This window comes from Sciurus carolinensis, chromosome 11, assembly GCF_902686445.1.
Source record: "Sciurus carolinensis chromosome 11, mSciCar1.2, whole genome shotgun sequence".
Taxonomy (NCBI): Eukaryota; Metazoa; Chordata; class Mammalia; order Rodentia; family Sciuridae; genus Sciurus; species Sciurus carolinensis.
Window position 1 is genome coordinate 123,363,344 of NC_062223.1, and position 64,397 is coordinate 123,427,740.

Sequence of the window (64,397 nt, forward strand, 5' to 3'; positions counted from 1 at the left end):
TGAACCATGGTGAGAATGTATGCATATATCTAAAGACTTGCATTTTGCATTTTCAATATATCAATATCACCCGTTGTTGCTGGGAAGCAGGGATGAATTGAGTTAGGAGCATATTTTTGAATAACTAAATCTGTGTGGGGACATGTTTACATATACACTGAGGTATTATTGCATGTTTCGGATTCAAAGATCCACTTCCTTTCAATGGTATTTCAATCTGAGTGAGAAGACCCATGAAAAAGTAGCTCTTTAAGTGATTTCATGTAAAGCTAGGCTCTCTGTTGCTACATTTATAAAAGAACAAGCAACAACATAAAGATCTAATATTCATTGTTTTCAATGTTTTTTTCCATTGTGTTCAAGGTTTTGGAAAATTTGAAGAACAAGTAATTGAATTATCTATTAAGGACAGTAATAAAGGGGTCTAGAGACTACATAAATCCACTTTTGGAAAGTGTGAAAGGATATAGTTGGGGATTTAGTTTTATCTTTGCCTAGAGACAGTGGGATGGCTGGTGGCCTCTTGCTTTGTGCTTCTAAGGCTTTTCCTCACATTTTTTAAAAGGGGAGCCTTCCATCAACCTACCTCCAAAGTCGTAGCTACATCCAGTCTCAGCCCTATTACTTCCCTGGGATCAAATTGCTCTATTCCATGAGACTCCCTACTCATCTTCGAGAAAGCTGCAGTGCTATGCCCTGGACTCTCAAGTGACCCAGAACTGTGAGATTATTAAGTTGTCTTTTCTCTGATTCTTAGAGGATACTGAGTGAGTTCAACATTAACAAAAAATAACTCTCTTTATTAATTACAAACACCATAGATTTTAATTTTCTCAGGGTATATGTTCAAGTTGGAAAAAAAGAGTATTTACTTTAATTCCAAATTAGTCTCAGTATCTATAATTATGCTATAATGTTGTTTTATTTTCAGTGCTGTTCTGTTCCTGTACTACAAGCAGTTCCATGTGTAGTCATCTGATTTCTATGCTCAGAATAAACCACAGCATATCCATCCAGTGATACCAGATTCACTCTGTAGCTCTTGAACCACTTGCTTCCTTGGTATGGATGGAAAGGGAGACTCAGTCACTCTCTGTATTGCCTGTTTTAATTGGGTGGTTACCACCTGGAATAGAAAAGTCTGTCTTGTCAACATTAGACCACAGGCTGCCCTCTACTGTCCTCTACCTACTGAGGAAGTGTGTTCAGAAATAGGGCCATTTTAAGAGGAAAGAAGAAAAGATAGATAATTCGTACTGTCATGTACCACATAGTAACATTTTAGTCAACAATGGACCACATATTCAGTTATGGAGTTCATTCAGTATATTGGTCCCATAAGATTATGACATCTAGTGATGTCATAGCCATCAAGTTTGTCAAGTACATTTTATGATGCTCACACAAAGAGGAAATCAATTAATCACTCTTTTCATAAGGTACCTGTCATTAAGCAATGCAGAACTGTGCTTTTAAGCTCTTTAGTTCTGCCTCTACCAAAAGGCTGTGCTCAAGTGTAGGCTGTTCAGTTATCTATTTCCTCCTATTTACAAGTAGCTTCTGCACTTAAATAAACACATTCTCAGGTACTATATAATTTCAGTGAATTCCTGTGGAGATTATGTGTGACTTACAATTTCTGTTTCCCAAATGAAGAAGATAAAGTTCAGTAAAATTATATTTTTTCTACAACCGACAACAGGACTTGGATTTATAATCTGTGACAAGTATTTTATTAAAAACTCAGTTTCTTTAATAGATATAGGTCTGTTCACCCTGCTTATTTCTTCCTCAGTAAATTTTGGTTATTTATGAAAATAGATCTTCTTTCACACACATTATCACAAATATAGATCTGCCTGTCGTGGGGTCATAATCCTTAATGTCAAATTAGTTTGGGAAGTAACTGCACTGATTTTTGCATTAGTCCTGCATTTCGACCAACTTTTGCACTGGGAACCTAAAAAGTTGACCCCCTAGTTCTGTTATGTAAATGATTCATAAACTGCTTATGAGGAGGTCCATGCATATGCAACACGGAGAGAAGCCCAGAGGGTCATATACAAACTTCATGAGGATGATTCTTTAGACTCTGTATACTGCTAGAGAACTACACTTTTATTTATCAGTCAGAATTTAATGAAGTTCAGGAGTTGGGAAATAGAAAGATAAGAGTCAGTTCAGATATAAAAACATGACAGGATGTCACTTATACGTCAATTGTGAAAATTTTTGAATATGTAGAAATGGATAGAGAGGTACTTATCAGGGCTGGGGAAGTGGAGATGTAGGTCAAAGGTAGAAAGTTTAGTTGCATAGGGTGACTGAAAAACTAAGGATCTATTGTGCACCATGATGACCGTTGTTAGTGATATTGGATTATACACAGGAAACTTACAAAGAGAATAAGAGAATAATTTTGGTCTTTCATCATACACACAAATACAAGGTAAGTGTGAAGATGTGCATGTATATATATATAAAACTACATATATAATATGCATATTATATATATGCTAATTTCCTTGACTTTAACAATCATTTACCATGTATATCAGAATATCTTGTGCATTTGAAATATATACAATTAAATATTCATGTATAAAATAAAATATTTTTAAACAAAGAGGATGAAGATTTTCTGCAAATTCACCATAATCAATGCTGTGTGGAATCAACATAAGGGTAGATCAAAGAAATAAAAGAGAAAGTCCAATGTACACTATATTTTTTAATATTTTATAATATACACATTATGTCTTCATCTCATTATTTAAGGTATGGGTACTTTATCTTTATTTAGTAATGGAGTTCATTCAGTATATGTGGAGGTACATGTATGGAAATCAGAAAGAGCCTCTGCTGACAAGCAGAGTACAGTATAAATAATATGTAATGTTATGGTGTTTTACTATATAAAATTAGAAAACAAAAGAAGCATAGTCTGTGCCTTCATATGAGAACCAGATATGCCATTCTGCAGGGGAGTTTTGACAAGTAAAAAAGGAACTAATTGCATTCTAGAGTGGAACAGTATATACAAAGTCACTGAAGTTTGATAGTTTGTTTTGCAAAAAGGCAAGTTACTTGGTGATTTGGGAGTATAATAACTGACAGGAAAATAAATAAGGGCATGAAGTTGGGAATGTAAATATTACAAATTGTAAAAGTAATTGTATTTTACATTTAAAAGTTTATATATTACTCTAGAGTCATAGAGTGTAGATACAGAAGATTTTAAAGCATTGATGTAACATCACCAGAAAATTTTATGTAATGGATAAAACTGTTTTTATGCAATATTTAATTTCATTCTACAGGCTTATTATGTAATGAAAATTTTTATGCAATATTTAAGTTTTATGCAATATTTAATTTCATTCTACAGGCTTATTATGTAATGAAAATATTTTATCCAATTACAATAATCACCCTTATTCATTGTAATTAAAAATACATATTGAAAAAATACTTGTAACCTAACTAATTGACTATAACTTTGTAACATCATTGTTCAATATTTCAGTTGTTTTCAACTGTTTCTTTCAAATATTATAAGGAATACAATAGGGAACATCTTTGTGCATTAATTTTTATGCAGAGATTGTTGTCTCTTTCAAATTTCCAAGAAGCTTGTAAAACAAAATTTCTCCCCTTTTCTGGTCCCTCCAACTACAAACAACACAATGAAAGCTGAAGTCAGGGATTTATGTGCATTTCATATTTTAAGACTGGAGATGTTTTTCCATCCACTTAGAAGTAGTGGAGCACAGTTTGCAGAATACAGAGACCATGCAGATTCCCAGCTGAAGCAATGTATTGTTGAGGATTACTGACTTAAAGGGCATCACAGATCTATTTTTTATATAAACTAATAAAGCCAGAATGAATGTTATAACAGAATAGCTGATGTTCAGTTTCAAGAAAATGCACAGAGGGTTTGTTACAGACAAGTGGAGATTTCAGAGGAAAAAATCGACACTTAGCTTGGAGCATCAGGGAAGGCTTTTATAAAGAAATAGTGTTCAGATTATGTCCTCAAAGAAGTATTTTTTGGATTCATAGATGTGAAAAAAAGGATATGCAGAGCAGCCTATAGGAACAAGAAGACCAACACTTAGAGTCACCAAAGGCAGGGCATATATGTGAAAGAACCACCAAATTCAGGACCTATGAACAAGCAGAACATGTACTATATGGACAAACCTGGCAGTGGAATAGTTTAAGTTAAATATTCTATAGATGTATTTATGGTCAGTTTGACTTATAGGATTGTTTGAGCCAAAAGTGTCCTGTTGCTTTTATTTCTGGTTTTTGTCTCTTGTAGGGAGGGTGGTGCTGAAATCATCAATTATTATTGTATTGCATACATCTGGGACTGAAATAAAAAAGTGCTTGCTTTATGTAATTAGGTACACTGATAGTTATGGCATAAATATTTACAGTCATTATATCTTCTTGTTGAATTTTTCCTTTAAAAAATTGTAGTAGTCTTTGTCTCCTCTGATTAATTTTTGCTCAAAATCTGCTTTGTTAGATTAGAGAATAAACCACTCCTGTTTGTTTTCCAACTCCACATGTGTGGAATAGCTTTTTTCATTCTTTTTCTTTTAGTCACTGCATATGTTTGTCTTCCAGATGAATGTCTTGCAAAGCACACATGGTTAGATATTGCTTTTCAATACATTCTGCCAGTCTTTGAATTGGAGAGTTGAAACTATTTTCATTCAGAGTTTTTATGGAGAAATAGATGTTTATGGTTTTCAATCATTTTGGTTTGTTTCATAGATGTAGTTTCTTCTTATTTTTCATTTACTTAATTGCCTTTCTGGGGAACTTCATCTATTTGAGAGCTCTGGAATTTATTTTTGAGTTCTTATTTGTGTAGTATATCTTTACTATTTCCTGTGATGCAGGATTAGTTGTCATGAATTCTTTCAGTTTATTCTTACCTGGAGAAATTTTATTTCTTCTTTGTTATGGAATGAAAACTATGCTGAATATAGCAACCCTGACTGATGATTACTTTCTTTTGGAACGGGGATTATGTCATTGCAAGTCCTCCTAACTTTTAGAGTTTGAATTAACATGTTTTATTTGAATCTAAATGGATATACCTCTAAATGTGATCTTATGTATTTCTCATGCAACTTTTAATACTGTAGCTGTGTTATCCATATTGGTCATTTTGGATATGATATGTATTGGAAAGTTTTTTTTTAACCATGTCTATTTGTTTTCTCTGTGCTTCCTTGCATGTGGCTGTCCATCTCATATTTAACATTTGGAAAATTATCTGCTATTATTTCACGGAAAAGTTTCTTAATGACATTAAGGTGTATTTCTATGTCCTCTTTTATCATGATGACTCTGAATTTTGGTCTTTTAAATGTTATGTTGAGTTCTTATATATTCTGATCATGATCTCCCCCCCACCTTTACTGTCTGCTGAATATTCAAGCTAAACTGCCCTGTAATCTAGGCCTGATATATTCTTCTACATAATATAGTTTTTTGGTGATAATTTCTTTTTCTTTTTGGTGGGAGATACCAGGATTGAACACTAGGCCACATCCCTAACCCTATTTTGTATTTTATTTAGAGACAGGGTCTCACTGAGTTGCTTAGCACCTCACCTTTGCTGAGGTTGACTGTGAATGCATGATCCTCCTGCCTCAGTCTCCCAAGCCTCTGGGATTACAGGTGTGTGCCACCATGCCCAACTGGTAATAATTTCAACTGAATTCTTTGTTTGATTTATTATGACTTTTGTTTCCAGGAGTTCTGATTGTCTTATTTTCAGAATCTCCCTCTTCATTGATTTGTTTCTTCATCTCCTCTTATTTCCTTAATTCTTATTTTAGCTTTTTAATCATTTTAATGATCAGTTTCTTGAAGTCTTTGTCTGAAATTTCTACCCCTTCCATGTCTTTGTTTTCCTTTATTGAAGATTGTAACTTTGGGGAGTATTCTTGTTGTCTGATACCTGTGACACTTCTCAGTTTTTCACTGAAGAATTGCTAATTTAACTCACTCTTGTAGAACTAACTACTTTAACACTGGATTTTCTTAAGCCATCATTGTGGAATCTCTCTGAAACTGTTTTAGGAGTAGAGGTCCAAGTGTATGAACTGATGTCCTCCTCCAGGCATTCCTACTTGGGACCTAGTCATTGGTTTGGGATTTTTGTCTAACATGTTCCATGTGCTAGAGAACAATGAAGGAACTTTGGATGGTGGGAGGGGGTGGGAATGGAAAAACAGTAGAATAAAACAGGCAGTATTACCCTATATATATATGTATGATTACATGAATGGCATGAATATACATTGTGTACAACCATAGAAATGAAAAGTTGTACCCCATTTGTGTACAATGAATCAAAGTGTGTCTGTAAAAATAAAAAAAATTTTAATAAAAAAAAAAAGAATTGTTGAAGCTTGATTGGGTTTAGTTCGTGTGTGGAAGAAGGTTCTCTGTCACTTTGTTGAATTGTGGGTATAGTTCAGCCACATAATTTCTACCCTGTGAATTTGCAGCGTAGCCTAAGAGTTACTTCCCAGACACTCTGAGAGAAGAAGGAAGCAGACAACAGCAACAATAGTAATAATCAACCTACAGCCTTAGAAGAAATGTCTGCTACCAACTATGGCATGTACACAATTAGTTACCACAGAAAGAGGAATAGTGATTTCGGTGGGTCCAAGAATTGGGGGTAATTTTCTGGTTTTTAGTTATTCATATTTTTATTTGTTTTTATTTTTACAGAAGTTTAGATTATTCTGAAATTTTCAAATTTATTTTAATTAAACTCTTGATGAAATCACATAATGTCCTTAGATGTTTTCGAATATTTAGAAATTTTAGTTCAGGCCATATAGCCCACCTAGTAGAGTGCCTGCCTCTCATGCTGGAGGCCCGGGTTCGAATCCCCAGCACTGTGGGATTGTGGAAATAACAAACAAACGAATATTTAGAAATTTTATATTTTTCAGTCTTGATCTTGTTTATTTGTGTCTTCTCTATTTCCTTGATCTAGAAATTTATCAACTGTAATCATCAAAAAAATTCTTTGATTTTTCATCCTCTGTTGTATGCTTTTTTAAAATTTTACTAAGTATCTCTCCTATCTCTATCATCTTCTTTATTTAAAGTCCTTGGATTTATTAAATGTCCTTTTTCTACCCAAATGAGATGGATGCTTAGGTTTCTGATTTTTAGTCTATTTTTTGTTCCTTATATGCTTTTTTAGAGTCATAAATTTATGTATATCTATAGCTGAATTCTAAATTTGGACTTAATTTTTGATTGGCATGTGCCTACCTAACAGTGTTTCTTAATTATGATGATTTTCTTCATGTACATTTATTACATAGTGTTCTCTACTTATAATGGTTTGCTACACTAGGAGCAGACATTCTTGATCCAATTAGGGTAAATGGACACAAGATGTCAAGTTCATTGTTCTTTGCTTCCCTCTTCTCTATGATCTTGACTCACAACTTCTTACTATTTTTACAGACAGTTGATTCAATTTCTTCTCAGATTTTTTTTAAATATCAAAAATATTGTGTTTATTCTAGTTCTTTTATTTTTCCAAATGAATTTGATGATTGCTTTTTCTAGTTCTATGAAGAATATCTTTGGGGATTTATTAGGACTTACATTAAATCTGTATAACACTTTTGGTAATATGGCCATTTTGACAATATTAATTCTGACTATCCAGGAGCATGGGAGGTTCTTAGCAAGAAGAGTGAAGCAGGAGGCATCACAATACCAGACCAAAAACTATACTTCAGAACCACAGTAACAAAAATGGCATAGTATTGGCACCAAACCAGACATGTAGCCCAATGGTACAGAATAGAAGACACAGAGTCAAACCTATATAAATTCACTTATCTCATACTAGACAAAGATGCCAAAACCATTCACTGGAGAAGAGATAGCCTTTTCAATAAACAATGCTAGGAAAATTGGAAATTCATATGTAGCAAAATGAAATTAAATCCCTATCTCTCACCCTATACAAAGCTGAACTGAAAGTGGATCAAAGACTCAAATCTTTACCATGTCAGCTGAGAACCTGACTTCCTTAACAAGACCCCTAAAGTGCAAGAAGTAAAGCCAAGAATCAAAAACAGGGATGGATTCAAACTATAAAGCTTCTTTTCAGGAAAAGAAAATCTTGAAGAGAGAGCCTACAAGAGAGAGAGAGAGAGAGAGAGAGAGAGAGAGAGAGAGAGAGAGCGCCTATGGGAGAAAATCTTTAGCACATGCAACTCAGATAGATCATTAATCTCCAGGATATACAAAGAACTCAGAAAACTTAACACCAAAAAAAATCCAATCAATATATGAGTTAAAGAATTAAACAGACACTTCACAGGAGAAAAAAATGCAATCGATCAACAAATACATGAAAAACTGTTTAATATCTTTAGCAATTAGAGGAATGCAAATCAAAACTACTCTAAGATTTTATCTCACTCCAGTCAAAAAGGCAATTATCAGAAATACAAACAACAATAAATGTTGGTGAGGATGTGAGGAAAAAGGTCCACTCCTACATTTTTGGTGGGAATGCAAATTGGTGCAACCATTATGGAAAGTCGTATGTAAATACTTCAGAAAACTTGGAATGGAAACACCATTTGATCCAGCTATACCACTTCTTATTTATATGCAAAGGATTTAAAATTAGCATATAAAAGTGAGCAGTCACATCAATGTTTATAGCAGCTCAACTCACAATAGTTAAACTATGGAACCAACTTAGGTACCTTCAATAGATGAATGGATAAAATATATGATGAAATATTACTTAAAGAAGAATGAAATTATGGCATTAGCCAGTAAATGGATGGAGCTGGAGAATATCATGTTAAACAAAATAAGTAAATCCCAAAGAACCAAAAACCAATTTTTTTCTCTGATATGTGGATACTATTAATAATGGGGAGGCTAGGGAATAACAGAGTTACCTTAGATTCAATAGAGGAGAGTGAAGGGAGGGGACAGCGTATGGGGGTAGAAAGGATAGCAGAATGAATCAGACACTATTACCCTATGTACATATATAACTGTTCAACTGGTGGGATTTTATGTCACGTATAACCAGAAGAATGAGAAATTCAAAGTGCATTCTACTGTCATGTATGACAAATTAAAACAAATTAAAAAATTAAGAAAAAACATTGTGATATCTTCTATAGTTCTCTACTAACTTGAAACAACTCAATCTAGTATTGCTGTGAGCAGAACTCATATAAGACATTTCATTTGAAGTCATATATTTAAGTGTTATACAGTAACAATATACTAAAGTCATCATTTCAATGCTCAAAGATATTCGGAACTAGTAATTAACCTGTCCAGCTCAGGTTTCCTTTCCTGACACTAATAGATTTTACTGTGTAAGTTTATTGAGTTGAAAGAATAGATCTAAGCAAAGCATCAGGAATTATACTTGACACAACATAAGTTCTACATAAATTTTTCCTATTATTATAATTATTATTTTTATAATCATCCACATGAAACTCTTTAGTGAGTTCTAGGCAGACACTTCTCCATTAATAAAAGCATTTAATTTTATTTGTATACATAAACTCTTATAAAATATTCACATATGCAGTTTATTGCACAGACTGTAGTTCAAAGATCATGTTGGAAATTTAAATGTGATGTATCCAGATGGGGCAGTCGGTGGTCTTTAGGGAGAATGTCCACAATTAGGCTGTTGGTCTTAATCTCCAAAGTTAAAAGCATCTGTAATAATATTGATGTCACTAGTCTTGAGGATGATAACTTATACGAGTTCAAATCCAAGAACTTGATATATAAGGTTAAATTACAGTGTATTGACTTATGGTGAAAACCATTTCTTTACAGTCTTCTAAAATTGCTTATATTAGAATCATCAAGGTATTCTCTGTTTATAGCCAGTTTCATTTTGCAAAGCAAATTGTGGTTAAGAATCTCTTTGGTGGTACACATGGACTAGGTCAAGATAAGCACTTCCTACTTAGAAAAGCAGGAGGTACATTTTCAACCCTAAGAAAGGCCTTGCCAAAACTGTCAGGCAGGAACTAGTGGTGGTTTCTATCCTCTGTAATAAACCAAGTGGATTTTATCTTCCAACGACTGCCCCAGTAACATCTCTATAATTTAGTAGAGATGTGATCTTGGACAGATTTCTTAAATTCGCTGGGCCTAACTTCCTTGTATGCAAAATTAAGCAGAAGCCTGCTTTGGAGAAAAGTTGTGTTGATCAAATTACATCATTAATTTAAGCTGTTCACATTGGCTCCCAAAATAGGCAATCTGCTAAATGTTTGCTATTACGTATTTGGTTGAGAAAGTATAGTATCTCATTATGTATTTTTGGCTGTTCTGTGTATATTTTATAATTCCACTCTTGAGTGCCTGTGTCTAAACCTCATCTTTCTATAATTACAGGTGTTTCTCATTTAGCATTAGAGAACCTGATTCCAAAATCTTAATAAAAACCATTGTCCAGGTGTCAGGTGCACTTCAGAATTTATCACAGAAAAGTACATGATATAGTTCAAGGTGAGGGACAGGCTGTGCATTCAGAGGTGGACAACCCAAATATGTGGCAGGGTATGTGACACTGCTGCAATGGCCAGAGCTCAGCTTGCCTCCAGCACACAAATCCCCAGGCTTGTGTGCACCCTTAGTTAGTGTGCTTTGGGCCTAATAAAAAATGTGTCCACTGTGGTATCTGATGAATAGCAGCTGGAACCTGTACCTCGAGTCCCAGAGAAGAGCCTTGTTATATTTTGTGATATTGAGAAACTAAGAGGTGTGGATCTCCTGTTTAAGACTCTAGGCCTATGTTCCAGGTTCTCTTTCAGTACCTGTCCTCCATGCAAAAGACACTAAGCAAATGAGCAGAAGTAAGTGTCACAAATCTAGTGGGTAGCAGCAGTGGCAAATTGATATTCCATTATCAGTATATGAAAGGAGAAGCAGTCTCTGCTTCTATTTCTAAGCCTTCTTTACAGTGGTGCCAATCCCTTTTCTAATTTCCTTCTCTAAAGGTCTCTATTTCAGACAATTTTCTGTATTCACATTTATATGGTTAAATGTTTCACCCTTAGCTTCCTCTTGTGTAAAGCAAGAGAAATAACGTCCATATTCCAGGATAGGATTAAGGATTGGGCACAACATATATTGTGTCACATAGCATCTGATATATAATAAACGTTCCATTAAATTGTAGTTAAATCCTTATATATTTATAATGATTATTTTCTATTTCCGCCATCAGGCTCTTAGGTCCCTGAAGCACTCTCTACAGTCTGCAATACAGAACATCTCTCTGAGCTGGAATTTGCCTCCTGGTGTGTGTGCCAATGTGCTTTCCCCCAACCAACAGTCATCTTTAGGGGTCAGAAATTAATTGTCTTTGCCTGACTGATAGGGATGCTGCCAGTGAGTTCCTGTTCTTTGTTTCTCTAGTCAGAATAGCCACTACCCTGACAGTACCATTGAAGCTGGTACTTGTATTCAGATTTCAGCAATAGATTGCACATGCCATGTGTAACCAGTCCACCATCTTACCCATGGTTTTAGGCTTCTGGTTCCCTGGGTTAACTGAGTGCTACTCAGAAGTTGCAATGTGCTGAGCTGGGCAGCTGCCCCAGCTCTGATCATTTTCCTGGTGATGTCTACTTTTCCTGATTCAACTCCATTCTGTAGGCAGCTGAGGCTACAGGAGAAGTATCCCTCAAGTACATATTCCATGGCAAAAGTTTTAAGGACAAATTGACATTTTACCTACAACCTAAGCCCCATACCAAGCGAGACATCAGCTTTCCTTCCTTGTTCTTTCCTTTCCTTCTTCTCTGCCATCATTGCTGATTTCTTTGGTTGACTCTCTTCCAATGGATCAGTGATTTTCTGTCCTTTCTCTTTTCTCTTTTTCCCTCAAGGTGGTTACAGAGAATGTTCTTATGCAGCTAATTTACCTCCAAAAGGCAAATGGTTCTGGGATCTGAATGATGATCTGGCCAAGGTCATGGATATGAATTTGGATGACATGGTTGCATATCCTGAAGAGTTAAGTTTTTAAAGAAAGAAAGAAAGAAACCAATGGAGTAATACGGTTTTGTTGGAGTGGGATAGTTCTAATGAGAATTGATGCGAATCAAGGGTCACCTGAGAAAGGAGAGCATAGATGTCACATATGAGGCTTATTTCAAACAAGAAAAGGTTAGATCAGAAAGAAAAGGAAAGCAGTGGGTTACCTAGTAGGAGTTCACGTAAAAGTTGATTAGTGTTCATGTGGTTTGTGTGTATGAACATGAGTCACATCCTGCTGAGCATGAGGTTTTCCATTCAATAAGATAAAATATCTCTTAAACCATTCTTTCCAGATGGGGTTATTTTAGGTCTACACTTGAATTAAATTAGCAATCTTTCTCTAAAGGAGGCTCTCTTCTTCCAAAACTTAGGTATCTCCCACATAACTTCCCATTTTCTGTGTAGATTAGCATGACTATGGTCCTCAGCATCTATAGTATAACCTTAGGAAATAAAAGAACTCTGAGGATCATCAGTTAACTTTGTAATATATAGCAATAAGGCACAGTTACAATTCAGAGAGAAAGAATGGTGATATAGTGGAATGGATTAGAACAAATAATCAGACATCTTATGATTATGTTCCAAGTTTATTTTTATCCAGGTCAGGGGAAGTCCTTGAAAGTCAACCAGTGTAGGACCAGATATAAAGCTCAGTAGATATTAAGTGTGCAGGAAGTGCTAGCACAATATTTCAACAAATGCAAGTGTCCTGCCTAGTCCAGAATTCTTAGTATAAACAGTGTCATTTCACTGCTTTAACACCTTGGGTGCATCATTTTTGTTCACAGTTTAATCTTTGGTTAAGTCTCATTAACTTTACATAGTGTCATGTACTTGTGAAATTCAACTCTTCTCTTTAGGGTTCCTTCTGCCAATACCTCCTGTCTTCCAGTTATTGATGACCAGATGCAGTTGGCTTTGGAAAGTACTCCCTCTCACCTCTTTGCCTGCATTCGTGCATGCTTTCATTTCTTCTGTTCCCATTATCATTTTTGCTTGTTACTAAAGGCATGACTCTCATATGACTTTTTCTGTAAAGCCTTGTCAGTGCTCTCTAAGCAGAAGACATGATTCATTGCTCTGTGCTGTTATGGCATCTGTGCTAATATCAGAGCAATGGATTTTATAGTGAAATGATTAAGGAAAATTCCTTGAAGTCAAACTGTCAGGCCTCTAATCCTGGTTTTTCCTTTTCCTACCTAATGTTTAAGAACTTATGTAACCTCTCCATACCTCAGTTTACTCATACATAAAGATAATATAAACACCTACTATCAACCAGGCTAGGAAAATTGCACGATTTGATAGATAAATGTGTTCCAACTAAAGTCTGGCATGGAATAAGATGTATATAAGTGTCTGCTATTGTTACTACCATATTTTGTTATGAATGAATCCATATGTGACACATTATTCCATTGATGGGTGAACTCCATGGTCAAAGACTCTGACTAAATTGTCTTTGTAGAATTAATGATTACAATGCCTTTGAAGAATTAGCATAATTTTACTAATTATTCCTGGACCAAAGTAAGTAACCAGTGAAATGAGTGACTTTAGAAAGGTTAAATGTTATATAAGTGGTTTAGTCTTTTATCCAAATTGAAAAACAGTAAAAATTTTGTTTTCAAAGTCTTTTCCTGTGTGTTTTTGGTACCTTTCCTGCCTATAATATGAAACCTCTTTTTCTTAGGTAAAGACCTCATTTATTTTTAAGATAATTTATGAATGAAATAATATGTTAGCAGTTGTGAACACATTAATTTATAGCAAAATTCAGACCTGCATTTGTAAGGACGACTCTAAACTACTTAATTTTCTCTCTACCCTGGTTGATTAAGATTAAATTTGAGCCCATGATGGAATTACCATAAATGTAAGTTTCTAGGCCAGGCTTCATGTTTTGCATTACCTTCTGTCATAACATAAACCATGTGTTTCTCTCAACAAGCATCAATTGATATAGATATAATAATAACACAAAATAGTAAACTCTGTAGATAACTGGATATTGATATCATCATCATCATCATCATCATCATCATCATCATCATCCAGAGCTAGGTGTTGCTTCTACCTCATGTATGCTAGGCAAGCACTTTATTAATGATCTATATTCCTAGACCACAACTTTATTATTACAAAGAAGAAAAGAGAACCCCAAATTTCCAAGCCCCAAATAAAAATGGCCAAGGGGCACTCAGCTGCCAATCATGGACATTGACTCTTACAGTAAAGAAGAGAAATAACACAAAGTCTGTGAATATCACACCTATGAGGACCTTCAATCTTGATCACTCTAAAACACTTTGGCAAGAAAGGACTTTGCCCTAAAAAGGCCCACACATAAAAGCAGAAAAAAAATTTTTCCCAACAGATGCATAAAACATAACACAGAGATAGAATAAAAATATAAAAATAACAAGTTAACATGATGCCTCCTAAATTTCATAATTTACCAGTAACTGACTACAAAATCTTGAAGCAGATGAAATACAAGATAAAGAATTTAAAAGAATGATATAAAAATAACCAATAAATTCTGAGAGAACACCAAACAAACAAACAAACAAAAAACCCTGAATGTTTTAAGGAAGAAAGTGCAGGATGTAAAGGAGAAATTCAATGAGTGAACAGAGATATTTAATAAGAAGTAAACAGAAATTTTAGAAATGGAAAACACAAATAAAATGATCAGTTGAAAGTCTTACTAATAAAGTACACCATACTGAATACAGAATCTCCAAGCTGAAAGACAAAGTGGCTGACTGTGAATTAAAAACAACAAGTAACAATTACCAGAATATACATAAACTCTGAAACAAAATTAAGACAAAATTTAAGAATCATTGGCTTGAGGAGGGTTATAAGATTCAGGCCAATAGTGTAGATAACTTCTTGAGGGAAATAATAGCAGAAAAATTTCCAAATGTTGCAAATAAGATCGAGTGGTACACTTAAACTCAATGTGAGATAGAGGAAGTGACAGAGCACTAGTGTGGGAGGCAATTCATTCTTCTTCTCAACCCTTGTATCAGTTTCCCCTTGAAATGCCATGGACAAAATAGGCAAATCCCATGCTATAGGTCCTGGTGTATCCTCTTCAGCCAGTAAAGAAGTGTCCTCACTTGGACTCAGTTTAAGCCACCTTTTCTGCTCAATTCCCAGATAATCTTATGATGGAGAATATTGGGAAACTGCTGATCTTTTTGCCATCCATTTGCTGGTGCCTCCTGTTTTTATTCTTTGTGACTTAGAACCTAGCATGTAAGTAAAGGTCATAGTCCCCAATCCCATATCAGTGGTCATTCCATTTGGGAATAGGAGGAATCCCACTAGAGAAAGAAATATAATTGTGGTCAAATACATGGATGAGGGTATATATATATATATATATATATTTACAGTCTTGCTAAACACCCTGGGTTTGTTTGTTTTGTAATAAGAGCCCTCCCAGAACAAAGGGAAGCCATGGAGACACAGTCAGTGTCCATGTGTGCATGTGCAACTCTGTCACAACTCTTTTGCAAATCTATAGTATAGAATACCCAAACAGAATGTATGTTACCATATAGGGGAGACGAAGAGGCTAAGATTCAAAGGGGGGACTAACAGAGGGCATATAAGGCAGTGTCTCACTGCACTTGGGGCTTAGTCTTTGGGTATGAATCTGCTAGGCCCTTGCCAGCACAAGTAAATGCTGCTTCCTGCAGAAATTTTTGGTGTCCTGACTCTCTGTGTGAGAATGCCGAAACATTTTGTTTGTTTTCTCTGTAAAGTTTTCCAGGATGGGTGCAGGAAAAGGGCAGGCAGGTGAGCTCTCTTACGAATGGCAGGAAGACAAGATGGAGGGAAGATTTGAGTCAGTTATAACCAATTGTAATAATAGTCAAGAAGGTACATGAAGAAAAGGGGCTGAGAAGAAGAGAGAAAGTCATGTGAATGAATTGGAGGACCCAGGAATGTCATTGACTCCTTCTGAAAAAATTATCAGCAGCAGCCCACATGTGCCAAACTTCAATGTTCTGGAGAAGTGTAATTAACCATGGTATCTCCCTCAAAAGAGAAGGTCGTGTAGTAGGAGGAGCAAGGCATTAATCAAGTCAGCAGACATGAACTCTAATTACTTAGTGTGGTCAGAGATAGGAAGAAAAGTCAGTGGATGGAGAAATTGTAATCGGAGTGATCTGTGTCCTAGCTTTCTGGTCTCCTCCTCCTGTCAGTGACTATGCATGCACAGTGTCTGTAGGGTTTGGTTTTCTCAGAGAAAACTCTGTCCTAGCTGAGATCTGAAGAGGGCATCAGCCTGCATGGAGGGGAAGAACACTCTAAGCATGGTTAGTGACTTGCACAAAGACAGTGCAGAAAAGCACTGGCTTATTTGAAGAACTTGAGGAAAGAAAGTAAAATATCTCTGGATAAGAATAAATTTGAGAGGCAAAAAAGCAAAGATGCCTCAGGGCCCCCTTGGCCACTTTAAAGTTATGATCTCTGCAGGAAGAGTTTTAGCAAACTTTAGTACTCATTAAGGCAGCATTGTGTTTCACATTATCCAAGGAGAATATAAGGAGGTAATTTTAGCTACAGTAGCAAGAGTGGTTTGGGCAAGCAAGAGTATACCACAAACACAAATAAGATCAATGGACTACAAAATTTTGAGATTGTGAGTAGGTCAGATAAATACTACTGACATCATATGTGAATTCAGGTTTTGCTTCAGATTAATCAGAATAAACCTTCAAATTTGCTTTTTAAGTTTCTGAAAGTACACTGCAAACCAGACTTCAATTCTCATTATCTGTCTGGGCCCCACACATCCCTTCTGGGAATACCTAGAGGCTAAGAATAAACAGAGGATAGCAACAAGTGACAATGAGGACAATAGAACCCCAATCTGTGGAATTTGAACAGTTTATTGTAAATTAATTTAGATAAAATGTAGAAACAACAAATTAAGTAGTACACCATTAAGTTTACCAATATCTGTATCTTTCTTCCCACTGAGAAATTACTCTGAAAGTTTCCCACTTCATCTTCTTAGCTCAGTTAATAAGTCTCACTTGATCCCACCCTGATGTATCCTTTCTTGTCTTTTAAAAATAGCTTTAAAAATAACAAAGTCATAAACTCATTGCCAAATAATCAAAGTAACACAGAAAATATAATACAAGTTATGAAAATCCCCACAAATAAGAATATACATTTTAACATGTAGGAAGACATTGTCTCCATCATCCATTTATACATGGACAATTTATGTGGAGCTAAAAGTAATTGCAAATATTCACAACATTTTTACAGCTTCCACCTGCTATAAATATTTATGCCCTTTACCTATTTTTCTTTCAAGTAATTTGTTTTGTCACTGGTATTGATGTTGGTGAGAATGTTAAGTAGTGGCGTGTGCACGTGTGCCTGAGTATTTTATTTATTTTATTTGTTAGTATTAGTGCATTATATTTACACATAATAGTGGGGTTTGCTTTTACACATTCATAAATGCATATAACACATTTATCTTCATTTCAATTCCCCATGTTTGCTCATCTCCCTCCCAACCCCTACATGCCTGCTCACCTTCTTCTATTGGTTTTTCTTCTATTCATTTTTAAATTCATGCATTATAGTTCCATATAAAATTCTAATGCATTGTGATACATGCACATACATTGGGTCAACTTCATTTCCAAGTTCTTCCCCTTCCCCTCCCCCTCCCTCTTGGTTCCCTGCTTCTCTAATGATCTCCCTTGCCTGAGTGTTTTAAATACAATCTTGTGTTAGGTACTTTTGTCACAGGAAAGCAGGGAGCTGAACTCCAAAACTCAATTCTCATGTTCCTATGAAAGAAAATTTAAAGTCAAGACATCAAAAAGCTGTACAGGAGAACTTCGTTATAAGTGAAAGTGAGGTGAAAGTAAAAAAGTGAGGATTAAGAAGAAAGCATTCTAATATAAAGAGTGGGCCGTCTCTGAGCAAAGAATGGCAAAGAAGACAGTCTGTCTCCAAATTTGTTACTGTTTGTTTACCAGGAGAACTGGGGTCCTCCTTTATCCATCTTCACCAATCGGGTGTTCAACTCCTCCTTCACTTTGGGCAGTGGAGTTTTTGACCTTAGTTGGTCCTCTCCAGAACTGTCACCGTGGCCATCCTATTCAAGGGGTGCTTCATCTACAAGTCAATCCCATGTTAATGTGGGCGTGGGTCAGAAGTTACCTTAGTGTACCTGTGCTACTAAAGGACTCTTTCTTCCCAGACAAATGGAGACAAAAAAAAAAAGAAAACTACCTGGAGATAGCTACAATTTTTAGCTTTACACCAACCTTAGTGGACTTTGTCAAGAGTTAGTTCCATTAATCCTTTCCTTTGACAAATTTTCCAATTAGCTCCTTAGCTTCTGTTTATTTTCTACAAATTAACTGCAACCCTTTGTGTTCTCATCCACTTTGAAAGTACTTTAAAGAAGACCCCAAAGTAATTTAAGGAATGCTGTGACCTTGCCATGCATTTCACTGCTCATTGCTAGCTACTACCTGTTTTAGATATAGTAATGATTTAAAGTGTTCTAAATGAATTGCTTTTCTAAATGAAATTCAACGCCACATTGATTTAGAAGGGGTTAAAAAGAGTGGTCCTTCAGTTTGACTTTGACTTTCATTTTTCTTCAATCTTAAGTAAATATAGATATATGATAGAATTAGCTAATGCTGGTATTCTCTATCCTAATAATTTAACTGATATTCCTATTTCACTGACAATAAATATGCTTTTCTATCATCATTTGAATGTTTACGTGTTTTCCATCTACACATTCTTTCAAGAAACCTACATTGGAAGCTTATTAAATCATGGGACTATGTCTTTTGGATACAACACTGAAAAAAAAATAAAAACATGAACCTTATTCTTGTGGACATTTCTGTTGTCTAGAAAAGAAATCTGTAAAAAAAGCAAACATGTTTGTGGTCTAAACCTGTCCATCCACACTAATATTCACCATTAGAACGGCAAACTGATACTGGAATAGTTTGGATCCAGCACTCCCTCTAAGATAGACATCCCCGAAGTACAGCGATAAGCTTCATTGTGATTTTGGAGTTTTGCCAGTTAGGTCAGGCGGGGCCATGGAATCCTTTTACTGCCTTTCACATTATTTATTTATGCTTGAAGGGACTCCATTTTATCCTCTTTACCTCATTCATAGTTTCGATAATGGAAGTCATAGGTTTTATTTGAGATTTTCAATTTATTTATATTTTGTTTGTTTCATGGTTTAAGTTAGGACAGGAACTTTGAGAGTAAATGGAATATAAAAAATAAAAATTATTAAAATGTCATGAATAACATACAGTTGGAATATCGGTGGAATCCTCAGAAAATAGTTTCCTCTCTTTATCCTTGCATTTTGAGAAAATTGAGAGATATATTTTTCAAATTCAGCCTTATTTGAGGCTAGGTTAGAGAATGTAAACTTGGTGGGAGAACAAATGAGCACCTCACCTGTATGAATACTTAGGCCACACACTGGCTGGGAAGGCCTTCTCATGACTTCTTGTTGAAGAAGTAATGCAAGATATTGGAAGCATGGTTCAGAAGCAGAAGCATGAAACAGCAGGTGTTAAGAGGGCTTGGGCTGATGCCTGGCTTTCCCACAATTGGATGCATCATAAAGGGCAAGACACTTATTGCTCTATATGTAGGTGTGGCCAATGGGTCAAACAGCACGAAAGGAGAAAAGACTTTAGTCAGTATATAAAGTTGACTTATGTCAGTGCTTACTTTACCAGTCACTCACTGAGCAACTTATTTTTAACATGAGCTCTTTCAAGAAGTAATGAGGGGTCTAAACTGGCAAACAGGACATTCAGGGAAGCCACACAGTAGAGGGACTAACACAGAGACTTTGGGGTCAGCTGGGTATGAGTGTGAGGTCTGATTTTCAGATTAATGCTCAATATTGGGTATATTTTTCTTTGAACCCTCAAAGATCTTTAAAAGAAAATGTAGTCTATGTTGGTGATGGGAAAAATTAAATAATAAAATAAGGAAATTTTATCACAGTTCCTAGGACACAGGTCAGATTCTATCAATACTAGCTAATATTCTTTGTAAAATTGAGATACAGAAGTGTTTACAGGTAGAAAAAGGAGACAAATTACATTGTAAGTAGAGCAAGAGTAAAACAGGATGGCTCGATTGGCACAGAGAGAGGCTGTGAGAGATTATTTCTTAGACTATTCCTAATTTAATATTCAATCAGGCAAAATTGACTATCCATTAGAGGGATAATAAATCTGTCTCTATCTTCCTGATATGCCCCTCAGACTCCTTACCCAGGATTGAGGCATGAAGAATAATATTAAAATTAATTATGAGATCTTAGCAACTAAAGAGGCAAAGCAGAATAGGAAATTTTCCTAGACCAACAGAACACATGGCTTACAGAGGAATAATTCATATTATGTGCTTATTTTTTAGAAGACCATAGGAGGTTGTTTCCCAGAAACCTTGATTTTTAAAAAAAATCCATTACAGACTTTATAATTCATTCCTGAACAGAAAATACTGCAATTTGGAACACTCTTTTCAGGGACCTTTTTACTTCTTTGTTCCTTAAAGTGTAGATTAACGAGTTCAGCATGGGTGAGACAATGTTATTTAGTATTTGCACCACGGCCCCAAGCAGAGGGTTGGGTGTGCGCTGCAGGTAGATGATGATGACAGGTCCGTAGGCACAGAGGATGGCAGTGAGGTGGGCACTGCAGGTGGAGAAGGCCTTCCGCCTGCCCTCTGCTGAACGGATCCTCAGAATGGCGATCCCAATGTGAGTGTAGGAGACACAAACGCTGAACAAAAGCACTAAAGCCAGAAAACCAACATTAATGGAGCCCACTCTCTTCGCCAGAGAACTGTCAGTACAAGACAAGGGTAAAATGGCAGGGATGTCACAGAAGAAATGGTCCACCTGATTGGGACCACAGTAGGTTAAGTGAAAGGTAAATGAGATCAGCGTGGTGGCCTGGAGACACCCCACCAACAAGGCTACCATGACCAAGCCGACACAGAGTCCAGGTTTCATGATGAGCATGTATCTCAGTGGGTGACAGATGGCAACATAGCGATCATAAGCCATGACAGAATAGAGGCATCCTTCCGTGGAACCCAGAAGGTGATAGAAGAAGAGCTGGGCAGCACAGCCCTTATAAGAAATGGCTCGGCTCAGGCCAGAAAGATAAATGAGCATCTTGGGACAGGTTACAGAAGGGAATAACATGTCAAAAATAGACAGAAGTCCCAAGAAGAAATACATAGGAGTGTGAAGAGTGGAGGATGAAATGATCGCTGTAAAGATGAGTAAATTTCCAAGCAAGGTGAAGAGGTAGATGAAAGAGAAGATGATCAAGAGCACCGTCTCCAGTCCCTCCGTCTGAGGTATTCCCAGGAGAATGAACTCATTCAGCAAGCTGCGATTTCCCATCTTCCTGGAAGGGGTGTTCTGGGTTTTCACAAAGAACATGAAGACATGAGTGTGGAGGCTGATGTGTGTGGTACTACTGCACACGTTGTCAACAAGTTTCATGTAATCATAAAGTTAATGATGAAAACTTCAGAGTTTTATTCTAAAGACATTTAGGTGCTAGCAAAATGTACCTACCACTTCACATCTTTAAGGCATGCTCCTTCACACCTATGAATGCAAAGCAAAGTGAAACATTAATAAGGTGAAATAAAGGGTGGATTAAGAGAACAAAAATTTCAATATCAGAGGAACATAATTTAATTAATATTCTTAATACATCATATAATACGAATACCCTATAATTATCTGCCTGAAAGCTTGATCTTCTCTATTCCTTTTCTGAGTATTGTAGTTATTCAAGGATGTCCCCTGATAGCCTAAGTATTGAGGAAAGGTCAATTTAAGCACCCACATGTCTGATTGGAATAATGGATTGCCATATAGGACAAGGAGCACTAGGATTTGGGTTGTATGAAAAATATTCTAATTAAATAATTAGATATGTTCCTAGTTTGAACATTTTATTATTGAAAATGGTCCTTTGCTTGAAGATAAAAAAAGTAGAAAATTCCATTATGTTATGGGGACCCAAATAGCTTGGAGATTGGAGGCAAATATGGGATATTTGAACATCATTAATAGTGTAATTTTTAAAATTTTTTAGTCAAAAAGTAAAATCTTTCAGTACTACTACTTCTGTGTAAATTTGCATTTAAAAAGAACAGTCATGGTAAGAATATTAAACATTAATGAACCTTCTTTTCAGATTTGTAAATACACTATTTAGCATTGTCAAATACAGAATATATTCATCACTGTGTCTATAGAATACCACATCTACAATTATTTATTATTAAAATCTAATTTTCAAATGCTCTAATGTGATTGCTTTTGTCCTAAGACAAATTTAAGTCTTTTCTAATAATCCTCAAAAGCAATCATTACAGTGAACCTTCTTTGGAATCCTGATTCCATGACTAATGATATCAATTCACTAAAATGCAGTTTTATTGAATTCCTCACCTAGGATAGATAGGATAAGAATTGAACATCCTCATAATTACTGGTAACTGATCATTGTGTATTGTTGGAGTGAAAAATGTGATAGATAGAGGGGAGTAGAGAGCCAAGGGAAGATAATGAAGTTCCCCAAGTAGAGGGAACATGGGAGTCATGAGTAAAGTTCTGTGACATGAAGCAGAGGATGTGAAAAGAAATTAATGTAAAAGCACTCAAAAAAGGAAATTACTCACACAACCATAGGCTGTTTAAGACACATTTGACCATGTGTCTTCGTTCATGTGATAATAAATTAGAGAATATTATCATACTATGTTAAGGCAATTGATTTACTGCTGTAATGGCATCGAGTCTATAGAGGTAATTTTATCATTGGGGTTCTTTGAGTCTTGGTTTCTTTTGTGTTTCTTCTTGGAAGAAAGTTGGTATTCTTTACATTTCCTAGACTACTAGTATTTTCTATTTCCTGTGGACCATCATCCGTACTTGAAGCTCATTTTGATTTGTGCAGAATTGGCCTGTGCTCTGGGGTATCCATCTATATATACAGTGCTCTGGGGTATATGTCCTGTGCTCTGGAGTATCCATCTATATACAGGCATAGTTGGAGGTCTCTGAACAATTTCATTCAGGCTCAATGAACAGAGAGGTGGAACAGATTAACCGCCATGTAGGTATTTTTAACACATTGCTATGAAAAGACATTTAAAAACAAGATAGAGAAAATTTCAAAATAATATGTGATACTTAAACTGTAAAACTGCAAGGGATAATTAGAAATGTTGACCGGTGCTGGGAATCACCATCAAGTAAAATATCATTGAAAGTTTGGGACGTCCTTTTAAGGGTGCTTGGTACATAGTGGGTGTTCACTAAATGCTTGTTTTTGAGTAACCCTGACAACTTTCCTTCAGAATTGTAATAAAGATTACATATGAGATAATCATAATACACCTTGGATATTATCATGAACTTTACAGCTGTCTGAAGGACAGGAGATAAGGGGAATGATGACAAGAAAAGATAAGGTGGGAAGATTTGTTTGTAAATTTAGGCTGGTTCTTGCTTATTAGTTTTATGACTTTGATTTGCCTCCAGTTTACTTATATCTAAAATAGGGATCATATTATATTTTAAGTGTTGTTCAGGTCCTATGAGGCATCTAATAAAATGTTTGACATTTTGCAGGTGCCTCCAAATTTTTATTTGCTCTTTCATTCCATGCAAGGGAAAGACACACTTTTGCTGTTCCAGTTTAATATGAGCATGAGCATAGCACAGTTTAGGGAAGTTTTAAAAAATACATTTTAGTTACACTCACATATTACTAGTGGGACTGCAAATTGGCGCAATCACTCTGGAAAGCAATATGGAGATTCTTCAAAATAACAGGAATGGAACCACCATTTGACCCAGTTATCCCACTCCTTGGTATATATCTAAAGTATTTTAAATTAACATACTAGAGTGACGCAGCCACATCAATGTTTATAGCAGCTCAATTCACAATAGCTAAGCTATAAGCCAAACTAGGTGCCCTTCAATATATGAATGGATAAAGAAATTGTTTTATTTTATATTATTTTATATATTTGTATATAAATATATATATATTATTTATGTATTTTATATATATGTGTGCATGTTTATACACACACACACACACATACCATATATATCTATATATAGTGGCCATAAAGAAGAATGACTTTATGATATTTCCTGGTAAATGGAAAGATCTGGAGACTATTCACGCTAAGTGAAATAAGCTAATCAGCCCCCAAAAAACAAAGGCCAAAAATTTTCTCTGATATGTGAAAGCTAACCCAAAATAGGGTGAGAGGGGATAGAAGTTAAGTAGATTAGACAAAGGAGAATGAAGAAAAGGGAGGGGGATGGGGAAAGGAAAGACAGTGGAATGAATCTGACATAATTTCCCTGTGTAAATACATATATACACCACAGTGAATTTCACCATTGTTTACATCCACAAGACTGGGGTCCTAAATAGAATAAGATTCCATGCTTGTACAATTATATCAAAGTGGATTCTACCGTTCATGTATAACCAAAAAGAACCAATAAAAATATTTAAAAATATCCTTTAGTCTCCCAAAGAGATTGCTGAATTTTTCTGGGCTTGAAAATATACATGTGTGATGGAGAAGACGGAGAACCATTTCTTAAAAGTCTACTGCATCCCTCACAGCCCACATGCAAGCCCCTCTCCAATTCATTCACAACAGTGAAATATGAATTATGCTGGAACATGATATTATGATGTACAAGAAGAGAGCTGCGATATATTATTGAGTCTAAAGTAAAATCCACATGATTTCTTTAAGATACAAATTCAAATAAAGAAAACCTCCCAGAAATTTCTCATGAAAATAACACTATTGCAAACTGAAATTTCAATGACCACAATTCTTTATAACTTCAAATGTTCTTTTTAAATCACTAAATAGTCAGTCTCACTATTTCTAGACTCACAATCAGAGAGTTTCATAGGCATCAAAGACACAAGGAACTGAGTATGATAATTTAAATAGTAATTTAAGGGACACCCATTATAAAAATGGAGGCAGCTTTCATAGAAGATTGAACTCAAACTGTAACGTTTTTTCTAGGAAATATACAACATGGCATTGTCAAAAAAAATTTGAATTAGAGGTTTAAAGGTCCACATTCAAAATCCTTTTTTTTCTTTATGGTATGACTTTAGGACTAGTAGTTTGTCAACTCACAATTCAGCTTCTTCCTGTAAAAAAGCAGAGAGCTTTCCCTGCACAGGTAACCTCACTCTTAACTACTTAGTTAAAAGTCATCATTCCAATCAGGACACTTTTGAAAGTAAGAGGAGAGTAAAATTAACTAATAACTGAAACAGAATGATAATGGTAAAACAGGAACATTCAGTCAAATCACTGAATATGCCTTTTTTTTGGCTCCTCATGTGTGACCCACAAGTCAGCACTTTGACATCCACCACTACAATGGTGTTCCCTGAGCATGTGGAATGTTCTTATAATTGTACTTTGTACACAGTGGGTACCCACTAAATGTTCATTTTTTCCCACAACTAATATAATATTATTTCACTGTAAGGACTGAATATCATAATGTTCTTAAAATATTTTGATACATAAGATATGACATAAAGTGGTTCATATCACTACATGTATTAAGGAAGTCCATGTGGATGCATTTGGGAAGGTACCTATATTGAGATGCCAGTGTTAATGTCTTAAAGTTCAGTGACATCACTAGAGGAGACAGGATTAGACCAGCACAAACTAGGACTGAAGGCCAAACCTTGGGAAACACTATATTTTAGGAAAAGGAGATGAAAAGTAGGCATTTAATAAGAAATACATTAATTCCTCAGAGAATTAGGAAGTGGATCAGGAGAACTTTTTTCATATTTTTTCTTTCATGAAGTTTTTATTTTCTCCATGTCAAGGAGCATATCCAACTAACTGTTAATCCTCAGAAACTTTGTGATGCTTGAAATATGATAGATGTTGTATTAATTAGAAAAAGAACAAAAAAAATAAAGGAATGCACTTCTGCACACTATGTGTGTGAGAGAGGGATTGGGGAGTGGACCCTGGTCATCACATCAGAGGAAAGGGATGCCCCAAATGAAAAATTCTGCACCTCAAGTCTTTAGAATGAGGTTTAAAGGTAAAAGATGGGCAGAACTTTTGAGCACTTACATGGTCAAGAATATCATGCTGGCTCAAAGAAAGAAAACAATTTTTTTCTTCTTTTTATCTTCCTTTTCTTCTACAGCAGTGGGTTTCTTCATTCCAAATGTCTCTCTTCCCTTGATGCCCTGGAATTGAGCTTCCTTCCCTAGATGCAGACCTTAAATGATTTTCTTCATTCAAAATCAACTAAGTAGATTCTCTACATACTAGGTGACAGAGCAATTCCCCCCAAGTTAGCAGAAGCAAAATTATGTCCTATGTCTCTGAGATGTTAAATGGCTTCATGGTCCCTTTAGAGCCCCCTTTGTGACATATCCCAAGATTGAGGAAGCAGGGACCCTGTGAGCATAGGGAGCAATTAAATGCTGAATGTTGAAACAGTTTCAGAGTTACAAATTAGTACATGGTAATCAAGATAATCTTCAAGGAATTGTGGATCAAAGAGCTCATGAATCCCATCTGACAATCCATTTCTCTGTTCTGAACAGTTATCTCATTGAACCTTTGTTCTCTATAGATCTTGGGAGTTTGGTTGCCTATTCTGTCATTTTTCTAGTTTCTCTTCCCTGAGTCTTGTGGTTTCTTGTTTCCCCTGGGCTCAAACTTAATTGCAAGGTGACACCAGTTTTAAGGGATGCTGAGAAATGTTTTCATTTTGAATTTACATGGACTTGGCTCCACTTGGTTTACCTACTAGTATAAAAGAACATGATGACCAATATTGGGGTATACCCAGCAAGGCCAAAACACAAGCACAGACTTTTATGTGGAGATACCTCACTGAAGTAACCTGTATTTGTTCTGTGTTGTACTACATTCATGTCATTTCATGATGATGTTTCCCTCCAAAAGTGGCCAAACCACATCTCTGATGTTGTCCATTAAAGCATCATAGAGCTAAAAATATTCCCATTCCCATTTTCCAGTGAAATGAATGTCCTAAGCACCATAACATCATAGCACAGTGCATCATGTTTCGGGGTGATTCTTGTTGAAACAAGACTACTGCACTGACAGCCATGTACCTGTATAGCACATACAATTGTGGAGGGTACACAGTACTTGATAGTGATTTGATAGTGATTATAGATGAATAAGTATTGGCTACGTATTTACTATACAATATTCTCTGTCATTATTTCATAGCATATTCCTACTGTTTGTAAGGAAAAACCAAACTTTAGCAGTAAAACAGTGTGCTGTGTTATGCCAGCAGTAGTCTCATATCTTGTGTTCAATGCACATCTTGAATGCATGAATGGACCATGTGATTGACATGGTGATTGACATAGACCATCTAGGTCTATGTGAGTACCTTCTGTTTTGGTCTTACAATGAAGAAATCCCATAGTGACACATTTCACAGAACATGCTGCTGTGGTTAAGCAGCATAGGATGGTATTTTTTTTCTTGGTTTTCTTACTCATATTTTCTTCTTTCTTATTTGTTTGTTTATTGAATTTTATCTTCACTTGCAATGTAAGTTCCAGGTGAGTAAAGATTTCTGTCTTGTTTTTTGCCAGAATGTCAGTTTGCAGAACAGTGCCTTATATACAGCAGACCTGTAAATATATGTTGAATCAAAGAATGAATTATGCATGTCTCTCTTAAAAGTTTGATCATTGGACTCATTAAATATTTTGTGTGGAAAAAGTGAAATTATCCACTGTGTTTTAAAAATATGACTAAACACAAGATATAAATAAACACAAAATATAATGTTCCCATGCTTTAATATATATAAAGGCCTATTTACTTGTTTGTTGTGCCATGTTTAGGGTTTTTTTTTAAATATATTTTTCTTTTAACAACTAGCAACATAAATGTGTTTCTTGATTCAATTCTTTCAGATCAGATTGTTTTGTGACAGAATTTTAGTTCTGTGTTTTTAGATCAGCTAGATCAGGTGATGAACTCTTCTCACTTTTCCAGCTTCTATTGCTTTCCAGAATCTTCAGTCAATAGAATGAAATTACAGCTGAGAGGAAAAAAAATACATATGCTTCATATATATATGATCTTTATCCAGATAAATGGATGGATCATCCCTTTTCACAGATAGCTTGGCATATGTAGTGCTAATAAGTATCAGTACTAAAACTTAGTACTGATAAAATAGAATTTGTTCTTATGTAGTGTGCTTTCTACCTATGTGCATGGATATGTGTGTGTTTGTATATGTGTGTGTGTGTGCATATTTGTATTTACTTTCACATCAATTAAGATCCATTCGATTTTATAAACAACCCAGGGAGTTAGCTATGCCATTATCCTAATTTCACATTTCTAAGAATGAATACTTAGAAAAAAAATTTGCTACAACAAATGCATCACAGAGACCAAAATCAAAGCAAGCCATCCGTAGTCATAGTCACTAAATATAGATTATCTACATTTACATGAATTTCTTTAAGTCCCGGATTCACTAGGCATTTTTTAAATTCAGAGGATCTTAATCACGTCTAGTGATTCTCAGCTACTTGCATTTTGACACCAGACACATGATTCCTGATGATACACACATGAGTCACCATTCCTGGAAGCCCTTAGAAAATGGAGGGTGTCTCAACACAGCAGAAGTATGTTTCTCCCCCTTGCTCTGGGTCAAATGTAGGGACAGAGAATTCAAATTAGAAAGAGGAATCCGTGACACACACCCACAATGTCCTTATTAGCAGGGCCAGCACACAGCAAGCCCTTGGTAAAGTCTGTCACAGAGGTATGCAGTGTCTGATATCATTGCTAATGTTACTGTTGTAGAACTTTCACCTGAAAAACCAGCCCCTTCCCTGTGTGTCCCTCTAACAGTTCCTTTGCAGACACCAGGCAGATGAAAAAAGAAAATGTTCTCATTTTGGGGACTTTTACCTGATCCAGAGAAAAGCAGAAGTGCAAATATTTGTTTAAGAAATATCAGTAGATCCCTTAGTGATATAGATGTTACCAGTTTATAACTGGCCCCTAGAAGGGGGCGGAGTTTCCGGGGAAATTTAAGTGCACTTGCTTTCACTTTGCAGCAGTTCAGAGCTCTGGGAACTTCGGGAGAAGGTAGGTGACCCTGCTACCTGCAGTGGGGCAGAATCCCAGTCCTGCATCTGAAGCCTGAAAGCCTCCCATTCTGCCTCCCTTTCCCCTGTCCTTAGATCTGTTGATGCCTTTTCCAGCCACAAGTCCAGGGGCATGGAACTTGGCACTGGTGTGTGTCCCCAGGATTTCTGCAAATTGGGTTGTTTAGGGGATTCTTGGGGGCAGGCTGGAGGGGGAATTTAGCCATCTTCTGATAATCTTCACATCTTCCTTCCTACTGTCTTTTTCCTTTCCTTGTCTCTCTCTCCATCCCTCTACTTCTTACTTTTTCCTGCTTTTTCTCTGGGATAAGTGATGTTTTCTCAGTTTTGTGTAAGTTTGTGTTGTCGAAATGAGGCTTTAAGTCTCCACCCAACTCAATCATTGTAGCTCCTAGGCCCATCTATGTAGGAATTGAGACTGCTGCTGTCCCTTTGTGTAAAAACCTGGGCACTGAGAATCTAGGACTGAAAATTTAAAGGTTAAATCACTCTCTGTTTCTGAGCGAGTCCCACTCAGCAGTCCAAATCTCCTCCTGGCTGCAGCCCAAACCTCTTCCTGGCTGCAGCTCAAACTTCTTCCTGGCTGCAGCCCAGGTTCTCCACTTCTTCCTGTAACAGGCTGTTAGGGTGTGGTCCATTGGGCTCTCCTGCTCCTCTTCTCCCTGCCTGCCTCTGACTGGTTCTGGGTCAGACTCTTGCATCTCTAATGTCCAGTCCAGACAGAGCTCCCTGGCTGAGAGAGAACTTCTCTCTCCTCCCAGCTGCTTCAGATCCAAAACTTTGACCTTGGTCAGTTGCTGTCGGGGTCTTAAGCCCCCTTGCTCTTCTCGACCAGCGACAAGGGAAGGGGACACTCCCCCACAAGGTCAGACCAGGATAGGTAGGGCCGGCTGACCGCCTGCTCCCTGCCCTCGGGGAGGAGGACAATCAGACACGTCAGGGAGACCAGTCAGAGCAGGAACTTGTTTATTGAGAAGTCACACAGCTTTTATGTAGGGTGGAGGCTAGGCGAGAACCAATCAGCTAAAGGTCAGCAAGGTACAGGGGGTTCACGCAGGTGAGAGTCCCATAGGACTATATGGCAAGCACGAGCTGATCACTTTCACGGAACTGTTGTTAACCAATCCCTGACGGTGGCCCGATTTATCGTCATTAGCCTTTGAAACAGCCTTTGAGCCTTGATCTTGCTCACTCGCCAGGGAGTAAGAAGTCAACCTGAGTTAGTTAACGTGTCATTAGTCCCAACAAGTTGCCATGATCAATCTTTGGCCTAGGAATTAGTAGCCACCTTTCTGAAATGCCATCCTGAGAATTGGAACTTATTCTGACCTAAACTAAATCTGTTTGTATTGGGAAAGATGGGGAGAGTGTGAACATAGCACCTTTGCCTCATTGAGGGATTTGTTCTGGACTTAGAATCCATAAATAAAGAATATTTATTTGTAGGGGACCCTAGTCCACCTGACTTCTCCCAGCCACTAGGTGAGAATTGGGCAGCTGAGAGCTTGAATTTCCTTGCACAGTCCTTGAGCTGCTTTGTTCCTATGTGAATCTACAGCCCTAAGCTTCCTGCAGGTGTTGTTAGATGTTCCTCCCTGTCCCAGTCCAGCCTCTTCCACACGTCCCACTCAAGGGTCATCCTAGAAACCCTTTTCCTCAGTGTGCACGCCTGTGCTCTGATCTAATACTGTCCTCTGTGTGGCTGTCAAAATATGAGCTGTTTTACAATGTATAGTTTTTATCCAGTTGTGTGAAATAACAGATATGGAATGATGAACCTGGATTATTACTGTGCATTTGTGTGGGGGGGGTGGGGGAGGTAGGTGCATAGGAAACACAAGAGATAGAGCACAGATGATCAGCATGGATATTGCATTGGGTTGGGAGATTTCTCTCTTTCTCCCTCTCTTTCTCTCTTTCTAATCGTTTTTATTGTGCTATGGATCTAACCCAGGGTCTTGCACAAGTTAGATAAAAGCTCATCTGCTGAGCTACATCCTCAATCCCAAGGTGTGTTGTAAATTGTAATTCGGATGGACATGATAGGCCTATAAGTAGTCCTTCCAAAAGTTTCAGAATCCTTGGTGTGGGATTGTTCCAGAAGGGAATCTATCCTTCTCAAAAGAACTTGTATTTTTTGACCTGCAAGCCCCTCATGGAAGGTTGGGGTTCTGTATTTTCATCTGTCCCTGAGGATCTGGATAATCACATGTGTGTCATTGTTCTTCAGTTTGCTCTGTTCTCCAGGCAATGCCATTTGAACTCCTCAAGCCTGTTTGTTTTCAGGGAAAATTCTTGCTGGTCATAGAGCTAGCATCCCAGGTTACCCTTTGTCAGAACACGGAGAGGCATGTTAGAGCATGATCGGATGCATAATGGACCAAGAGATTTCCAGTGGCCCGGGGGGCCGGCACTAGGATCAAACCCACCTATGGTTTCCCTGGATGAAAGAATCATCATGTAAATCATAACCTGCATACATAAAACCTGTCTTTTTTATTATCATATCACATGTAATATTTGTCCAAGATTACATATTATTGTCTGAGAGTTTGAAAAATATGTATAGGACAGCCTGATTTAAAATACAGAAAAATGTATATATATATATGCACATATATGAATTATTAATACATATATATAATTTGAACTAGATAATAAACAGTAGTTAGTTTCAATTCTGAGCCCCATGAGGAAAATCAGAAGGTACATGACATAAGATGTTGCTGGTCTCTGAATAGCATGATCCAAAGTGTACGAGTTTGTCCAGATAAACCCAACTACGATGTATAACTATAAAGCTCTAACAAAAAAAAAAAAAAAAAAAGCAGAGACATTGAACAATACTACTAATGACAACAGGAACAATGCTGATATCTGTCCCCATTGCTTAAAAGTCATTATGCTACCTACTTATTCTGTTTTATTTCTCAAGCTGTAGGAGTCTTGTTAAAAACGTCTATGTACATATAAGAATATACCACAGGGAATCTCCACAACATGCACATCCACAAGACTGGGATCCTAATTAGAGTAAGATGTATCCCACGTCTGTATAAATTCATCAAAATAAACTCTGCTGCCATGTATAACTAAAAGAACAAATAAAATAAATAAAAATGTGAAAGCTAGAGAAGGAAAAAATAAACTAAAAAAAAGAGCCAAACAACAATAAAAGAGAGACTAATAAAGTATAGGAAGTGGGTCAAGAGGAAGGGAGGGAGAAGGGGAGGCATGGGGAAGTACTAGGGTATGAATCTGTCAAATAATGTGTCCATGTATGAACATGAACATATGCAATGTATATATAATATAAATATATATAATGAACTAAAGTAATAATAATAAAACAGAAACTAGTATAGTAGATCAAATGGATCAGAAGGAAGGAGAAGAAAGGAAGAAAAGGTAATGAAAAATGATATTTATCAAATTATATTCGTATATAAACATAACACAATGAATCCCACTAATCTGTATAATGTAACAATAAAAGTAATAATAAGTATATGCCAATGTGCATAAAATAAAAATCCATCTATGAGCCAGGTCCTACTGTGGGAAGGTCATATATAAAGTTCATATGTGATTTAAAGGTATGATTGTTCTCATTTTAGAAAAAGAATACCAAAAGGGTTATGGTTATAACACCAATTCAATATGCTTAAGGAGTGGAATATTAAACCCACTTTTCAATACTTCATATTGATTTTTGAAGCAGCCTCAAACTTTTTCAGGGACTTCCTGTTTAGTTGGAATATTACAGCCTCCACACCTGGGGATGTCATTTAAAAGGTGCCTAGCTATAGGATTCTTTGTCCCCTTCTCTCCTCCATGTTTATTTCTAGAACAAATCCTAAACTCCTGAATGAATTCTTAGGCCAGAGAGAAGCTCGTAATGTACATGCATATCTCCCTACATGTCACTCTGCTCATGATGTGTCTTTTCCTCAGTACACTGTGTCAGAATGGAGGGCTCCTATGGCCTAATCTCTCTCCAAAAGAAGCCAGGTAAGCCTGATTTCCAACTCTTACGTATTAGTGTGCCCTTGATAGCTAGCTCAATTCCTGGCCAGCAGGAAGCCTTCTATTACAAATTGCTGAATCCTTGAATCCCAATCTATCCACAGTGGCACTGAAGAGCATCTCTGTGACCTTGTCCATCCATGAGTTTGTGGCTGCTGTGTCTGCAACCTTAAACTATGAGAATGAGGAGAAAGTCCCTTTGGAGACCTCCTTTGTGTTCCCCATGGATGAAGACTCTGCTGTCTATAGCTTCGAGGCCTTGGTGGATGGGAATAAAATTGTGGCAGAATTACAGGACAAGATGGAGGTACTGGGGATGGGTATCTTCTCCCTTCCTTTTACTTTAATGATTAATGTGCACTCCTTAAGATCTCATTCAAATGAGCATTTAGAAGTTAAGTGGAGGGAAAAGCATCCAACACCAGTGTTTTATGTGAAGGATGCTTTTCCCTCCACTTAACTTCTAAATGCTGATTTCCTGAAATCATTTAGGAGAGATCAATTAGAGGCATTCAAACTATAGCTGTGAGTTTGAGAAGACATATCACTTTCCCTCTTTAACAGTCTTTGTTTTCTGCAGTCCTGTCTTTTCATTTGATGTTACCTTTCTTTTTCATCCCTCCTATTTTCTTTAGGCCCAACACAACTATGAGAGTGCCATATCACAGGGCCACCAGGCCTACTTATTGGAGGAGGACTCATATTCCAGAGATGTCTTCTGTTGTAATGTGGGGAACCTCCAGCCTGGTTCAAAGGTGGAGCTCACCTTGAGGTATGTGCAGGAGCTGTCCCTGGAAGCAGATGGGGCCCTGCGCTATGTGCTCCCAGCCATCCTGAACCCTAGATACCATCTCTTTGGTAAGTACCTCTCCCCTTTGAATAATAGTGGTGGCATAATAGGAAATTCCCTTTTTATTTATGGGGGTGCTAAAAAGTGTTGGCAAGGGAAACTGAACAAAGGTCACTTGTTATAGGACAGCTTGTGGACAGTTGCCTTGATATGAAAACTCCTGTAGTGCCTTTGGAAGACCTTTCCTACACACTCAGCATGGTCGCCACCATCAGGTCCCAGCGTGGCATCCAGAGGGTCCACTCCAACTGCCCCTTAAGTGCTGTTGAGTTCCTTGCAGATGATAAGACTTCTGCCCAGGTAATCAGTAGGAGAGGACTGTTGTTGCCAGGACCCTAGGCCTTGGGTCTTGACTTTGCCCAACCCCTCCTGTTGGTCCTTACTTTTCCCTGTTAACCCAGAGGGAGATGCACTGTGCTTCCTCCTCACCCAGGATTAATGTCCTCAGTCTTCTCTTGATTCTCCCCTCTGCTCCTGGTCATGCTCACTGGAGGTGGAAACCTGTGGCCCTCAGTTCTGACCTCAGCTCCAGGCAGCAAAGGGTGATGGTTCTAACCTTGCTTCCTTGCTGGTCCCTAACTCAGGTTTCCTTGGCTGAAGGACACAAGTTTGACAGGGACGTGGAACTCCTGATTTACTACAGTGAAGTGCACAGCCCCCGAGTATCTGTAGAGATGGGGATGCCTGAAAAGAAGCCAGGTATTTTCTTTCTCCCTTTGTCTTTACCTCCTGGGAGGTGTCTGTCTATCTTGGAATCACCGTGAAATATCCTCACTTCCATTCCCTTTTCTCAGTAGTGAACATATCAATTTGAAATACTGAAAGAGCTTCACTACAGCATGCAAAGTGGTCAGTCTTGGGGGTTCCTATGGTGTTGCCTTATAGGCAAGTTTAAGTAAAGCTGGGTAAAATGGTATAAACAGATAAATTCACAACAGAAAACAGTCAGTTATATACATGTGGCAATCATCAGTTTTAAGAGAGATGCAAACACAAATAATGATGTGACATTTTTCCTTTTCAAACCTGAAAGATTTCCAAATTCAATAATGCCTAATTTTTCAAAAAGTATGTTGAGTGACACTATTATAGATTGTTGAAAAATAATTTGTTTTTATATTTTTTGAGAGAAACCTGTTCATATAGGTGTGGCATAGTCAACTTTTTCATTGTTGTGACTAAAAGACCCGACAAGAACAGTTTTAGAGGAGGAAAAGTTTATTAGGGTTCTCAAGGTTTCAGAGGTCTCAGTCCCCAGACAGTCCGCTCCTCCAGGCTCAAAGTAAGGATGAACATCTTGGCAGAAGAGTGTGGCAGAGGGAAGCAATTCACATGTTGATCAGGAAACAGAGAGACAGACTTTACTTGACAGATACAAAATATATACTCCAAAGGCACATCCAGAATGTCCACCTCCTCTAGCCACACCCTACCTGCTTTCAGTTATCACTCAGTTAATTACATAAGGGGATTAATTCACTGTTTGGGTTAAGGCTCTCATAATGCAGTCCTTTGTCCTTTAAACCTTCTTCTATTGTCTCATACATCAGATAATGTATGAGACACATGGGGGATGCGTCACATCCAAACCATATCATAGGCGAAAATAAATGACCTTTGTGCTAGTTCCTATCTTTGCAATCTCACCAGAGGAAGTATATATAAATATAAGTAAAAATGCACTGGGTATGTTTTAATAATAAATAATAATGTTAGTAATATCAAGGATCAGTAAAAAAAAAATCACAATGTGTTACTTTGTCTCAATATACCATGTTTTCAGCAACTTGATTAGTTATTATGCAGCTACTAAAATAATGTATGTTGACACACTGAAATCATTTGGAAAAAAGACCTCCAAGAAAGTGTAAGTATAAGAAAATTAAGCCCTACTGATAGATTACCAGTATATCATACCACATGTATTAGAAAGAAACATTGAAAAAGACAAGATGTACACAAGTGGTGACATCAAATTGAATTTTTGATTTCTTTTTAAAATTAAACAAATACCTTATTGGTTAATTGATCACAACTACATATACTATCACCTGCACTTATTTATTTTTTCATTTTGATAAATATAAATAAAATTTTAACATTTTAATCATTTTAAGAGGAAAGGTCAATGGTCTTTATTTTTTTATCTTTTACAATAATCAACAGTGTCCCTCTCCAAATACTTTTAACATGCTTTGCCTTGGTTTCTTAATTTCTTTTTTCTTTTCTTTTTTTTTTTTTTTTTTTTTTTGTGGTACTGGGGATTTGAACCCAGGGCCTTGTGCTTGGGAGGTAGACACTCAACCAACTGAGCTATATCCCCAGCCCTCTGGTTTCTTAATTTCTAACACTCCATTTTATAAATTAGTAAATTGGGTTTCTTACTGAGTTTTTTTCCCCTCCTTCTTTCTAAATATTCCTGAATACATATGTGGGTTTTTTAATAACTAAAGTGAAATAACTGAGTCAGTCTGTTTCTTTGGCCTTCCCTGCTGCTTCCATAAATCATGGCAGAAGAGATACTGCCACTCAGCAACCTTTTCCACATGAGTGGAATGGAGGCATCCTTGGGGACAGACACATTCACAGTGACAAGGTTGGACTAGGCGTTTGCTTCTGTGACTACAACTGCTATGAGGACAGTTCCCTGGAGTCAGCATCCACAAGCCTTCCCAGGCTCTCACTGCTGATGTGTGGCCATGGTTGCTTCACGCTTAAGCTTGCAAACTGGCACTTTTGGGGGAGGCCTCACTTGTCCAACCTTTTTTCCATAGAACCAGCTTTCCACGCTGAGATCACTGAGGACCTTCCAAGTGCGAAAATGTTTGCTATAACCAGTTCCTTTCCCATGAAGCTGCACACTCTGTCTTTGTATATTAGTTACCTTTCTTTTCCTATTGGTGAGCTCCTTCTTAAGTGCCCAGGAAATATTCTACCAGCAACCTGGTCTTTACCTAGGACTATTTTAAACCACATTTTCATAGTGTCAGATCTTAAAGATAAGGAATAAGATTTCTCTTTCCTCTCAAGATATTTCCCTGTTCCCATGTAGATTTTCTGAGCTGCTCCCTGTGACTAGTTGTGCCTGTCATAGAGAATGAAAGGAGAAGTGCTTATCAGTCTTATGAATTCCTTGCAGCAGGTGCCTCTTCTTGGTCATATATTTGGGTCAGTTGACTTGATGTTCACACACATACAAAGATACAAATGAAAACCTTGAGTGGCAGCCTGACTCAGTAAAAACTTTCTGCATTGTGCCACATGAAGCATATGAGTATAAGAGGAAAACACAATACATTATTTTTTTTAACTTAGGATGGGTTTGTTAATTATATTAAGAATATAATTTTTAGAATTAAGTTTTAGATTTAACAAAATGATTGTAATATTTTAAAATAATTTTATGTAATTATTACTAAAAGGTTAATGTGAGTTAAGCCATCAACTAAGTTCCTTAAGGTTATTGTATCACTTAACCAACAAAACAATCGTATTAAGTAGGTATTCTTATCTTGATTTTCAGATGAGGAAACTGGAGATAGCAAGTGGCAGAACTAACATTTGAAATACCTTGTTTGAAAACAAGGAAGCAAAGATTGATAGAGTTAAAGATAATCCGAATGAAGCTGAAAGAATTATAGTAGCTAATATACATTCAGTGCCCACCATGTATCTGGCAGTGTTCTGAAGAGTTCCTATGTACTATGCCCATCATTCTTGTTCAACCTTTCTGACTTCTCAGGACAGTACCAGTCCCACAACACCCAGGTGTCTCTCATTACAGAAAGAAATCTACCTTACCCATCAAAACAATGCTGCATTATATACTCAGATGTCTGGATTGTGTAAACCCCAATTTTTTCAACCAATCTTCTATCAAATGCTTTTGAGTGAAACCCACTACACTATCTAGCCTGTTTGATTAGTGAAGTATCCCATGATAAAGAGATGAAACTGAAATGGGTCTCATGGTCATACTGAATCCCAGGATTACTCAGGATCTAATTCTACCATTCCGGAATCAGTTTATAAAAATAGGATAATGGTATGCAATTCTGTATCCTCTTATACTCTCTGAACTTTAAAACTGGAAGCAATATTAACCCAGTTATTCTCATTTTATTTCCATCTCCAAACTGATGTTTCAACTCCAGCATGAATTTTCATTCACATCTCAAAGTGAAATCACCACTATGACTTTGACATCATACCCATAAAGAGTGGTCTCCTCCTGTCTCCTCACACCGTTGTTTGTATGAAGCTATTTTAGTTCACCATGATTCCCAAGGTTTCCCTTTCTTGTGGGGAGCATCGATGAGTACTTCACACTAGTGCACTATTATAACTATTATTTGTGCCTACTAACCTTTACCCTCTCTCTTCTCTTTGATAACTGATCTATTTCTTTATCTTTTATATGTTTATAACTCACTTTGATCCCTTTGTAAGAAGGGAATGAATAAGGATGAAGCACAGGGTTGTATATTTTTGAGTTTTTCCTATCTTCTATTGAGTTCACTACAATTAATTCTTGGGGACTTTAAGGTCCTTGAGTTCCTTTCTTTCCTCACAGGATCTTTATTCTTTTTGCATAGATAGTTTAATGGGAGATCCTTCTGTCATGGTGAGTTTCTATCCAGACATTCCTGAAGATGAGGCATCTGTGACCTGTGGAGAATTTGTCTTCCTGATGGACTGCTCAGGAAGTATGCAGTGCCCCATGAATAACCAGGACCGCTCTCAGTCACGCATAGAGGCAGCCAAGGTATATCCAGTTCCTTTTCCTGAGTCAGTCAGACAAGTGAGAATGACTCTGAGGGGTTCAAGTGTGGTCCCTTTGGAGGTGTAGGGCTGTTCTCTATCTGAGCAACAACTGGCATGACCACTCTGAGTCTTGGAAGGTAATGTGGCATGAAACCAGGGTGACAACCTGGAGCCCCAGGAGTTGGCTTGGCAGGGTCTGAGCATTTCCTCTCACTCTCTCCTCATCTCCTCTTCCCTTCAGGAAACACTGATTCTGCTGCTGAAGAGTTTGCCTATAGGTTGTTATTTCAACATCTATCAATTTGGATCTTCCTATAAAGAATTCTTTCCGTAAGTCTCTCAAAAGGAAAGAAAATAAATACTTTAAAGGGAGGAACTATATTGTAAAGGAATTACTATTATCAAAAGCTCATTCCTTGTTCCTAAGACCAATTCAATAATGAGGACATGGTTTTGAGAAAAGGAAAAGTTTTATTCCTTTGCTACCAGAGGAAAGCTAGGAGACTCCTGTTCCACAGACTGTGATTCTGCCCCTCAGGGAGAACAGAAATTTTAAGAATTTCACTCTAGGTATTCCCTGATGATTGTGATTCACTTGTTAATTGGGGAGATAGCCATTTCTTAGATCTTCTGGAGCCTTCCTGAAGTCTGAGTTACTTTGTTCCTATTGTGAGTGTAATAACTCCCAGCCTAGGACAGGAAACATGTAGTCCTCCTTCCTCCCCAGGTTAGGGAAGGGGAGAAGGAAAAGAGGAAAAGAAAACATGTCCATTTAAAAATAATCCTCAGTGGCAGAGCAGCAAGGGCTATATTCAAAACATGAGGTGGACCACTGTTATGTTACTGCAGGATTGACCTGGGTTTTGGGGATTTCAGGTGGGATTTGTATTAGATGGGGATTTCTCAGCAGCAGGCAATATGGAGTTGCCACCATGCAACTGGGTGCTTTTGTTTCTCTCAGGAAGAGTGTGAAGTACACTCAGCAAACAATGGAGGAGGCTGTGGAAAGAATTAAGCTCATGGGAGAAGACCTAGGGGGCACTGAGATCTTGGCCCCACTTCAGAGCATTTACAGGAAGCCCTCCATCCCAGGTCACCCCCTGCAGGTAGGAATTGGAACAGACCTAACAGAAGGACAGAGAAAATGAAAGAATCGGTGTCCCTGAGCTTCACTGCAGGAGTTTTACAATATGGTGTGTAATTGGAAGACTCTATCTTATAATAAAGAGAAACCAAGACCCGAGGTATTTTTCTTCTCCCGCTGCCCAATCTGGTGGACAGTGGAACTGCCTTTGTGGAGTGCCCAAAAGCCTCCGACGGAAGTCAGTATGTGCAGGAGCCCGAGATTCCCATGCTTTCAGCAGTCCTGTGAGGACATGGTGGCAGTGACAGGGAACAGGGGGACTGCATGCCTGTCTGAAGAACCCTTTTAGTCTCTGGAATGTAACAATTGGGGTTTTTAAGGACAACTGCTGATAACTTACAATGAAATTGAGGATTGATGTGTGTTTTCTTTCTTTATACAGCTTTTTGTCTTCACAGATGGAGAAGTTGCTGAAACATTTACTGTAATTAAAGAAGTTCAGTCTAATAGCAAGAAACACAGGTATGAACTGAACGTACTTTCTGCTGGGATTGACAGACCCCAGTAGTGCCACACGAACACTTCAGCCCCATGATTCCAGTGTAGACACTGCCTGCAGAGGAATTAACCATCCTAAAATTGTATTCCTACCAGCTGAAAGTTTATTTTTCTCTACAGAAACAAATAGTAGTTTTCCAATTAACACCGACAACATAGAAAACGCATCGTCCCTTATTTTCCTGAGTCATTGTAGTTGAAAGATTTGATTAGTATGTTTTTCTTTATTCTACACGTCTTTAACAAAGTGAAACAGGAAACCACACAAATCGCTGTGATCCAGCTTGATGAACTATCACAATGAGCACAGGGAGTGGCCCTCGCACAGGTCTGGAGCTAGAATGGTATCTAACTTCTCCCTCTCCCCTTCCCTCACGTCCGTTCTCACTCACAGCCCACCTGTAGCTCTCCTGACTTGTAATTCCATGGGTCGTGTCTCCTTGTTTTCAGTTTAAAATAAGTGAGTGATATAGTATGTTTTTCTGTCTGCATATATTTTCTTCTTGCATTCTACAGGATGTTGAGATGCAAACATATGTTGCCTGTAGCCACAGTTAATTTTGACTAGTGAGCATTATTCCATGGAATAACCATAGCATAGTTTCTCTTGATTCAAATGGTGATGGACTTTGGCTTGGGTTGTTCAAGGTAATGCTGCTGTGAACATTCTTTTATTCTTGTATTTGCATTTTTTCACCCACGTGTTTGTAGTTGACTCTCCATATCTACAAGTTCCATATCTGTGGAATCAATTTTTAAAGTAATATTTGTATTGTATTAGGTATTATAATTAATCAAAAGATGATTTAAATTATATAGGAGGATATGTGTAGGATATATGAAAATACTATACCATTTATACAAGGAACTTGAGTATTATATCTGGAGTTTGTTTCCACTTGGGATTTTGAAACTAATCCCCCAGGGATATGGAGGGAAGAGTGGATATACATGTTTATATACGTATATATTTATTTGAGTAGACAGAGTTGCAGAATTTGGGGGAAATGTCAGACTGTTTCCTAATGGCTATAGTCATTTAATTCACAACATCTTCACAGAAGTTTTCAATTGCTTCATTTTCTATCCAAAACTTAGTATCATTGGTCTTTTTAAATTTTAGCCATTGTTTTTTGTGTGTGAAATGATATCCTGTTATAGTTTTAGTGTACATTTTCCCACTGGCTCAACTTCCTGCATAATTTCATCTGCACTGGTCATTCAGTTTTCCCCTTTTGTGATATAGCTTCAAGTTCCTTTATTAGTTTTTCTTTAAATGTTATATTGCATGTTAGATTACTTTCTTACTAATCTAGTTTCTTTCATGGTCTGAATGCAAGCACATTGTTGATTATATGTTCCAAAAATATGTCTTCTCGCTATATAGCTTACCTTTTTACTCTCAAAATTCTATCTTTTGAGTGATGGTTGTTCTTAATATAATTTAATTATTTAGTCTTTTTCTTTCTGATTAGTGTTTTTTCCCTGTGTGTGTGTGTGTGTGTGTGTGTGTATGTGTGTGTTATTTAAAGTCCTTTCCCATCCAACATAATGAAGTTATTTTCTTTTGTTCTTTTTATGTTTTGTTATTTTTCTTTCATATTTAAATAAGGAACATATCTGTGATTTATGTTTGTGCACTGTGTAATATAGCAGGTCGTGTTTTATTTTTCTCATGTAAACATCATTTTTTTTTCCATTTGTGGAAATTTTGCATTTCTCTCAATGATGGACATGCCCTGTTTTCACAAGTAAGCATCTGTACCTGTGTGAACTGTTTCTGGATTTCCTGTTCCTTCCGTGGTCCATTTATCTAGACATGTGCCAGTATTACACCATTTAAAATAATGTAGCTTTATGTTTAATCTTGATTTCCAGTAAGTTCTCTACCTTGTTCATTTTCAAGGTTGACTTAGTTATACTTAGGTCCTTGTATTTATAGTTTAGTATTACCTTGTCAATTTTTGCCAAAAAAAAAAAAAAAAAGGCTTAGATAGTGATTAGACTTGCACTGACTTTTTAAAGTCAATTTTTGGAGCATTTAGTATTTACTATGCTGAGTTTCCACTCTATTTACAAGGTACATTTGTCCCTGAGTTATCTGTGCAGCACTGGTTCCATAACAACACTGAGTTACTAAAATCAGTAGATGTTCAACCCCTAACATAAACGACATAGTAATTGCATAAAACATATATATTCTCCCATAAACTTTTAACCATCTCTAGATTACTCATATCTACTACAATGCAAATGCTGTGTAAATTGTTGCTATACTTAGTTACTTAGGAAATAATAACAGAAAAAAAATGATCTGTACCTGTTCAGTACAGACACAATTAAAAAATTTTTTTTCATCTTCTGGTGACTGAATCTGCAGATAGAAAACTTGTAGATACAGGAGGATGATGGATATTTTCCCTTTATTTTGGTATTTCCTGATTTCTCAAAATATTTGTTTCCAGTAATTTATTTATATATTTAAACCTATGGAGAAGAATAGAACAGGAACATGTCCTTCACCTAGGTCTTCCAATTGTCAGCCTTTGACCGCATTTCTTCACCTATGTCATTTAATTTTTTGTCTTATTTTTTATCGATGCATTATAATTATATGTAATGGGGCGATTTGTTGTTGTCACATATTCATACACACACATGATTAATAACACGATTAAACAATATAATTTTCTATGAATTCTTTTCTGAAACAATTGAGAGCGAGTTCCCCATAGCATAATGACCTACCAGAGTAAATGCATATGCATTCACCTTTCACACACAAAAAAGAACATTCTCCTAAATGGCCACTATAGAACGACTTAATTTAGGACATTTAGCCTTGAGGTGATATCATATTCTACCATAAACCATTTTTGCCAGTTTTCTTTTTTTTTTTTTTGCGGTACTGGGGATCGAACTCAGGGCCTTGTGCTTGCGAGGCGAGCACTCTACCAGCTGAGCTATCTCCCCAGCCCTGCCAGTTTTCTAATAATTTGATTTATATATTTTGCTTCTGTTTTAGAGACAAATCCAAGAAGAAATATTTTATTTAGTTATGTTGACTCTTTTGTCTTCTTTACTGGAATAATTCCTCAGTTTTTAATTATCTTTATGGCATTGACATTTTGAAGAGAACTACACAGATATTTAGTAGAATTGCAGTTTGTATTTATTTGTTTTGATTCATGTTTAGGTAATACTGAGTATTTTTGGCAGAAATATTGCAAAAGTAACATTGGGACTGGTGATGTTACCTTTGACGAGTTAGTTAAAGCGTACTTTGGCCAAATACATTTTAAATTTAGTAAACATGTTGCTTTCCACAAACATTTACTCAAATTTGTTACTTCAAAATTGTCATTACTATCAGTGGTAGCAAGTTTTTTTGTTTTTTTTTTTTTTTTTTCCAAAGCAGTGATGGGATTGAATCCAGGGCCCTGCACATGCTAAGCAGTTGCTCTGCCACTGAGCTATGGTAACTTATACTGTCAGCTTTTCCAAATTCATTAGTAGGCATCCTCCTGTAGTGAAGAGCATTTGTTTCTCTCTCTCTTATCCTGCCTTCCTTCCTTCCTTTTGTTGTATCAATAGGTATTCTTGACTTCTTCCATTATTTTTCAGTGATTTAAATGGCATAACTATCATCATCCTTTTAGATTCTCAAATTTTCCAGATTGGGGCAATGGGACCCCTTTTCATGCACCCCCATGTCTTTTCCACATGTCTCTTTGATGTTTGAATATTTCCTCTCTTTCCACCCAGATTGTGCAGACTGACCTGTCCCTTCCCAGGCCTGCAGTGAAGCCTATCCCAAGAAGCCCTGTTCCTTTCAGTCAGAATCATAGGTAGAAAGCAGCATTGAGTGCTGCCTTTGCTTCTGACTATTGGGCTGGTACTGATTCTAGTATTTCAGGGAACAGAAGTGGCAAATATTAAAAAAGAAAAAGAATCTGAAATTTTTACTGATGCCCAAATTTCCAGTGCAACAACATAGCATTCTTTCTCTTTTTCCCAAACTCCATGTTTATGTCTCCTTTCCTCCATGGTAAGAAACATAATTTTCCACAAAATCAGTGAATTTGCTCATTTCCATAATCTAACAATATATTCAAAATACCTCTGTAATAGTTTATTAATTCTCTGCATAGAGGTCTTCATTTATTTTTCATTAGTTCTTTTTCCTTAGGTGTTTGATACTATTTTAAGTAGTATTTTTTCATATTTTTATTGACTAGATGTTTATTTCATTATAGAAATTGATTTCCATAGTATTTGTTTCTTACATTGACTTTATATAATGACCTTGCTTCATCTAGATATTAATTCTAATGGTGTACTATAGCTTTATAGCTGTTCTTTGGATAATCATGTTTATAAATAATCTTGGTTTAATTTTTCCCCTTTCACTTTCTTGTACTTTTATATCTCTTCCTTTCTGAATTTCCCTGGAGAGGAACTTGAATACAGAACTGAATAGAATGTCATAACTGACATCCATACCTTATTTTGGACTTCAAAGGGAACCTGTTCAACACCATCTTCTTAACTTTAGTGGGTTTTAGTTCCTGTTTTATAATTATCAATAAGCATACTAAGGAAATTCCCTTTTATTCTTGTTTTCAGTGTTCTTCTTTTTTGCTTGTTTGCATAATTAATATTACTGAATTTCATCTAATACATTTTATGCATCTCTGAAGTGTCTGATTTTTATTCCTTATTCTTTCAACTTGTGAATTGTAATGATTATTTTTAAAAGTTAGATCAATCTTCCTTTTCTGGAATAAACCCAAATGAGTTTGATGTACTCTGTCATATATTTTTAGATTCAGTTAGCTCATAATTGCATAGCATTTTTAATGTATTTTCATGACAATAATGGTATATATTTTTTCCTTATAAAATCTTGCCATACTTTGATATTAAAATCTTATTAGCATAATACAATAAGCTGCAAAAGTTGCCTATTTTTGTATTCCATACAATTTCTTTCTTACATGTTTATTAGAACTTACAGTGAACAACTGAAACTGGAAATTTGGGGGAATGCTTTTTATGATTTTTTAGATAATTCATTTTTTGTGTCCTTATTTTTTATTAGAATTTGAATATTTTAACTAAAATTTTAATTTCTTTGCAATACATATTCTACAGATATCACCTTACAGTGTCACATAATGTTGTAAGTCTGTAATGATACTGCTACCTTCTCATTTCTGATGTTAGTCATTTATACCTTCTCTATTTTTTTCACATAGTTTATTAATTTCATGATCTTCCAAAGATCACTATTTTTGTTTTTGTACCTCTCTATTGTATGAATTTTTATTTCATTATTTTCTGTTCCTCTCTTCATCATTTTCTTTCATTTAAAATACTTCGGTTTATTCGGCGTTCCTTTTCTAACATCTTGAGATAGATGTTCAGATACTTAATTTTGAGACCTCCTTTTTGTTTCTAATTCAAGTTTTTAAAACTGTAAATATAAGTGTATCTGTAGTTAAATTCTGAATTTGGACTCATCATTTCTTATTTGCAACTTTTTGAGAATATTTTCTAATTTTTATGAAGATTTCCTTTTTTAAATAATTTTTTAATATGTGAAAATACATTTTATTATTATTCTTTTATCATATAACTTTGAATACACCATATTGCATTTTCTCAAATGGAAAATGAGAGGCAGATAACTTTTCTCTTTGAGTCTCTCAGGAATCTCAATATCTTTTGGAGATATTTTTGAAGGATTCAGTTTCTTACAACATCTGTGATACTGTCCATGAGGATAACAAGGACACTTAGTAGTAAAGTAGTTTTTGTCATGGGTTCTTGCTCAAGGTGCTTGTCCCTTCATTCTTATCTGATTTTCAGCACTTATCATGTGTTTCTTCATTATTGTGCACAGGATCTGGTTGAGTGATAGGGTTTTTTTTTTTGGAGTACAACTTCTCATTTCTCTGGTTGTACATGATATAGAGTCACAGCATCTGTGTAATCATATATGTACATAGGGAAATGATGTCTTTCTTATTCCACCATCTTTCCTTCCTCTTGCTCCCTCCTCTCACCTCATTTCCCTCTATATAATCCAAAGTTCCTCCATTCTTCCCTCTCCTCCCTGCTGCCCCGCTCCCACCCCCTCCCCATTATGTATCAGCATCCATTAATTGGAGAAAACATTTGGCCTTTAGTTTGTTGGGGATTATCTCACTTAGCATGATATTCTCCAACTCCATCCATTTACCTGCAAGTGCCATAATTTTATTCTTCTTTATGACTAATATTCTATTGTGTATATATACAACAGTTTCTTTATTCATTCCTCTATTCAAGGGCATGAAGATTTCCTTTTTAATCTTATGTTATTCACAAGCACATTGTTTAATTTCCCCATATTACAGATTTTCTGTATTCCTTTAGTTATCATATATTTTATATAAATGTTCATAGAAACTCTTTAGTCCTCTAAATTATATCCTCCCTCCAGCAAGTTTTACTCTGCTCCGATGGATATGTAGGCTACAAGCAGAAAATCTTGATCCAGTTTTGATCTAATTAACTTCAGTAATGGTGATGGCCAATCTATTTCTAATTCTCCTCTGTGTCTTGGATGTAGTCCTATAGGGTTCTATTCAAAAAGCTGAGAGGTTTTCAGAGACACTGTTGGAAGCCTCAGTTGCTGCCTTTTCTTTTCACTTCAACCATCCGTTTTAAACTTGACACTTTCCTCAAAGGGTAAATGGACCTCAGGTGCCAGGCCTATTGCTCTTGGCTTCCCCTCCTCTTGGGGGTCTTGGTTCTTAGCTTCTTAAAGTCTTTGTACACAACTGACTCAATTGTCTTGTCTTTACTGCTTTCAATTAAATTATTTAAAATATTGTGCATAGCTTCTCCACTGGCCTGAAACAACTCATTCTAGCATTGCTGGGATCAGAACAGACATGGGAAGTTTTAATTCACACATATGTGAAGCTACATGTTTAAGTTCTGGTTCTTCGTCTTGCTAGATATTTGGAAAAGTCAACTAATATCTCTAAGTCATGGTTTCTTTACCTGAAAATGGCAATACTTATAGTAGTGCTTACCTTGTAGGTTTACTGTAAGACTTGAAAGAATAAAACTATATTATACAAACAAATCAGGAATTGTCCTTGACACAAAATAGGTACTATATACACTTTCTCTGTTTTTGCAGTTATTATTTTTATTATCATCCATATGAATCATTTTAGTGAGTTCTAGGATTTTTTTAGTTTAGTTTTTATGAATAAAAACATTTAAAATTATGCATATTTGCACCGTATAATATGGGCTAGAGTTTAAAGATCATAATGGAAATTTAAAGGTGAGGTCATAAAGAGATTGGCCGTATGTGATCCATTTGGAGAATGACCCCAGTTAAGTCACTGCAGTTCCATATCTGGTCCTTATTCTCACAAGTTCAGAGCATTGATCCTAATGCTGATGCCATTTGAGGATGATGATTCACTCAAACCCATGTCAAAAGACTAGTACACAAGCCTACACTCCAGTGTATTAGTTTATGATGAAAACTTTCATTCCTGCCTTTTATAAGGCTTATATTAGTATTATTAAGGCATTGTCTGTTTATATACAGCTTTGGGAAACCAAATTGAAGTGAGGAATCCTTTCAGTCAGTACACGGGGGCTACACCTGGATGAGAATATTTTTCTTAAGAGCAGGAGGCATGCTTCCACACCCTAAGTCTTTCAGGACCAACACCATGCCTTAACAGTACCAATCAGGCACTGATAAGAGTTTCTAGTTTTTCCTTGGTTTGCTAGGGGAATCTTGCAGTCAGTCATAGCAGTATTCCAATGCCAAGTCTACCATTTACAAACGATGTGATCTTGCACAGATTTCTTAAATTCTTAGGGTCCCTGTTCTTCATGTGTGAAATGAAACACAACCCTGTCTCTGAGGAGACTCAGGATGATGCAATCATACTATTAATTTCCCCAAATATACAATATGCTCAATTAATGGCTGCTCTAACAACTTTGCTCAAGGAAGTACACTATCTCATCATGTAGTTTTCACCATTAAGTATAAATTTTATAAGTTCCTGTGTCTGACCTCCATTCATTTACAATTGCAGATGTTTCTCATTTGGCATTGGAGAAGGTGCCTCCACCAGCTTAATAAAAAGCATTGCTCGAGTGTCAGGGGGCACTTCAGAGTTCATAACAGGCAAGGACAGGATGCAGTTCAAGGTGAGGGGCAAGTCATGTGTCCAGAGGTGGGCAATCCAGACTAAGTATGCAACATGGGGTGGGGGGACACTGCTGCAAGGGCAGGAGCCTAGCTTGCCTCTTGCGTGCGTTTTTCCAAATCCCAAAGGCTTGGACTATATTCTTATAGGAGCTGCTTTGGGCCTTTCAGCAAATGTTTCCACTTTAGAGAATGGCAACTGACCCTAGTAGCTGGAAGCTTGGAGACAAGATTCTGAAAGGGCTTGAGCTGGGGATGTTACTCAGTGGCAGAGTGCTTGCTTGGCATGCATGAGGCCCCTGGGTTTGATCCTCAGCACCACCAAAAAGAAAAAAAAAAAAAAAATCCCTGAAAGAGCTTTGGGTTTTGTATTTAAGTGCCCAGACAGAAACTAAGAGCTTTGGCTGTCCCGTTTATGACTCCGGGTCTGTGCTTCAGGACTTCTTTTAGTGGTAAATTGATATTCCATTATCAGCATGCACAAGGAGAAGCTGTCTCTGCTTCTATTTCTAAGCTCCTCTTTCCCAGTTGCTGCCATGTCTTCTCTAGTTCCATTCTCCAGGGATCAACTTTCCCTAGCATATCCTTCATTCACATTTATGCTGTTAAATCTCTCAACCTTAGCTTCCTCATAATACAAGAGAAATAATACCCATACCCCAAGATAGGATTAAAGGATTAGGCATAATATGTATCATAGAGCACCTTATATATGATAAATATTGAGTTATTATAGCTATCCTCATCCTTTTTTGTTTGTTTATTTCCTTTCCTCCATCAGGTTCTTAGGTCCCTGAAGCACTCTCTACAGCCTGCAGTAGAAGACATCTCTCTGAGCTGGAATCTGCCTCCTGGTGTGTCTGCCAACATGCTTTCTCCAGAACCAACTGTCATCTTTAGAGGTCAGAGGTTGATCCTCTATGCCCGACTCACTGGGATGATGAAGGTGAATCCTGGTTCTTGTTTTTCCGGTCAGAGTAGCTCCTGCCCTGACCGTTGCATTGAAGTTGATTGATGTATTAGGATTTTAGTAAGAGATTATAACTGCCAGGTAGAGCCAGCCCTCTATCTTCCCCATCATTTCAGGTCTCTGATTTCCTGGGATACTTAATTACTACTCAGAAATGATAACGTGCTGAGCTAGGGAGCTGCTCCAGTTCTGTTCGCATTCTCTGTGATCTTTTCTTTTCATCACTTCTCTTCTTCTCCAATTTGCAGGAAGCTGAGGCGACAGGAGAAATATTCCTCAAATACATGCTCCAGGGCAAAAGATTTGAGGATAAGCTGACATTTTCTCTACAATCCAAGTCAGATGCTGAGTGAGAATTGAGTTTCCCTGTTCTTTTCCCTTCTTCCTGGATATTCCCACCCTTCCCTTCACTTCTCTTTCATGCCTTTCCCTCCTGTCCCTCCCTTCTTTTTTTTTTTTTTTTTTTTTCTGTCCTTCTCCCTGGTTGGATTCCTTCTCTTGACTCTGGCTTACAATTGTGTCCTTAAAGTCACTCTTCCTGTGTATGCCACTCTGTTCTTTTTTCTCTCCTCTAATTTTTCTTTGCTCTGTTATCCCTAAATTTTAGAGCACCTAGTAACTGGAGTGTCGGTGGTTTTCTCCATCTCTCTGGAAATTTCTATTTTTCTTTCAGCTTCACTATTCACCGCCTTGCTGCTAAGTCCTTCATCCAGACCAAAGACCTTGGTCTCAATGAGACCCCAGCAATGGACAAAGAAGACATATTGAAGATCAGCATCGAATCTGGAGTCATCAGCTCCTTCACAGCGTTCATTGCCATAAACAAGGAGCTCAAGCAGCCAGTGCAGGGGCCCCTGGCTTACAGGCAGATCCCAAGGCCAAGTAAATTTCGTAGAGGCGTAATTAGGCCATGTCAGTCCTTCACAGGTGAGTTTCATCCCAAGCATACTTCTATAGACTAAGGATCATGAATATCTGAACTCAGTATTTTAAGAAAATTGTGAAATATTTTAAGCTAAATCTTTTTAAGACCCTCTACATCTAAAATTTCTGCCCAGTGTTAAACTTTTCTGTTCAACTGAACTAGAATATGAACCACTGGCAGACAGATTTAATACTAACGGGATAGTGACATACAGAAGGTGCACATAATCATTGAATAGTCAAGTAGTTTAAAAATAAGGCTGATTTATCTTCTTGATAATGAGGTGGCTAATGATTATCTAGATGACTGATGTTTGGAATGACCTGAGACTGGAAGTGATAGAATACAGGACTTGAACGAAAGGTAAAGATGCGGAGGAGTCACTGGGGGTAGTTGGAAAATGGAATACATGGGGAGACATAGAAACATCTGTGAAGGAGGGTTGAGGGTTCAGTTAAGTTTGGTACCTCAACTTATTTTGTGAGACCACATGACTAAAAAAAAACCTTGGCTTGTGTTTATCTTTTCAGCAACTTAGGCATAAGGTTGAAGTAAATGGACAGTTGGGCTAATTTTAATGTTGGTATTTTTCTAGAGAGGTGTGATTAAAGGAAATTACCAAAATGAGTTTGTGATGTTGATAAGAGATTTGCTAGAATTGGACATGAGATGTAGATTAAACACAGAATAAAGATGGAAGGAAGCTGATATAAAGGAAAACAAAACAGGGTTAAAGACTTAAGTGATCTAGATGAAGTCAAAATTCAGATCAAACAGGAAAATTTGGGTATTATATTTAAAAGTAAGATATTTTTTCAATTTATTTTTGTAAGTAGAACAATTTTTTGTGATAACAAATCCATCATGACTTAGGAGGGTATGACTGAAGGAGAATAGAGCCCAAGAGAAGGTGAAACACCTGGCTGTCTCTATGGTACTGAAATCCCTCAAGAGGATGGCAGACCTTGGAGTGGAGTGGAGTCTATTGTATGGCTTTCAGATTCCTCAGTGGATGATGGGAGATGACCAAGAGGTTGGGAGCTGACAGTAGTATGGACATTTGGGAGGTACCAGGTAAGGGTGAAGGAATATTGTTCTGGGCTGAAGAAGTTGCCCAAGCTGGATAGTTGGAGTACAGTCCATTGAACAACAGCCAAGTGAGAGAGATGGAGGGAAAATAATGTCTTTGGAGGATACATGAGTTTTCATTTAAGACTTAGTTGGAAGGAGCCTCTTGTAATGAAAGTAGAGATGTAGGAAAGATTGTTTAGCCTGTGTCAGGGGCTAGAGAGGACATAATTGAAAGTAGAAAGAGATCTGAGAGGATGAGGGTGTGTTCAGTGATGGGCAATGGGAGAAGAATGGCACAGTTAGGGTAGAAACTGTAGCTGATATGGATGGGAAAGTGTGTGTCTCAAATCATCCTCAGACTTTATTATTTTTGCCTACTGCAGACAGCAAGGTCAGCTCATTGTGGGTATTGGTATTTTTCAGCTTTTCAACAGAACTCAGGCTACAGTGATTATTTTTATCTATGGTCACATGGGATGCAGCATTCAGTGCTACCATGAACTATCAGGAGAATGATTAGCATCCCCATAGGTCTATGAATCACCATGGTCTACAGTCTAAGTGAGTGTCTCTCCAGAGCCATTTTCTCACCAGTATTTGTCTGTCACACATATAGCACAAATGCCATGTTTAAGAAGAAGGTCATGTTTAGCAAGATTTGAGGACCAGGAGACAGAACACGTGTATTTCAAAAAGGCTCTCCAGGTTAAGAAAATAACTCATTCTTCCAACAACAGGACCAACTTGCAAAGTGATCATAGAGGTGAGATGGGTCTTAGTTCACTTCTCTAATCTACCATGTAGATTCTGTAGTCTACCACATAGATGAATGGTATGATTTCTAAATCAGCAAAGCCCTTTCCCCCCTCTACCTGCATAAGCTTTCTGGGCCTGGAACCAGCAGAACTCTGCTTTCACCCTGATTGGGCCCCCATTTTCCTGCTTATCCTTCACAAATTGGGTTTGAAGATAGATCTGTGTGCTGTCTGACCACTTTATCTCTAGAGCAATCTTTCAGCAGCCTGTCTCTGAATCCTGCAGCCTATTTCAGGCATGCTCAGAGTCCAGAGCCTCAATAATATCCTGTCATCTCTTTTTTTTTTTCTATTTTTCCTTCCAAGTGGTTAGAGGCACTGAACTTATGCAGCTGATTGACCTCCAAAAGGCAAATGGGTCTTGGGATCTGAATAAAGATCTGACTAAGGTCCTAGGTGTGAGTTTGGAAGACCTGCTTGCTGCACACCCTGCCCAGGTGAGATTCAAAGAAAACAATGAAATAGGTATATTTTTAAGTGAGTAAAGTTTGTAATGAGGAGTAGGATGTGTATTGGTCACCTTTCCTCACTGTAACAAAAGTATCTGACACAAGCAATTTAAAGGAGGAAAGATTTATTTAGGCTAAGAGCTTCAGAGGATTTAGTCCATGGTCAGCAAGCTCCATTGCTTTGGGTGTGAGGTGAGGCAGAGTATCATGATGGAAGGACTTGGTAGAGTAAAATTGCTCAGTTCCTGGCAAGAGGGAAACAGAGAGAAAGCAGGGGAAGTGGGGTGGCGAGGGGCAAGATATAGTGTCCCAGGCATGTACTCAGTGACCTACTTCTTCCAAAAATGTCCTGCCTTCTCCCAGTAATCCATTCAAATTATTAATCTATCAAATGAATTAATCTACCGATGAGACCTGAGCCCTCATTATCCAATCATTTCCTAAAAGCTACATCAGTGCTTTGTTGCATCGAAGAACAAGTTTTGACATCTCTGGGGGACATTACAGGTCCAAACCATAAAAGGGTAGATCAGGATCCACCTGAGAAAGCAGAACACGGGGGAGCCATAGACTTAGTTAACTTCTAAGAAGTGGAGGTGGAAAGTTTTTCTGGTGATATTAGAACAGAAATAACAAGAAATGTATGGGCCAGCTGGTAGGAGTTCACATGAAGGTTACAATCAGCTTACTGGAAACAGGAAGAGGGGAGGCAAGAGTTTGGCCTGAACTGCCACAGTATTGTTGAACTGAGGTCAGAGAATCGTAAGAACATTCCCCTACATGTGTTTTTCAAAAATAATTGCGACCTTTGTTTTTGAACCAGGAAAACCACATGGGAATTCCTGATGCTCTTACATGACCTCCCTTTTTAGGAAGAATTGAGGGAACTGAAAATTTGATCTGAATTAAGACTAGTCAAAGAGGACACCAAAGCTTTTTACAAATTTTAAAGTTCGTGATATATATGAGAAATTTCCTTTATCTACTGACTCTACAACCTGAAGTTTTCAGGAGCAGTAGGTGAAACTCACAGGTGGCAGTCTTCTGATGTATGGATGAGATTTTCTTTTGAGGAGTATGATTAGAATCAGACTATTCAGAATAAGTCACACCTCAATCATTTGCTGGAATACTAACTTTGAGCACTTTATTTCACCTCTGTATGAAGCACTTTTTGTAGATTAAAAATGTGGTTATTGATAATAACTCATGCCTTCATTTGATGGAGGGTAACAGGATTCAAATTTTAAAACATGGGGAATGATGTTGGCTAACTTATACTGTTATATTGTTTACGTGTACAAATACTTAACAAGAAATCCCACCATTATGTACAACTATAATGCACCAATTAAAAATGTGGGGAAAAAAAGTGAAGATGTTTTATAAAGCCACCATTCATGTGTTTATCTTACACAGCTGGGTAATCCATGCATGCGTGTTTAGGGGTCTCCAGTACAGTGCTGGATTTAAAGCTTAAGAACTTTCTATCCTAAGACTCAGTAGACTATTGCCCTGGGGTTCATGGCCTGTCATTGTGCTTTGCAAGTGATAGATAAAGTGAAAGGGAGACCAAATAATTTCATCTAGCAGCAATTTGGGGCTGGTCAGTGAGAAGGGAGTAATGCTCCTTGCGTGTCCTTGAGGGGCTTCCTGCCCGAGCCTGGAGTCTTCAGAGAAGTCTCTGTCTATTGTACAGCATGTGGACTCCTCAGCCTGGGCCACTGTCCTGGCTGTGGTTTGGCTGCACACCCATGGTAAGGACCAGAAGATGGAATGGGAGCTTCTGGAAAGGAAGGCTGTGGCCTGGATTCACATCCAAGCAGGTAAGAGCCCAATTCCAGGGCCCTTCCCTTCCCTCCCAGGAGAACAGCTCACAGATGTGCAGCTCTGGCCCTGGCAGAGGGTGACCACAAGAGTCCTCACTGTCATTTCCCCCCCTCCATCCTGGTCCAGATAATTTCTGGTCTCTCATTAGTCCTTTCCTTGGCAGGAGGAGGGTAGAATCTTTGATTTGAGGTCTGAGAGGGAGTGCTGAGTAAGGAGGTAAAGGAACATGGATGGGGAGCATGGATTGCTAGAGGGACACAAAGTATACTTACTCTCCTCTCTCTCTCAGTACTAAGCTGAGTAAGTACCTGACTGGACTTGGAGAACCTCCTCCTTGGATATTTATTTTATCTCACCGCTGCTGGATGGTTCTGGGACTAGAGAAGATTAAAGGAGAATGTGGGCATGAGGAAGAGAAAAGTCAGGATTATTGAGGAAAGATAAAGTAGGAGTCAGGATTTGGGGTCATTGGGAGAAAAGTCTTCCTCTCATCTGCTGTCCCCGGTCCTGACAGTTCTTTCCCCTCATCACAGGCTCCATGGTGCCCACGTTTGTGAAAGCTGCCAATGTTCTCCTGAAGTCATCTGTGGATCCTGCTGTCTTTGCTCCCTGAGGATGCCTTCCAGCAAAAAAAAAAAAAGAACCTCTCCATGGCAATCAGCGCTCCCTTCACCATCTCTTCTGCTGTGATGTGGTTTTGCATCTTATATCTCACCTGTCATTCTTCTTGCCATTAAAGTAAATGATGCCCACACCACCTTACCTGTCTGATCCATGTCCCTTTGGATGAGATCTTCTTTACTAAGCTTGACCCTCAGAGAAGTGATGTAGTTCCAGAACCTGTTTCTTTCTTAGAGGAGTGCAAAATATTCACAACGGTAATTAATATTCCTCGTAGTCATTTTAGAGAGAGGACAATAAAAACAGGTGACATGAGCCCCAGGCTAGTTATTTAATATTTCATGCTAGAGATGGTTTAAATTAGAGAATTCTCTGCATTACCTTTGTCTACCCACTTTTGTTCTTATATACTTACCAGGATCATATTGGTAAGCTTTGAAGTTTTTATTCTTGAAGGAGGAGTTGGAAGGTAGTTACAAACCAATATCAGGATTGATGCAACCTCAGGATCACAAAGAGAGATACCTGAGGGACCCACTGTGAGCAATTAACTCTGCCTAGGGTTTGTTAGTCTGTACCACACACCTTTCTTTTGACAGCCTAAGTGACATGGATTGGGCTGTGATTGTTGAAGACAGATGTTCTCCTACATCACTAAATGCCTTGTAATAGGACTGTAATGGAAACCTTAGGACTAGCCTGAACCCATGAGGACTGCACCTCAGGCTCTGGTCCAGTGCAATAATAAAAAAGTAGGGATGATGGAAGCCTGAGACCTGAACCTGGATTGTTCACCACAAGAAGAATAGTGGAGTCCCACTTCTGACCCTTATGTCTCAAATATCTTATTGGAATGCAGTGACCTATTTGCTGTAGTGCAGTATTAAAATGACTATTAAAAGTACACATACTGCCTTTGATCATTTATGCTGTCTGTATTTGGAAGTCAGCCAGGTCCATTCCCATGGCTGCCACACAATACTGGAAAACTTCTTGGAGAAGGATCAGTTGCTTCCTGTTTGTTTGACCTTCTCTGTTCACCCACCTGCTGACACTGAATTGCTATACAAAGCCTATCTGTGGTATCATCTTACCAAATCTCAGTACAATACAGTGTGTTAAACAACCAGATATGATCTTTAAAAATTCTCTCTTCTCATTCCATTTTGAGACGATTCATCACATTTTCTCAAAATAAAAAGATGAGTGTTCAAAAAAAGAAAAAAAGTACACATACTTTCATAGATTCACTCATTGAATCTTTGCTGGTTTTATTAACTTTGTTCTGTGCCAAATTTCCTGACATGTCCATTGTTTGCACTGAATCTATCCCCACATCTTCTCTTGTATGAAGCAAGCAAAGGGCAGTTATCAGAAAACCACCACTAGAATCTTGAACATACAAGTAGCATATGATAAGAGCAAATGGCTCATGCCCTCAGGAGCTTAATACCTCTATCTGCACAACTAGGGCACTGAACTATAGTCTATTATTACTTTATAATTAGAATTATAATGACTTTATAATTCTAGGGAATTCATCTGAAAGTAGTAGTTTTTTCTCAGTTATTGGATGGTACAGGTCTGAGTTCCTTATAGCTGTTATGTAAACTTACCTTAGGAAGACTTGTGTTGAATGCACCAAGGATTCCAATCTTCCAGAAAGTTTTTGAGTTTGCTGTGGCTGAGTGTAACCAGTGGAACAGGACTGCAGGATACTTGGACTCTTGTTAGAAATGCAGAATTTGAGGCAACACCAGGGATTACTCTACTGAAGTCAGCATTTTAACGAAGTCCGGTGGTAATGTTGAGAGCAGGGTGGTATCTGTGCTGCTAACTGTCTCAAGGACAAACAGGACTGCTGGGCCCCTGTGCTTACCAAGGTTGTTAAGAGACATTTGTCCGAGGAATGTGCAGTTGCCTGGAGACCTTATCCGTCAAGGACGAGAGCAGGGCCTAGCCCCGACTCAGCTCCTGAATAGTTCACCCCTTCCCTCCTCCCTTCTTCCTCTAGGACCGTCCAGTTCTGGCCGGACCCAATGAAAATCAAATAGATTGACCGGACCCAACCAGGGGAGGTTTAGCTGTTCGAATGTTAGCCAATTAGAAGAACACTGTAAAACTGCTTGCTTTTCCTTATAAAAACCCTGCTGACGAGGGTTCGGGGCCTCTCCTAGCATCGTTGATTAAGGACGCAGAGGACCGGGTTCGAACTCGCTAATAAATGACTCTTTGCCTCTTGCATTGATCGTGGTCTCTGGTGGTCCTTGTGGGATCTCAAGCCTTTGGGCACAACAGTAACTTGTATGCACATTGAAGTTTGAGACCTGAGGGCCCAGTAAGGTCATGAAGTGTGACTGTATCCAATTTTGTTGTCTAGATCATCTCTATCATATGAGTACTACCATAAAAGAAAGTTTTCCAAGGTCCATGAAACTTCCAGCAATAACTTTGTACATAAAAATATGCCACTGATGTGTATTATACATAGAATTGGTCACTGTTTTTGATGTTCAGCCCCCTTTTCTCATCTTTCAGCTTTCAGACCAGAGTGGGGTTTGAGGCCTCCTAAAGTCAAAAAAAAAAAAAAAAAAAAAAAAAAAAGGCCCAAAACAAACAAAAAAGACTTTGTAGCACCACCTACAGTTTTGAAGAAGCATGATTTTATTTTTCATTGTGTGTTTCCATGAGACAAATATTGTGCCAACTATGAATTCCTTACATCTGAACAAGTATTGGTCTTCCTCTTCAATAAGTAGTACTTTGATACATTTGTTAAAAGTCCTTTTCAAGTCTAGTGTTTTGTGCTTTAGGAAAACAGAAAGAACCATCTGTGCATTCAGGAACTGATGGTACAGGATAGGAACCCAAGAAAAATGCTGTTCTCATATTCTGGTGGTTTCCTTCACTCTGAACTTGTTTCCTGCCTGCTGAGAACTTGGCCACAGAAAGATAACAGATACCATTGCCTCAAGATTTTCCCATTCAAACAGAGTAGCTCCAACAGAGTGCAGAGACGTAATGAAATGCACTGCCTATTTCAGCCCAATTCAACACAGTCATCCTGGGGATTGCTTAGCATCTGATATTCCTCTCCCAACTCAGTCCTTGTTTCTTTAAAAGCAGTCCATCTTCTTTCTGATGAAAACCCCCACATAATGAACCATCCACATGGATTCTGTTTTTCCTCTCCGTTCTGTGAGGTTTGGCCTTATATATTTTGAAGGTCTCTTGTTAACTGTGTCACCATTTAGTATTACTATATCTTCCTGGAGAACGGACTCTTCTATCATTAGGTACTGCATACCTTTATTGCTGATGATTTTCCTGCTTCTGAAGTTGGTTTTATCTAAAATTAAAATTTCTACTCCAGATTTCTGGTGATTAGTGTTAGCCTAATATATTTTTCTCCATAACTACAACCTACATAAGTGTTTTAATGTAAAGAAGGTTTCTTACAGACAACATGGTTGGTGTTTTTTAATCCATTCTGGCTACCTCTGTGTTTTAAACAGTACATTTAGATCATTTTTATTTAAGTAATTATTGATAGTATTAGGATTATATGTGCTGTTTTCATTACTATTTTTTATATATTTCATTTGTTCTTTCATCTTTCCATCTGGTTTTTGTCTTTTCTAATTTTAATAAATCACTTTATGTGATTTCCTTTTATCTCTATTCCTAACATATCAGTTCTATTTTTTTTTAATAAAAAATGTTCTAGTTGTTGTCTTAGAATTTGTAATACACATTTAAAACTAATCTGTAACCACATTCAAATAACACCATATCATTTTATGTGTATGGCCAATACCTTGTAACAGTGTTCCTAAATTCCTTTTTCCCATTCTTTATGGCATTGTTTTTATGTGTGCATTCACTTGTTTACATAACTCCTCAAAATTATTACTATTACCTTAAAAATTTAGTTTATAGATCAATTATGAATAAAAAATACACGGATTTATCTTATCTTGATTTATTCCTTCTCTACACTCATCCTATCTTAATGTGGATCTGAGTTTCTGAGCTATATTATTTTCTTTTATGCTGCAAATTTCTTTGTTTGGGTATGTTTAAGCACACAGATACTTACCATTGTGTTATATTGCCTACAGTATTCAGTACAGTAACATACTATATACAGGTTTGTAGTCTAGGAAAAATGAGTTATAATGTATATCCTGATGTGTAGTGGGCATACCATCTAGGTTTGTTTGAGTATACTGTAGTGTACCTTTTATCAAATTCTAGTCATGCTAATTGATTTTGAGTTTTATTTATATACCTGTAGCCAGGATCTGAGTTCTACTTTCACTAAAAACAAAACTGCACTTTCCCCAAGCCCTACAAGTTGCAACTTTATGCCTTAATATATATGCCCAAAATTTCACAACCAAGCTGTATGGACAGCCTTCATGTCTGCTGCTACGTGTGGATCATTCAAGAGGTGTAACAATACTCAGTGATATAACAGTGACGTTCAATGTTCAAACCAGAAAAATCCATCATATTGGAACCACCATCCTAATTCCACTTTCCTAAGAGCTTCAGCCTCAGAACTAGAAATATCCTTGACTAGCTGTCTTCCAGCTTCAATAACTAAGATCATACTCGGCTCCAACTATTACATTTTGTTTCCATAGAATGATACTTTAAATTCTTTTAAAAAATACAATATCAAGTGATCAATTTAGCTTCAGTATCATTCCAAATCAGGTAAGTCCTTAACATCCATGTAATTGGCCATGTAAGTGATGATTCTCTTACTATTAAGAACTCTTGAAGATAAGATGCAAGTCATTTATCAGATACATAATACTGATTCTACAGACTTATTTAATTATTTAATTGATTCCTGATAATATTTGTTTTGATATTTTTAATAGTCATAATACTGTAAAAAGAAGTAAATTAGCCTTGATAAAAGGGAAAACCCTGCCAACCTTATACCCGTTGCATGACAAATTTAATATAGTCACAGAAAACTTACAGTCACCACAGTGCCAAAGAATGGAATGGCAATGTCCAGGGTGTTGAAGAAGAGGAAAACAGGTAGATACTAGTCAAAGGGCACAAAATTTCAGTTATACAGATGAATAAGTCTTAGAGATTTACTGTACTGCACAGGGCTTATAGCTGATAAACTTCATTTTATACTTAAAAACTTGTTTGAAGAGTAGATCTTATGTTGTGTTCTTATCATAAAGGACTATAAAGAAAGTGAGAGAGACTTTTGGAGGCGGTGTATAGGTTTAGGGTATGCTTAGGATTGTGATGATGGCTTCACGGTATATACTTATCTCCAAACTCATTTGCACACATTAAATACATAAATATTTTCATATGTCAATTATACCCCAGTAACATGGTTTAAAAAATAAAAACAAAATATTTTCACTGAAATAAAAAAGAAGAAGAAGAATCACTGCGGTAGGTATGGTAGATTAACACACCAACATCTAGAGGGCAGGAGTTAGAAAATATAAAACATTGTTTACCAGACTCCCCTGCAATTGGGAGTCCAATGTGATTGAGGTTCTGTCAGTCAGATGTACTTGAGAGTTGGATGTGGAAACCAAGCCATGTATGGCAAAAAGCAGGGTAATGGGATCTGTGTTTGCTACTATAGACTGGGCCAGGGTGTGTTAATTCTATAGCTGTTAGCCATAGCAATGGCTTCACACACATTTCAGCAGCTTTCTTATTAGCTCCGCATAGTGGCTCAGTTCTATAGCATGGATTTGGTTGTCCTTCTGGGAGGAAGTATAGAGTTAGTTTCTAGTCAATTCCTTTCCTGCCTTTAATGGCTATAATAAATCCTTCTCTTTGTAAAATTGTTGATGGAATCCTACCTAGTAGTGTCTCAGATATAACCCAGTCTCTTAAGCAAACTACAACAAACAGTCTTCAAGGTATAAGCAAATCAAGATTTGGGGAGTGTAAAGTTTCCATATGCAAAAAATATAGAGGATGCAGTGAAACATCCCTGCAAAATGATCAATGAAAGGCAGATAAATAGATGGTTACATAGGTTAGGTAGGTGGGTAGGTAGATAGATCTGTAGATATATGATAGGACCTCTATCCATCAAGGCAAACATGGGGATTTGTCCCTTAATTTCTTACTTTTTCATCTGAATTCAAGGACTAATCCACTATTCTAGCTTGCTGTGGTTACCTGACCCAGTGTGTTGTAATGCTTTGATAGTAAAGAAAGTATCAGAGAGAAAAATGGGAGATTTTGTAGGAATTAGTGATGATTAGTAAACCAAGTCAACTCAAGAGATTTTTTTTTAGTAATTCAAGTCAGTCCCTGATACTGCTTTCATGTCCATCTCTCTCCAATAAAATGCAAAATATATCAGTTTTATAGGTTTTTGTCTTATATTTATTACTTTAACTCATCCATTTGGTGGATCATCTCTCTTCCACCAAAACCATTAAATATTCAGAAAACCAAATTTTTTTTTGAACCAGAAATAATTATAACAAGGAAGGAAAGGAGGGAGGGAGAGTAATTAAATAAAATCAAATACTTTTAAAATCAGAAAGAACATGTGGTATCTTCAGTTATTCATTCACACTGAGAATATTCTCAATCGTATACTCAGGATGGTTCTCCTTATATCTTAAATACTTGTAGTGATAGAGAAAAGGTTGCATCATAAAGTTGCTTATTTCATCAATGTGTATCCAATAATCCCTTCTTATTTTGAAAATAAATCTTTCTTCCCATTATGTCTATCCCTGATTCATGAATCACTTAATGGAACAATCTATTCTATCAGGTCTATCTACCAGTTGTGCAAGCGTCTGGAGACCACATATTTTCTCTCTATCTCTTCTTTGAGTACAAAACCAAATCTCTGAAATTCTTTATCAGTGCTTTGAAATTAGAGTCTTAGCTCAGATTCCTCCTAATTATTTAATCTTTAAATTACTAACCCTTTTGTTTTTGTAAATTCTATGTCAAACAGTACCATGTACTTCATAAAATTTCTTTTAGAGATTAAATGTAATAATAAACTAAACATTTTATCACAGCAGTTATCATGTGGTAAGTGCTTAGAATTAATTATTAACTAATTATCAACTATTCTGATATTTTTTTCTTTTGAGATGGTTTATTTATTTTGGTTGTTCTCTTATGAATGGGCCCCCCATAAGAATATTTCTCTTTCGAAATATGTACCTGAGGATACATACTATCAGTAGAGAAATAATAGTTATTATCTAATTATAGTCCTGTCTTACATGGTGATACTTACTAGAAACAAATACATAGTTACATGGACACACAGATATTTTTAAAAGTGATGAAACATGTATCACAAGCAAAGGCCTGAAGGTGTGAAAGGTTACCAAATATGGGCATAGCATTGCAGGTGATCTAATATTAGAAGGCAGCCTATCTTTCCATGCCATCAATCTCAGAGTACCTCTCTGTGATGATATCATTACTGTTATTTCATGATTAGATGAGGAATGAGGTTAACAAACTAATTGCTCCCTCAGAGCTACCACTGAGTTCCAACTAGTGCTTAAGAGGATGTGAAAAGCACTTCTAACGAAGCAACCCAGGGAGAGAGAGTGTGTGCGGGTCTTGATTGCATAAAACCCAGGAGACTCTATTCTGTATAAGTAAGGAAATGGCATCTCCTCCAGCTGGAGCACACTGTGCTCTGCTCAGCAATTGTAAATGCAGGGTTAAACTTCCGTCAGGGTCTCACCATGAATCTCTGCCCCTTACATATTAATGGTACCACACTTGGGAACCTTTCTGGTTCTTGGGGCTTCTTTTTCCTCGAAATGGACTTAAAAATCAAATAGCATCATAAAACCAGGAAAAATCATGGTGTCTAATTATAGTCAAGGAACAGCGTCCTCTGCGGGCTTTTGCTGACCAAGGGAAGGGAGTGAAGAAGAGCTCACAAAATTCTGAATTGTTCAGAGAGACTATTCAGGTATGACTAGAATTAGTAACAAGTGGCAGCATCTAACTCCCACCCCCCAAAATGTCAGTACTTCTCTCTTACTGTTCATATTTTTGCCAAATTCTAGAGTGGTATAGGCTGACTCATTATGGCTTGGTCTTTATTTTTAGAAACGTTTTTCAGAGGCACTTCTCACAGTATATACTTGGAATTTCCTCTTGAATGTGGCTCTGTAATGAGAAAACTTCTGTATTGGTGCTGATACCATGATGTAACATCTAAGGTGTGGGAAAATCCCGTTTTATGATCTCTAAAACTTAATGAGAATTTAACCAAGTGTGGTCTAAAGTGCAGACTGCAAATGGTCAGAAATAAGTCAGACATGAAGATTTTTCTCATGTTCATGTAAAACCAATTGTGAGGGAGGACCCATCTGGTAGGGTATAATTGACCATTAGTGGAGCAGGCTGTCTTAGCAAGTGGAGGCAAAGATAAGGCAGATTTTACTAATGATTAAGGGTGCAGATAATGGAACGAAGCAGTCTGCCATATACTAGATTTGCATTCTTGAGCAACTTCCTTAATATTTCTGAGCTTCTATCTCTTATCTGCATATTTCTAAATAGTAATTGTAATAGTAAATTCTTCTTATAGGTACATTTAAAAGATAAGCCACAGTTTCACAACACTGAGCCAGTCCTTGGAACATAGTAAGTACTAATTAAATGATATGTGTGTATATGTGTGAATATGTGCAATTATTATTACTGTTACTAAGTGAATAATGCATCTTCCAGTCAGCATACCTTGTTCTTGACTTGTATAAC

At 37.1% G+C, this 64,397-nt stretch overlaps 2 protein-coding genes across 3 annotated transcripts; one reads left to right on the forward strand and one right to left on the reverse strand.

Moving 5' to 3' along the window:
• Positions 1-20,659: 20,659 nt before the first annotated feature.
• Positions 20,660-21,592, reverse strand: LOC124960113 (olfactory receptor 148-like). Its single transcript, XM_047518675.1, has one exon. It carries the CDS (start codon positions 21,590-21,592, stop codon positions 20,660-20,662), a length of 933 nt encoding a protein of 310 aa, XP_047374631.1.
• Positions 21,593-29,365: 7,773 nt separating this feature from the next.
• LOC124960196 (von Willebrand factor A domain-containing protein 5A-like) lies at positions 29,366-55,702 on the forward strand. 2 transcript variants are annotated; one of them, XM_047518818.1, is made up of 18 exons: positions 29,369-29,415; positions 33,390-33,446; positions 33,566-33,768; positions 34,097-34,319; positions 34,436-34,611; positions 34,896-35,010; positions 38,907-39,076; positions 39,317-39,405; positions 40,037-40,181; positions 40,602-40,681; positions 48,838-48,952; positions 49,732-49,896; positions 50,169-50,269; positions 50,594-50,847; positions 52,533-52,679; positions 53,038-53,168; positions 54,880-55,006; positions 55,544-55,702. In XM_047518818.1, the coding sequence occupies exons 2-18, from the start codon at positions 33,404-33,406 to the stop codon at positions 55,621-55,623; spliced, it is 2,364 nt and encodes a 787-aa protein (XP_047374774.1). In that variant the 5' UTR covers positions 29,369-29,415; positions 33,390-33,403; the 3' UTR covers positions 55,624-55,702. The 2 variants fall into 2 exon arrangements, 1 of the variants encoding a protein (XP_047374774.1); XR_007104046.1 differs by lacking the exons at positions 53,038-53,168; positions 54,880-55,006; positions 55,544-55,702 and adding an exon at positions 51,719-51,919 and having other exon boundaries at positions 29,366-29,415; positions 52,533-52,670.
• Positions 55,703-64,397: the final 8,695 nt, after the last annotated feature.

Coding starts and splice junctions, on each gene's coding strand:
- LOC124960113 (XM_047518675.1), bottom strand. CDS start 21,592: ATGGGAAATCGCAGCTTGCTGAATGAGTTCATTCTCCTGGGAATACCT.
- LOC124960196 (XM_047518818.1), top strand. CDS start 33,404: ATGGAGGGCTCCTATGGCCTAATCTCTCTCCAAAAGAAGCCAG. Junction 34,612..34,895: donor ATGATAAGACTTCTGCCCAG/GTAATCAGTAGG, acceptor TCCCTAACTCAG/GTTTCCTTGGCTGAAGGACA. Junction 55,007..55,543: donor CTGGATTCACATCCAAGCAG/GTAAGAGCCCAA, acceptor CCCTCATCACAG/GCTCCATGGTGCCCACGTTT.